Source organism: Perca fluviatilis, chromosome 24 (assembly GCF_010015445.1).
Source record: "Perca fluviatilis chromosome 24, GENO_Pfluv_1.0, whole genome shotgun sequence".
Lineage (NCBI taxonomy): Eukaryota > Metazoa > Chordata > Actinopteri > Perciformes > Percidae > Perca > Perca fluviatilis.
Window position 1 is genome coordinate 20,203,767 of NC_053135.1, and position 72,089 is coordinate 20,275,855.

At 42.5% G+C, this 72,089-nt stretch overlaps 2 protein-coding genes across 3 annotated transcripts; both read left to right on the forward strand.

The window, feature by feature from the left end:
• The first annotated feature begins 4,562 nt into the window (after positions 1-4,562).
• prkx (protein kinase X-linked) lies at positions 4,563-31,086 on the forward strand. Of its 2 annotated transcripts, XM_039793186.1 has the most exons (8): positions 4,565-5,739; positions 6,744-6,912; positions 7,845-8,108; positions 11,494-11,613; positions 15,825-15,920; positions 18,784-18,841; positions 19,831-19,908; positions 29,895-31,086. In XM_039793186.1, the coding sequence occupies exons 1-8, from the start codon at positions 5,610-5,612 to the stop codon at positions 30,018-30,020; spliced, it is 1,041 nt and encodes a 346-aa protein (XP_039649120.1). In that variant the 5' UTR covers positions 4,565-5,609; the 3' UTR covers positions 30,021-31,086. The 2 variants fall into 2 exon arrangements, 1 of the variants encoding a protein (XP_039649120.1); XR_005638373.1 differs by lacking the exon at positions 18,784-18,841 and having other exon boundaries at positions 4,563-5,739; positions 29,895-30,029.
• Positions 31,087-54,576: 23,490 nt separating this feature from the next.
• mxra5a (matrix-remodelling associated 5a) lies at positions 54,577-67,530 on the forward strand. Its single transcript, XM_039793657.1, is given in 10 exon segments — positions 54,577-54,886; positions 56,162-56,398; positions 57,564-57,693; positions 58,090-58,249; positions 58,715-58,945; positions 59,187-62,426; positions 62,429-63,160; positions 64,093-65,005; positions 65,105-65,431; positions 65,795-67,530. Coding segments are annotated over 9 exon segments (7,530 nt in total). The 5' UTR covers positions 54,577-54,886; positions 56,162-56,195; the 3' UTR covers positions 67,389-67,530.
• The last annotated feature ends 4,559 nt before the right edge of the window (positions 67,531-72,089 follow it).

Sequence of the window (72,089 nt, forward strand, 5' to 3'; positions counted from 1 at the left end):
GCGTCTTGTTAGGACGAGCAGCTAGCTAGCTAACTATATGTCCCATTCAATACAATGGGAAATGATTGCAGCTAGCTAGCTACACTTTCAGCATAACTATAGTATATTTACAGTTTGAATTTCGTCACGCCACTTATATAACATCTACCCCGATGTCTTATAAAGCTAACCGTTGTGTCCGATTTGATTTTAAGGCATTTTTATGAACGCGAGGCGTCTTGTTAGGATGAGCAGCTAGCTAGCTAGCTATGTGTCCCATTCAATACAATGGGAAACGATTGCAGCTAGCTACACTTTCGGCATAACTATAGTATATTTACAGTTTGAATTGCGTCACGCCACTTATATAACATCTACCCCAATGTCTTATAAAGCTTAGCTAACACTTGTCCGATTTCAATTTGAATGCGTTTTTGTGAATTTCAGAGGTCTCGTTAGGTGGAGGCTAGCTAGCTAGCTCTCATTGATGGACTCCAGCTCACCGCGGGCTCTACCAATGAGACTCGCGGACAACAAAAGTTTATTTCCCCAATCGTTTGTTTAAATAACTCAACACATTATGAATACACACATTATAAGATTAACTGGAACCTGTGGTAACAGATTGCTGGCGTAACAAGCTCGCTGACCGCGCTCTCACTCACACACACAGGGCATTTAGCTAGCAGGAAGAGGGGAGCTGCAGGCCCTGCAGCTCTGTCCAGGCAGCGACGTTTGGTAGACCATTAACCCACAAAACGGTGACTTTGCGTGGGTATGGAGTGATGTGGGCTGCCAGCCGTGACGGAGCTCAATCGAGCTCACAGCAGGCCGGGGTCTGTGAAGGAAGGCAGGCCAGGTGGCGAGGCAGCTACACAGGCAGCACCGGCCGCTGAACTCCGACACACAGTCGGACAAAAATTGCAATTAGACATCAATTTTCGTAAAACGGCCCATATTTGACCTTTACATAGTTGATTTCTCGCATAAAAAAGTCTCAGAAGTGAATTTAATGGTAAAATAGCAGATGAACAATGAGATCTGCCCGACCTAGATTCAGAAGACCAACTGATCTCAGGTCAGTTGTGTAGCCTATGTAAATGTTGGGGCGTGACAAAGAGAGAGACTAGAGCCAAATGAGGAGGAGCTGCCGAGTTGACCTCAACTAGGCAGCTTGTTGAGATTCGCTCGTTTTCAGAGGTGGTTTCAAATTGTGAGATTTGCAGAGGAAAGAGGTGTCAATGGGATTTAGAGGTTCTATGTATGTCCTAGTTATCCATTAAACTGTCATTATTCAACTATGACAAGGTAAAATCGGTTTTGCATTCTATCACCCCTTTAAAATAAAATCATCTTGGCGATTTTTTTTGCTTTAATCATTAAACGCCAATTCAATTCAATTCAATTTTATTTATAGTATCAAATCATAACAGAGTTATCTCGAGACACTTTACAGATAGAGTGGGTCTAGACCACACTCTATAATTTACAAAGCCCCAACAATTCCAGTAATTCCCTCAAGAGCAAGCATTAACAGTGGCTATTGCGACAGTGGCGAGGAAAAACTCCCTTTAGGAAGAAACCTCGGCAGACCCAGACTCTTGGTAGGCGGTGTCTGACGGGGCCGGTTGGGGGTGTGATGAACAGTGGCGATAATAGTCACATTAAAGATAATGGAACAGTGACTTTGAAGGTAGTCGTAGTTCATGTCACAGCAGGACGTTGCGGGATGAAATGTGGCGCTGCAGAGCATGGGTGGATGCGGCGACGCAGCAGGATGCAGCAGGATGCAGCAGGACGCAGCAGGACGCAGTAAGAAGAAACATAAGGACTCCGGGGAGTAAACTCCCCAGAGCTAGGTTAGTAACAAGCAGTTCTGGGACAGGATGCATACAAAAGGAAACAAATGAAAACATTGATGAGAGGCTGTACTGGCCTGCCTCCCTCTACTCTCACTATATTATTGATTATATGATCAATAAATCTGATGACTACGAAGAGAAGCAGGTGGGCCGGGTTAGGCGGACGCTGCAACTCCTCACTTCTTAACTATAAGCTTTATCAAAGAGGAGAGTTTTCAGTTTACTCTTAAATGAGGTGATGGTGTCTGCCCCCCTGACCCAGACTGGGAGCTGGTTCCACAGGAAAGGAGCCTGGTAGCTGAAGGCTCTTGCTCCCATTCTACTTTTGGAGAGTCTAGGAACCACAAGTAACTCTGCATTCTGGGAGCGCAGTGCTCTAGTGGGACAATAAGGTACTAAGAGCTGTTCTAGATAGGATGGTGCTTGACCATTTAGGGCTTTGTAGGTCAGGAGAAGGACTTTAAAGTCAATCCTGAATTTTACAGGAAGCCAATGCAGAGTAGCTAAAACAGGAGAAATATGATCTCTTTTCTTAGTTCTTGTCAGAACACGTGCTGCAGCATTCTGGATCAGCTGGAGAGTCTTAAGGGACTTATTTGAGCAACCTGACAGTAGGGAATTACAATAGTCCAGCCTGGAAATAACGAATGCATGGACTAGTTTTTCAGCATCATTTTGAGACAGGATATTCCTAATTTTGGCAATGTTACGAAGATGAAAAAAGGCTGTTCTCGATGTTTGTTTTAGATGGGCGTTAAAGGATATATCCTGATCAAAAATAACTCCTAGATTTCTGACAGTAGTGCTGGAGGCCAGGACAACACCATCCAGAGTAGCTATATCTTTAGATAATGAAGTTCGGAGGTGTTTAGGGCCCAGCACAATAACTTCAGTTTTGTTACAGTTTAACATCAGAAAATTATAGGTCATCCAGGATTTTATATCTTTAACACATGCATGAAGTTTAGCTAACTGACTGGTTTCGTCTGGTTTGATTGATAAGTATAATTGGGTGTCGTCCGCATAGCAGTGATAGTTAATTGAGTGTTTCCTAATGATATTACCAAGAGGAAGCATATATAAGGAGAATAAAATTGGTCCAAGCACTGAGCCTTGTGGAACGCCATGTTTAACTTTCGCGTACTTAGAGGATTTATCATTAACATTAACAAATTGAGATCGATCAGAGAAATAAGACTTAAACCAGCTTAGTGCGATTCCTTTAATTCCAACTAAGTGTTCTAATCTCTGTAACAGGATTGTATGGTTAATAGTGTCAAAAGCAGCACTAAGATCTAATAAAACAAGTATGGAGACAAGTCCTTTGTCTGCAGCAGTTAGAACGTCGTTAGTAATTTTCACCAGTGCCGTCTCTGTGCTATGATTCTTTCTAAATCCTGATTGAAAGTTTTCAAATAAACTGTTGCTATGGAGAAAATCACATAACTGATTAGCAACTACTTTCTCAAGGATCTTGGAGAGAAAGGGAAGGTTAGATATAGGTCTATAGTTTGCTAAGACCTCAGGATCGAGGGTGGGTTTTTTCAGAAGAGGTTTTATCACAGCTACTTTAAATGACTGCGGTACATGACCTGTTAATAGAGACATATTGATCATATCTAGTAGAGAGATGTTAACCACGGGTAATGCTTCTTTGAGTAGCCTTGTTGGGATGGGGTCTAAGAGACAGGTAGATGGCTTAGCTGAAGATACCTTTACCATTAGTTGTTGAAGGCCTATAGGATAAAAACAGTCTAAGTATATGTCAGGTCTAGTCGTTCTTTCTAGCAGTCCTGCGTTGAAAAGTGAACCATTAGAAGTTGAGGGCAAAAGGTGATACATTTTATCTCTAATTGTTATAATTTTATCATTAAAGAAGCTCATGAAGTCATCACTACTCAGAGCTAGAGGAATAGATGGCTCAGTAGAGCTGTGACTATCTGTCAGCCTGGCTACAGTGCTGAAAAGAAACCTTGGGTTGTTCTTGTTTTCTTCTATTAATGATGAGTAATAGTCTGATCTGGCATGTCTGAGGGCCGTCCTATAGGTTTTCAGACTGTCTTGCCAGTCCAAACGAGACTCTTCCATTTTGGTGGAGCGTCATTTACTTACTACGAGTTTGGGAGTTATACCAAGGTGCTAGTTTCCTTTGCTTCATCTTCTTCTTTTTGAGTGGAGCAACAGAGTCTAAAGTAGTCCGTAGGCAGGCCGTAACACCATCTACACAATTGTCGATTTGAGAGGGACTAAAGTTTACATAAAGGTCCTCTGTTGTATTAAAACAAGGTAATGAGTTTAGTGCTGTTGGAATGTCTTCCTTAAATTTAGCCATAGCACTGTCAGATAGGCATCTAGTATAGAACTTTTATCTAATTCCGTATAATGAGGTATTAAGAATTCGAAAGTAATTAAGAATTGGTCTGATAATAAAGGTTTTTTTCGGGAATACTAATACATCTTCAATTTTGATACCATATGCCAGCACGAGGTCGAGGGTGTGGTTAAAACAGTGCGTGGCCTCATGCACACTCTGACTGAAGCCAATAGAATCTAGTAGTGAGTTGAAAGCAGTACTAAGGCTATTGCTGTCAACGTCCACATGGATATTAAAATCACCTACAATAAGTACTTTGTCTGATTTAAGGACTACACATGATAAAAACTCTGAGAATTCAGATAAAAAACCACCATGTTTTATTTTGAAAGTGCCGACCGGAAATAATTGGTAACCGGTGTCTACTCTCTTCCTGGTTGATGTGGACAGAAGAAGTGCTGGGGTGAGGTCTGTTGTTGTAGTTGTGTAAAAACATGGAGAAAATCAGGCTATTTGGGATAGAAAAGCCAAGTGATTCACCGAGTTAATCAGCGTGTAAACGCGTATTTTACTTCGCGCTAACAGACGGTTATTTGGGCCGCTTCCTCTTCAAACCGCCACTGTTTTGACGGAGCAGCTTCCCTTTTAGCTCACGGTAGCTGATAATGCTAATGCTACCTGCCAAACAGTGCTATTACTTTAGCCAGAGTGATCTCTATGGCTCTGACTTCAGCTATCTGTAGCTGCTAATGCTAATGCTACCAGCCACAAGCCAGACAGTGCACCTGTCACCGGCTTCTTTGTGCATCTCCTGTCGGTGTCTTCGTGTCCTGTTGTCTGCTATGTGTCTCAACTTGTAAACAACTAACTTGGCTTCTAATTCATCTGTGTTTTTGTCGCCTTTTTTACATTGTAGTCGCTTTTTTCGAGATTTTTCTTGCTTTTCTCGACGTTTTTGACGCTCTTTCTAGCTAGCTAACTGTTTAGTTGCGTTTTTTGCTGTTTTTTTCAGCGTTGTTCTAACTTTTTAAGGTGTTCTTGTCTAAATTTCTTTGTTTTAGTCGTTTATTCCAACGTTTTACTCCCGTTTTCTCTACGTCTTTGTAGCTTTTGACGTTTTTAGTCGCTTTTTTAACGTTTCTTCCGACTTCATTTTGTTACATTTATCTTATTTTCCTTCCACATTGACAATAATGTCGTAGTATAACAACAACAAAGATTGAATGACAGCTCAACACAGCCCCACTCGTTTATAATGAGTCTAGTTTTACTCTCAACGTCAATATATTTAGGAACAATTCATCAAAATTAAAGTTTGAGAAGATGAACTGAGTCCCTGCATCCAGCAGACATGTAACTGTTATAAACGGTTGTGATATGAACGGTGTACAGCGCGCGCCACTGGAGACTTCCAAACACAAACAGTTTCTAGCTTAAATCCCGAGAAGAAAGAGATGGCGTCCTCCAAAGTAAAAGTGGGAGTCAGCGGGGAGAAAGAGAGTAAAAGCAGCGGTTCTGCCGGAGGCGAAGCAACAAATACCCGGATGTACTGTCTGGAGGACCTGGAGACCGTGGCCACAGTGGGTAAGTAAAAAGAATGTAAATGTAATGTTTAATATCAACAAGAAACTACAACTGCAAGCAGTTATGACCCTGGCGTGAGTCGCCCCCGAAGACCCGTGAAGCATGCGAAAGGAACCAAAAATGCGATATCGACCAGGAAATATTGCGAGGTGTGAGCTGCAAGGCCTGTAGTAAATTGCAATAGCCCTTTTACATACATTCAGTTCAAGGCAAAATCGCGTCACCCTTGATCTTCACCCAATTTGGTTCAGAATGTCATGCCAAACAAGATTATTAAGTTTCGTGTTGATACCACTTTAATTTGGCCAAGATATGCAAAAGTTAATGTTTTCGTAGCTAGCTACACAAATTAGTTTGTACGTATTTAGCGCATATTTTAACCGATTATCATTCTTTTGCTACGTACCAAGTTCCGTGCAGTTCGATCCCACAGCCTTGGAGGAGTTCCAAAATGTAGGTTTACGATAAATCGCGGTTTTACTGCGATAAAAGTCTAGGGGGGAATGGGCGTGGCGTATAATCAGGATATTCAGCTGGATTCAGGGAACGCGTGGACATAAAGTTTTTACATGTACTATGGTGTAGGCTGCAGAAACACTTTCACCACAACAAGAAAATAGGTTAGAAAAGTTGAAATATTTTAAGATTTTAGAATAATTGGGGTGTTTTGTTTCCATGGTAATGCAGAGTGAGTCGTAGTTGAGTCAGCAAGTCATCGGGCCTCCAGGAACAGCAGCAGCACAGAGAGCCAGTTGTTATGTTACCAAAAGACAATGATTGTTGAGGAACAGCCTGAAGCCATGTTCCATAAGTCAGAGGTATGTTTACCGGCCAGTTGACGGTGAGTCTGTGTTCAGGCAGCGACAGGCCTGCCCGTCGGGGAGTTAGTTAGTCATCCATGTTTGACTTGTTGAGTCACACCTACTTCAGGATTACACAACAGGTTACCCAGAGTTTAACATGTTACCCAGGAAGCATGGACGGTGACCCCTGTCTCCCCCCAGGCACTGGGACGTTTGGCCGAGTCTTCCTGGTTCGGGACAGGGAGAGCCGGGCCTTCTTCGCCCTGAAACAGATGAAGATCCCCGACGTGATCCGGCTGAAGCAGGAGCAGCACGTCCACAATGAGAAGGAGGTGCTGTCAGAGGTCAACCACCCTTTCCTTATCAGACTGTAAGTTATACAGACAGACACACACTCACACCCAGGCAGGCAGGCAGACACGCGCGCACAGGGACACACACACACACGCAGACACACACACAGACAGACAGGGACACACACTCACACGCAGACAGGCAGGCACAGGGACGGACACACACACGAACACGGGACGCAGGGGAAACATTTATGATGAAGCACGTCAAAGTTCAGTGTGAACAGATTTAAGTTAGAATTACAAAGCGACAAAAATGTTTTTTAAAAAGCGACCAAAACATTGAAAAAGGCGACACATACGTCTGAAAAATAAATTGTTGCAACTATCATTTTTTTCCAAAGGATATTCAGATTTGTAAGCATTTTTTTTTTTCAATTATCTTTAAAAAACAAAATGGGGCCTATAGCTGCTGTTAATGTCTGTTTTGGAAATAAAAGGAGAGAGTCAGTACTGGTATTTGTGTCCAGCAGCACTTATCTCGTCCATCTTCATCAGTGACAGAGCTCTCTCGTTTTTATTCATCTCAAGTGCCCTCTCAGCTGAAATACTGGCAGCACACTGCTCCAAACCACGCCTGGGGAAACAGAGCCAGGGAGACGGAGACAAACTCTCATTTTATCTGATTTCCTCAATTCGTTGGAGAGTACTTTCACACTATCACCGTCCAATGAACACGTAGGATAGCTGTGGACTCGGGAAGATCTTACTTATTCAAGTCAATTTAAATTGTATTCATAGTGTCAAATCACAACAGGAGTTATCTCAGGACACGTTACAGATAGAGTAGGTCTAGACCACACTCTATAATTTACAGAGACCCAACAATTTCCCCCCACCAAGAGAAGACATTTGGTGAGACAGCAGCGAGGAAAAACTTCCTCTAAACAACCTGTGAGCCCTGACTGTTCAACCCTGTTGTAACTGAAGCGTGTTTGTTTGCTCCCAGGTTCTGGACGCACCACGACGAGCGCTTTCTCTACATGCTGATGGACTACGTGGCGGGCGGCGAGCTCTTCAGCTTCCTGCGCAGTCGTGGGCGCTTCAGCAACGCCACGGGCCTCTTCTACACCGCTGAAATCGTCTGCGCCATCGAGTACCTCCACGCCAGAGAAATCGTCTACCGCGACCTGAAGCCGGAGAACATCCTGCTGGACAGCGAGGGACACATCCGCCTCACCGACTTTGGCTTCGCCAAGAAGCTCTCCGACAGGTCGGTGTCCAGCTTTAGCTGCAGCTTCTAATCCAGACTCTGGATTCTGGAAGATTCAATTTGAGCCGAAAAAAGTCAAAATAATACGAAAAAAATAATAAGAAAAAAAAAGTCAAAATAATCCGAAAAAAAATCTAAATATTACGAGAACAAAGTCTAAATGTAAAGAGAAACATCGTATCAAAAACATAGGAAAAAGCGACAAATGCTAAATGTTGGATAAAAAGGTTAAGAAGGAGCCTGATTGGATGTGCGTTAGTTCATTCCCCTGTGATGTACCGTGCAGCCACAGCACCTCCTGCTGGTAGAAGAGCAACAACTCCTTTCCTTTTCCTCCGTACCCCCCACCCTTAAGGTGATTATATACTAGACGCAGCCCAGCTGGCGCGTACAAATGTGACGTCATGGGATCGCCGTGAGTCTTTATAGCTGCGCTGGTGCTCACGACACTAGTTGCAGTCTTCTCCTGAACAGCGGTGGTGCTAATGAGCAAAGGCTACTGACGCTGCTCTTTCTACGGACTAGAAGAAGAAGAAAAAGATAAACAAGGGCAGAACTGGCAGCAGCATTGACGTTAATGCTTCGATTTGATTCAATGACCTACTTCGTCGGATCAAGCCTTTCATTAACCATAAAAGAGCTCATCTTAACCCGGTGAGTTTACCAGAGAGACCTGCAGTCACTCTGAGAGTCCTGGCATCCGGTTGTCGGCGAGCTCATTCAGGCCTCCTGTTTCCGCTTTGTCGTGCATTGCTGAAAAAAAAAGAGCTGTGCGCAACCTCGTTTCGCGCGCCATAAATCAGACGCGCCGACCGGATATTACATCATTTTGATGTCACGATGTCGTGCGCCACCTTGGATGCGTCTAGTCCAGTGGTTCTCAACCTTTTTTGTGCCAGCGCCCCCCTATCCATTATCCAGGTCCCTAACGCCCCCCATCAAATATTATGTGGGCTAATTGCCCCGAATATTAATGATTATGCCCTAATATAGGCCTATTATTGTTGTTACTATTGTTATCAAAAATAATCAAAAAATCAAATCATTGAATGACAAACAACACATGTATTAGTTTCCCATGTATCAAAAAAGCCATGTGAATAGAATGTATATATATTTACAGGTTTTTAAAAAGAATGCAACCATTTTACATTCAAATTAAATAACAGCAGCCAATCAGAACGACTAGATACGTAACATTCAAACTATAATTAGGTATTATCAAAAGGCCTGCTGCATGGTGTGAACCTCAGCACCTTTAGAAGATGACTATAATTTGAATGTCCTTTTTTGTTTGTGATGTGACCTTGGCTGTCATGAAATGGCTTTAAATAAAATGTATTAGGCCTATTATGCTTATTATTATTATTATTATTATTATTATTATTATTATTATTATTATTACAAACACTAACCGTAGGCAATCAGAAACGGCTAGCAATTTAACATTCAAATCTATTTTTCATTCAAATCTAAAATCGAATTGTTCCAACGGAAAACAAGCTGGCACTTATCAAGGGGTAAAAGCAGAAGGATTACACACACACACACACACACACACACACACACACACACACACACACACACACACACACACACAGAAAAGTATTTTGGTGATGACAAACGACTTGAAGAACGACACCTACTGCCGAATGGAAATAATTTTACAACCTTTGAAAGTTAGTGAGAGCCGTTTTTTGATGCTTAGAAGAGTCTAGGTTAGAAGAGTCTAGATTAGAAGAGTCTAGGTTAGAAGAGTCTAGATTAGAAGAGTCTAGGTTAGAAGAGTCTAGGTTAGAAGAGTCTAGGTTAGAAGAGTCTAGGTTAGAAGAGTCTAGGTTAGAAGAGTCTAGGTTAGAAGAGTCTAGATTAGAAGAGTCTAGGTTAGAAGAGTCTAGGTTAGAAGAGTCTAGGTTAGAAGAGTCTAGGTTAGAAGAGTCTAGATTAGAAGAGTCTAGGTTAGAAGAGTCTAGATTAGAAGAGTCTAGGTTAGAAGAGTCTAGGTTAGAAGAGTCTAGATTAGAAGAGTCTAGGTTAGAAGAGTCTAGGTTAGAAGAGTAGATGTTTGCCATCGCCTGTCTTGCGAGTAAATAGCAGAAAAAAACGTTTGGAGAAAACGCAACCCCACGTCGCGCTGCGTTTTGACAAGGCGTGAGAGTCCCGTACAGTAAACAGTGACATCACTGCCTCTATCGCTTCCATAAGAAAGTTTTAAAACTCCAAACACAAGCTCTGAACTGGACGGGAGTTTGGGGAATAGCTGACTGTTTGTCAAACAACAAAGCACAGTCGATATCTCTCGCACGTCTCTTTTCTTTCTCTCTTTCTCCGTGAAATGAAGCTGCATTCAGGTACAGTAGGAAACGTTGTGTTCTATAAACCATCTGACGAAAAACTGTTACTGTGAAATAGTCGCGGCGATTGCTTTTTTTTTCTTATCTGAACGCAGCTTCACGTAGTAGCTACAGAGCTCATTTAAGATGATGCTCTTACGCCCCGTTTCCGTGAAGGCAACACGGAGCTGCGCCAAACAAAGCTGACAGAAGCACAGAGAAGTTAGGATACCCGTCTCGTCCAGTTGCAGTGCTGTAAACTGGCAGCTTTTAATGTTGCAGACCACGGATTTTTTAATAGTTTAAGTGTAAACATGTATTGTTATTGTGAATCTTTGGTTTAAACTAGCTTTCAAACAAATGCCCCCCAAGGGCACCTCAACGCCCCCCTTTCCAAAATATTGCTTCCAATGCCCCTCATCATCTTCTGAACGCCCCCTGGGGGGCGGTACCGCCCCCATTGAGAAAAACTGGTCTAGTCTAAAAAACCCTTTAATTCCCCCAGACAACAGTATCCTCCCTTTCTCCTCCGTCGGGGCCCTACATCATCTCCATACAAATTACCTGTCGCCATGGAAACTTGCCCGGAAGAGGTCATTACCCGAACGATAGCGTTGACAGGCCGGCGCCGGGCCGTGTGCTCTTTATCAGAGGATGAGAGGCTTTCACAGAGAACACGCCGCCGTCCAAAAGGCCCACAAACCACATTTAAGAAACCCATTTCTCTCACGGTCACTACAGCTGCAAAGAATCGGTCAGTTAATCGAGAATAACCATAAAACATTAAAAAAGGCAAAGACATCAGAAAAAGGGACCGATCGACAAAAATAATCGCCAACTATTTTAATAATTGGTTAATCTTCTAGTCATATATCATGCTAAAGAAATGTCAGTTTCTCTTAGTTCATATTTGTGTGTGTGTGTGTGTGTGTGTGTGTGTGTGTGTGTGTGTGTGTGTGTGTGTGTGTGTGTGTGTGTGTGTGTGTGTGTGTGTGTGTGTGTGTGTGTGTGTGTGTGTGTGTGTGTGTGTGTGTGTGTGTGTGTGTCATCAGGACATGGACTCTATGTGGGACCCCCGAGTATTTGGCTCCTGAAGTCATCCAGAGTAAAGGCCACGGCCGAGCGGTGGACTGGTGGGCGCTGGGGATCCTCGTCTTTGAGATGCTGGCTGGGTAAGAGCTGCCGAGGACAGGATGTCCCACATTCACTCATAACCTTGAAGTAGCACATTAAAAATAAAAAAAACGTCAAAAAGAAAAATTTGGAGCCGTTCGCCAAACGACCGACCAATCAGCGTTGGTTTTGAGGCGGGTTTATGTCTGACGCTACGAGAAGCGTCTATCACCAACATAGGTGGTGATAGACAGATGGTTTATCCAATCAGCTAACGAGTATTTTAAGGCAGCGGTAGCTCTAATTCTGTTAGCCGCTCGCTAATGCTTTTTTCTCTTGGATCCTTCTTTTGGAATATGGACCGGGAACCTGAAATGGGGCCTTTTTATTCGTAAATTCTCGTTACACAAACGGCAAATATCCTTTACCGACATGTTGCTTCCTTGCTGAGCTAACGAGCTATGCTTTGCCTGCAGCAGCAGGGATAGCCTGGCTTGTGGTTGTATTTTCATACGCTTCGTTGATCTGATTGGTTGATTTGGCCCGGCTATCACCAACATAGGTGGTGATAGACAGATGGTTTATCCAATCAGCTAACCAGTATTTTCGCCCCTTCCCAAAAGCTCTCAAACGGAAAGTTCCCAGATGAATATGCCGAGCAAATGCGAAGCAATCCATCTGGCGGACTCAGGTTAGGAGGAAGGCACTTTTCTTCAGCTTTGATTTTGTCACTTTAATCAACATTTATGTTCTTTGTTTTGAATCGTATATTCCTTTTCAATGTTTTTGTCATCTTTTTCAACATTTTTGTTGCTTTTTCCTATCACATCACAAAGGTTAAAAAAAACTTTAAAAACAAATACATTCATGTGTCAAAAAAGCGACAAAAGGGTCAAGAAATGCGCCTTTTTGTCAGCGCTTTTTGTCTCTCGATTTTGTCACTTCTATCAACATTTATGTTCTTTTTTTTTTTAAATCTTAATCGTACATCCTTTTCCAACTTGTTTGTCTACATTTGTTGCATTTGTGTCACTTTTCTTACAACATTTGTTGCTTTTTTCAGCATTTTTGTTCTATTTTCTGCATTTTTGTTGCTCTTTTGCATGGTAATTGTTCTCCAAGTGTCTCCGTCATTGTGTCTGGGTAAGTGCTGGAGTGTGTAGTTCCTGTTCTCAAACACCAGGGGGCACAATGCTGCCTGGTGAGACATGAAATCAAACCTTTTTTTTTTTTGTAAATTTTATATATGCAGATTTTTATATATATACAGGCACACATAATACAAAACAAAGAGACAGTAAACCAGACAATAAAACAAAACCTACAGCCAGCAGTTACTCATTATATAGAAAAGAAAGAGTATAAGTAGACATGACAATTCACTGAACAAATGTCCCAGAAAGTCCACTCACACAGATTGAGTCAAGGAGGTCTGAGCCGGAGGGGAGTGGCAAAGTCTCGGTATGGATAACTAACAAAAGTTAAAAAATAAATAAATAAAAAATATGCAGTGCATTTAGGTCCCAGATTGTGGTCTATCCCTCCTGATGTATTCTATGAAAGGGCCCCAGATCTTCTTGAACATATCTTGAGAGTTAGACATGGAAAACCGAACCTCTTCAAGGTATAAACAGGAAACCATATAATTTAGCCATCTCTTGAAGCAAGGAGGGGAAGCTGACTTCCACTCCTTTAGGATAACCCGTTTTGCAATGGTCATACCAAACATGAGGGCTTGTTGTAAAGCGGATGGCGGTCAGGTACCAGTTGTCTATTGTAAACAGCACTGTACAAATGGAAAATGTCAACCCAAAACCTTGTGAGCTTAGAGCAGGACCAGAAAAGATGCCCAAGAGTTCCCTCAGCTGATTTGCATCTATCACAAGTGGGGGAGACATCAGGAAAAATGTTGTTCAGTCTAGTCTTGGAATAGTGCAACCTATGAACTACTTTAAACTGAATGAGCTGAAGTCGCGCATTAATAGAGCAAGCTTTTATCCTGTTTAACCGTTTCGCCCATAGCTCGTCAGTTATTACTTCGCCGGTGTCCTTGATCCACGCCTCTTTAATATGGAGAGAAGGCAAAAGATGCAAAATGATTAGCAATATAGAAATCCCTGATAGTGGTTAAACCTTTATCTCACCAGTGCTTAAATACAGCATCCATCAAACCAGGTTTGAAACAGGGGTTCTGACATATGGGTGCATGAATTGACTTTTCTGGGAGGTCCAGAATTCCCTTAATTTGCTTTAAAATTTTAATCGAGTTTCAGAGTAAGAAATTATTGCGTAGCGATTTAATCTTAATATCAGGTTTTGAGAATAGAATAGCTGACAAGGAGGCACCAGTAAGTGACATGAAATCAAACCTTTTATCAGGAACAAAGTGAGTGACAGGGCGGGATCTGCTGCCGTCTGACAGATCAGAGGAATGTTTTCAGAGAGGGAGGGGTGGACACAATAACAGGAACACCTGAACATTTGCACAACCGCTCAAACAGGAAAAAAAAGCGTCAGAAAAAGCATCAAAGATCTTTAAAAAAGCGACAAATGTTGAAATTAAGCGTAAATGTGCGGCTGTAAGCTTCATCTCCATCCCAGTTTTTGTCTTTTGCTCAAACACAATTTGTCCATTCCGAAGTGACATTTTCAAAACCACATACAACAAAAACAACAAAGCGACAAAAATGTCCAAAACATTTAAAAAGAAAAAGAAAATTCCGTTAAGTGTCAGAAAAGCGAGAAAAATGTCTTTTTAAAAAAAAAAGCGTCAAAAAGGCGTGAGAGACAGGGCGGGATCTGCTGCCGTCTGAGAGATCAGAGGAACGTCTGCAGAGAGGGAGGAGTGGACACAATAACAGGAACACCTGTACACCGCTGATGCAATCCAACATAACACCTTGAAAGAGAGAGAGCAGAGCCTGTGTGTGAGTTGTGTCCATGGAGGGGCTAAAACAAACCCCAAACTCAAGAGGGAATCTTTCTTGACATCATCTGCCGTTAAACCTTAAATTTCAGTCAGGAAATGGGCAAATCATGATGTCATTCTCCTACAGTTTTGCCACAATGACCCAGATTCTCGGCCTCTGACAGCAGCAGAAAAAAAATAAGAGACCTACATTTCTGAAAAAGCAACAAAAACTGAACAAAGTGTCATAAATCGCTGCTCTGTCTGTAGCACAGTTATTTCTACAACTTTGAAAATTGTCTATATATTTATTTCAACATGTCTTTTAAAAAACACATTACAAAATAAACTAGTAAAATAATGTACTACATAATGTAAAACTTTAAGGGAGCAGCAGCCCCCTCTTTTTTTTACAATTGAATATTCATTTTCATATTGGAATGTGAATGTTTTGACTCTTTTAGTAGTAGTTACCTGCTCCTTACATCATGCTGATTCCTCCGAGAACAGACTGACTTAGGAGACTGAGACAGCTTCAGACGGCGCGAGATTACATGTTCTTTTTATTTATATATCTTTTCATTATTTATAATACGTTTATTTGATTCACAGCTGCTACATTTAGTATTTTGACCTCGACAACCCAACTGCATTTTACCACAAACTTGCGACTAGTTAACTTCCTAAAGCAGGCGCAATTGCTCGTTTGCTAAGAGTCGGGTTGGTGATTGTGAATGTGTGATTGTGTAAAGGTGTTCACGAGATAGATACCAACCTTTTGTGAATTTTGACAGCCGTCTTCTCTCCTTGATGGGGATAGACGATGTGTGCAGAGTGGGCTCAATGGTGTTTTAAGCCTCCAACGTCGCCTTACAGGCCGGTGTTGATAGTGAGGCGCACTGCCACACATTAGTCTATGTGTGGGAAACACTACATATCTCGCTGCTTCCATAGCGCTCACACTAGTTTCTCCAAGTAGATGTTGCATTTTTGTCTGGTCAGAGTGTGTATAAAAATCTGGGAGTTTACATTTAATTCTCGTAAGGAACTGATTTCTGATGTCAGTATATGTGCTACATTGAAGCAGGAAGTGTTGCTCTGTCTCCACCTGTCTCTCTTTCTCTTTCTCTCTGTCTCTTTCTTGCTCTCTGTCTCTCTCTTGTCTCTCAAGATTACCTTTTATTGTTTTTATTGGAATTTGTCTTGGGCACTTAACCCATGCTGCAGCCATAGTAAAAACAAACAAACACAGATGGCATGTCCAAACAACAATACTGTACAATACCATACCACAGACTGTACTATGGTCTCTCTCTCTCTCTCTCTCTCTCTCTCTCTCTCTCTCTCTCTCTCTCTCTACAGGTACCCGCCTTTCTTTGACGACAATCCATTTGGTATCTATCAGAAGATTCTGGCGGGAAAACTGGAATTCCCTCGCCATCTGGACTTCTACGTCAAGTAAGACACGGCCTTTTAAAATATTGTTGGGCTTTTTAATTTTATTGGACATAAATATGCTGGCTCTATACACGCTAAAAGTATTGATTATTTACATGGAGTCTGGTGGGTTTGGTGTTTGTGAGACAAGTAAGACACGAAACAAACTGGTGGATCAATTCTAAAACCATTTGCTTCAAAACAACAACAAAAACAGCACAAACGTTAAAGCGGCAGAAAAAGTGTCGTCAAAATTTTTTATGTAACTTTAAAAAAGGTTTGATATGATATAATCAAAATATCAATAATATATAATACAGTGGCGAGTGGCTTGAGTACAGAAATTTACTAAACTAAAACGTGGCCACTCAGGAAATTATAGACCCCCCCCCCCACCCCGCCCCCTCATTCAAACGACTGTTTCAACACTATTTAGGCAACATGCTTCAAACGATTGGATGGCGTCTCTAAGTGCGTCTTCAGATGGACCCGCAGCCACTAATGACACACCCGGCTGATTGGACGGTTCCCTCCGCCCCTCACAGCCGGCTGATTGGACGGTTCCCTCCGCCCCTCGCAGCCGCCATTAGAGCAGCGGGAGGAGGCAGCAAGGTGCAGATTACAGACTCACACACTTTAGGGGTGTGTGTGTGTGTGTGTGTGTGTGTGTGTGTGTGTGTGTGTGTGTGTGTGTCATTCAATCAATCAGACCCTGGAGACTCCCACTGCCTCCCCCGATCATTCCGCAGACCCACTGCTTCCTATCTCCCAGCCAAAAGACAGAAGGATTTTTTTAAGCGCTTCGTTGTTGCTTTTTGTCACTTATCGCATATTTTTACGCCTATTTTTGTCACCTTTTAGGACACTTCTTTTGTCGCATTTTCATTGTATTTTGTTGCTTGTTTTTGTTGCTTTTGTCGCCTTTTTTATCACATTTTTGTTGCCTTATTTTTTGTAGCCTTATTTATTGCCTTTTTTGTCGCCTTTTTCATTCAGCAGTCACAGCTTCCCACTGCTAAGCCATCTATCTCACAGACAGAAGACAGAAGGATTTTTTTTTTTCTTTCGCCGTTTTATATCCCTCTCACACAGTTGTGTATCACACACTCCCATCCATCAGGAAGAGGACTGTCCCAGGCTGACCCCCAGCAGGAAACGTCTCGTCATCAGTTGTAAAAGTAGTCAGTTGTTAAGGGATTTTTCAGCAGTGTTCAGAAAAGTTAAAATAAATTAAACTAAAGCAAAAAATAGTAAAGAAAACTTTAATAAATAGACAGGTTTAAGGAATACGGCAAGATGAACTTTAAAAAATGTTCACTTTAACTTTAACTTTAAGACTTCTTTTTTTTCTGTGACTTTACAGCCTTTCTCCCTTCTTCCCTTCTTGTTCTCCTCATTTCCGGATAAATTCTCCTTCATGAAATCCATGAGAAGGCATAAATACAAATATTTCCCCCTTCAGCTGATTAAGATATTTCTCTGTGACACATCGCTCCATAGGCCCGTCTTTAAGCAAGGGAAGGATTTAGACAAAAAGTGTGAAATAGCTGACGTGTCAACATGCAGCGGCTGTATTTATGACGCTGTCAGCAGAGATACGGCTCCTTTATCTGTGTTCGTCGCCTTTCATCAGAGAGCTTACACATCCTGTGAATCATCTTCCTCCCCCTCGCATGCTTGTCTGCATCAAGTTTCTACTCTCGGAAAGTTACCATTGGCAAAAAAGTGCTCATTTTCTCCCATTAAAAGGTTGTCGGTGGGACAAAACTCAGTTAGCCTGGAGGCATTTATCATTTTAAACAGGATTTTTTCTCTCCAAAGCCCCGAATCTTAGAGGGTTTCAAAATAACCAGGAGTGGGGCAGGTGCCACCCGTTCCCCCCCCCTCTTCTATCACCACCCCTGTAAAAACATTTAAAAAAAAGAAAGGTAGAGAAAAAACGTTAAAAGAAATCAAACTCCGTTTCACTAAGGGACGCACTGGAGAAAGAGAATCACATTAAGATACAGACATGTAGAGTTTCTTGACGTGCTATTATTTAGAAAAAGTCAAATATCATGTCTCATATAGTCTTCTCTCTTACAGTTTGGTCGACATAAAGCTATAAAAAATGTTCCTTAGCCATCTTAGAATAAAGCAAATCAAGCAGAACAATGATTACACTTTTAAAAGTAGCTGACTCTCAGCAACCTGTTTCACAGCCTGAGTATAAAACTCTCTGCTTCTGGGGAAAAATCTGACAAATTCTGTTTTGAGTGTCGCTTAATTAGTTTGAAAATCAATTTCCCATCTTTTTGGTTTGGGTGAACAACTAGACCGGCCAAAATTTACTGTGAACCTAAATTAATATGCAGGATGGATCAAAATCTGCGAGGGCAATTATGTTAAGGGGGGGACGGGTGCCACCTTGTGCCCCCCTTTTAGCCCTGTGCCTGCAAAAACATATAAAAAAAAAGATAAATGTAATAAAACATTGAGAAAAAAGCGGCAAATGTTAAAGAGAAATATCGACACAAATGTCTAAAAGGCGACAAATGTCAAAAAAGGGAGAAAAACTTCACAAAAGTTGAAAGTAATATCGAAATTGTCAAAATGAGACAAACGTTAAAAAAACGTGGGAAAAAACATTAAAAAAGTGGGGACATGTGATCTGTGTCACCCCCTGTGAATGACTATTAAAACTGTTGAAATGACTATTTTCAAGGATTGTGCTGCAGCGTCTCTACAAAAAAAGAAAAGACACCAAAAACGTCACTTTGTCTGATTAGGCTGTCAGAGGGACATGACTCTGTTAACCCCGGGCAAGGGAACATTTTTACAGCACTGCTGGGAGAAAACACTGGACAGCTTTGGATTCACTCACTATTTCCTCCCCCCCCCCCAGAGACCTCATCAAGAAGTTTCTGGTTATCGACCGAGCCAGACGCCTCGGAAACATGAAGGTGAGTGGCTGAGACTTCCTGGCTGGCTCGCCATATTTTATACCTTCGGTAGGGAGGGCAGTTACAAAAGACTAGCCTATTTAATGTGTTTTTTTTTGTTGTTGTTTTTTTTAAGATTGATTGATGCCTCTCTGTTATGTTTCCCCTCAAACATGTTACTGAGACACAGAAACAACACTTAACCGGTAACTTCTGTGCATGTTAACGTTATGACTGTTGCTGCTGCTTCATGTGAATTTCAGTGAGAAATAAATAAAGCTGTTTGATTGGAGCGACTGAATCTCCCTGACACCCTCATATTCAGTTTGCCCTCTGATTATAACGGGAAGGATTATAAAAACACATAAATCTGCTCCTCTCAAAGCTCCCTAACAGCTGAGTCAGTTCACTCTGTACAGCCTCAGGAGTTTTTTCTTCTGGTGTAATTCGTCTTGGAAGAATTACAGAGTGGAAAAGAGTGTGTACATTTTACTGGGAGCCTGCCACTTCACCACACAGCGAGTCGATTCCCATTCAGACTGGAGGACTGGAGCGTTTCAATTACCGTTAGTGAAAGCAGCCGAGACGAGAGACGCTCTTAATAAAACAAATGCTTCTCTAAGCCCAGTGATTAACCACATAATCCCAGACCAGATGATATTGATTAGTGGCTGCCAATATTCCTCCCATCACTCATTAACACAACAGTCACACACAGGAAGAACTGTGCCACTATTATAATGAAAGACTCTGTAAAACAGCTTTAATAAATGTCATTTCATTTAATATTAATTTAAGTTATGCATTGACATTTAAAGATCTCTAAATTCTGCATTTATAATGATTTCTTTGTCTTATTTTAGTGAATAATTGACAGAGCATTTTTCTTGCTCCATGTGCTGATGTTTCTCTCTGTTCAACTCTGTTTGTCCTCCTCACTGCTACCACAAAGTAACAGTACCCAGAAATGGAAAAACTTGGATTTATTAAACATTGATTTTGTGTTTCAGAACGGAGCAGACGATGTGAAGAAGCATCGCTGGTTCAAGACAGTTGACTGGGAGTCCGTTCCTCTGAGGAAACTGAAGGTCAGTCGGACTCTCCTGCCCAGATAGCAATGAGTCGGCGGACCACCGGCGGTGCTCCAGAGGCAATAGAAGCGTCAGAATGGCGTAATCGCAAACACGTTTGCCGGTGCACCGCCGGCGGCAGCCGCTTTTTTAAAAGCGGCAGCCACCTTCCTACCGCCTTCGTTCCGAGGCCGGCCCGCGGGCCAACCGCCGTTCCGCCGCCGTTATACCAAAGGTGGCCATTCTGCGGCCCGTCGGAGGCAAACGCTATTTTCGACCGATCTGCCGCCGCTTATTGTGTGTGTGTGTGTGTATATATATATATATATATATATATATATATATATATATATATATATATATATATATATATATATATATATACAGTGCCTTGCGAAAGTATTCTGCCCCCTTGAACTTTTCGACCTTTTGCCACATTTCAGGCCTCAAACATAAAGATATAAAACTGTAATTTTTTGTGAAGAATCAACAACAAGTGGGACACAAACATGAAGTGGGACGAAATTTATTGGATATTTCAAACCTTTTAAACAAATAAAAACTGAAATATTGGGCGCAAAATTATTCAGCCCCCTTAAGTTAATACTTTGTAGCGCCACCTTTTGCTGCGATTACAGCTGTAAGTCGCTTGGGGTATGTCTCTATCAGTTTTGCACATCGAGACTGACATTTTTGCCCATTCCTCCTTGCAAAACAGCTCGAGCTCCGTGAGGTTGGTTGGATGAGCGTTTGTGAACAGCAGTTTTCAGTTCTTTCCACAGATTCTCGATTGGATTCAGGTCTGGACTTTGACTTGGCCATTCTAACACCTGGATATGTTTATTTGTGAACCATTCCATTGTAGATTTTGCTTTATGTTTTGGATCATTGTCTTGTTGGAAGACAAATCTCCGTCCCAGTCTCAGGTCTTTTGCAGACTCCATCAGGTTTTCTTCCAGAATGGTCCTGTATTTGGCTCCATCCATCTTCCCATCAATTTTAACCATCTTCCCTGTCCCTGCTGAAGAAAAGCGGGCCCAAACCATGATGCTGCCACCACCATGTTTGACAGTGGGGATGGTGGGTTCAGGGTGATGAGCTGTGTTGCTTTACGCCAAACATAACGTTTTTGCATTGTTGCCAAAAAGTTCGATTTTGGTTTCATCTGACCACAGCACCTTCTTCCACATGTTTGGTGTGTCTCCCAGGTGGCTTTTGGCAAACTTTAAACGACACTTTTTTGGATATCTTTAAGAAATGGCTTTCTTCTTGCCACTCTTCCATAAAGGCCAGATTTGTGCAGTATAACGACTGATTGTTGTCCTATGGACAGAGTCTCCCACCTCAGCTGTAGGTTTCTGCAGTTCATCCAGAGTGATCATGGGCCTCTTGGCTGCATCTCTGATCAGTCTTCTCATTGTATGAGCTGAAAGTTTAGAGGGACGGCCGGGTCTTGTAGATTTGTAGTGGTCTGATACTCCTTCCATTTCAATATTATCGCTTGCACAGTGCTCCTTGGGATGTTTAAAGCTTGGGAAATCTTTTTGTATCCAAATCCGGCTTTAAACTTCTCCACAACAGTATCTCGGACCTGCCTGGTGTGTTCCTTGTTCTTCATGATGCTCTCTGCGCTTTACACGGACCTCTGAGACTATCACAGAGCAGGTGCATTTATACGGAGACTTGATTACACACAGCTGGATTCTATTTATCATCATTAGTCATTTAGGTCAACATTGGATCATTCAGAGATCCTCACTGAACTTCTGGAGAGTTTGCTGCACTGAAAGTAAAAGGGGCTGAATAATTTTGCACGCCCACTTTTTCAGTTTTTTATTTGTTAAAAAAGTTTGAAATAGCCAATGAATTTCGTTCCACTTCATAATTGGGACCCACTTGTTGTTGATTCTTCACAAAAAATTACAGTTTTATATCTTTATGTTTGAGGCCAGAAATGTGGCAAAAGGTCGAAACGTTCAAGGGGGCCGAATACTTTCGCAAGGCACTGTATATATAGCATGCAGTTTATCAAGAATAATAATTGATCAAACCAGACAAATTTCCATTTGGCGTTTTAATTCCACATTTCAAAGTACAGTAACTGTCATTGAAACAAGACGTGTCAGATCACTGAAATACACACACACACACACTATATTTATACATACATACATACATACATACATACATACATACATACATACATACATACATACATACATACATACATACATACATACATACATACAGAGGTAAAAACAGTAGTAGAACAGACCATTATAACTGCAATGCTGACTTGTGACACAAGGATTTACAAGTTCTATTTAACAATAGAATAAAAGTTAAGCACTGTGACGGAACGAAAAAAGCAAATGTTAAAAACAGAGTAAGTAGAATATTTGGTGAAATAGGATTTCCAAGCTATTTTTAATAGAATAACAGTTAAGCACACCTATGGAATGACAGTAGAATTTTGGTACTAGTTAATGTGCAATAACAAGTAACAGGTATGAAATAGGATTTACAAACTATAATACCATTGTTAAGCACTGACGGAATGAAATAAGCCAATACTAAAGTCACGTTAAGTAGAATATTTGGTACCAGAACAGATAATGTGCAGATATCAAGTATTAGAGGTATAATCTAGGATTTACAAGCTATTATTTATAAATAGAAGAGTTAAGCACTGTAACAATGAAATAAGTAGCAAATTGTATAGGAAGTAATTGAGATCTTTGGTATCAAAGAATGTGCAGGATACCAGGTAATATACATTTTGACATTAAATTTACACATGACAACAAGTGGGAACAAACAATGAACAGCAGGAAATCTGGCTGTAGAGAACCCAGCCAATCAGAATGTGTGGAGTGGTTAGGGTCTGCGTGGGGTAGTGGGCTAAGAATTTTAAGCTAAGAACTTTCAAGCCTGACTACAGGATCTCCAGAATGAGGCTTCAGTGATCCCTCGTGGCTTCTTGATGTTACTGACTGCAGGATAAAGAAAGTGTTCCAGTTGTCAGTGATGCGGGGGTGTCAGTAGTCAGCCTAGGTTTAAGGGGTCGGCTGTGGGTCCCTCTCAGCTGTGCGGCGCCTTTTTCCGCCTTCACGGTCAGATGCTCCTTTCAGTAACACGTAACGTTAACCTGGACCGCCTCATCAGTGGCTCTCCAACAGACACATTGGCACTGAAATGTTGCTGCATAGTTTCCATTTTGTTGTCCATGCTACGCACAACATCGCCAAACTCTCCAAGACGTCGCAGCATTAGGGTCTGATCTGCACCTACAGGGGTTCCCAGAATAAAAGAATAAAGTAGTCAGTCCTGGTCCCTCAACTACTAAACTATGATATTTATATCTATAACCTAAATTACACACAAAAAAGTAAAATTTAAGAAAGAGTGCATGTTCTCACCTGCTCGTGCATTGCTTTCCCTCAGGGCATGGTTCTCCTCCCTCAGAGCTTGGTTTTCATTCTGGGGTCTCTGGAAATCTACATAAAATAAATAAATAAATACCATATTTCCTGGAAGAAAAAAAAGACAGAACTTTCCATATCTAAGAGGGACATTTTTAATCTTTTACAAAGTTTAGCAGTAGAGATAACACACATCAGGTACTGATAAGAGAAATAAGGGTTGAAAGCAAAATTAAAGAAAATGATACATGTACACATACACTATATTATGTCTGGTATGACCGCTTCATCTCATTAGACACCATTGCTTATTAAAGGAATATTTCACCGCTGGAAAGCTGAATATATCTTTAAATTGGGTCACTTATGTAGTAGAAATGTGAAAAAAAATGGAAATTGGTGCCTTCTAGGCCGAGAAAAGCCAGAAAATGTGTTTTGGTCTTATATGGATGAAAAACACCAAATCCCAGAATGCACCTGCTTCGTTGCTTTGAGTCCACTCCCAAGCCACGCCTACCATTTCAACCATATACACGAAACAACGTTTCATCGTGACTCAAGTGGTGTTACACATTTAACATATATAAAAACGACATTATATAAAAACGACATACGAAACAGGCTACATTTAGTACACACACTTTATAGGCTCCATAAAGTTCAGCTAACGCATACTAGCATTAGCGCTTGGTGGGCTGTAAACACCGAGCATAAACACAGCCGTGAATTAGTGTGTAATGTCGAATGGTCGGCATTTAACAGTCACAAGCTCCACCAGCAGTTAGCAGTAGCTAGTTGGATTTTATTTCTACACCAGTCCGTTTAACACAGCCCACCTCCACACGGGCCGGCGAGAGCAGCCTGGTAGCTGGATAGTCCCGGTTCCGGTACACTGTTGTTCAGGCATGTTTCCACAACAACAAAAACACAGCAGGAGTTTCGTTGAAGGAGGATGTAGTCCAGCTTGTTGTTTAATGAGCAGACACTTGCAAGCAGGATGGCTGGGACAGGTGGACAGCTAGCGTTAGCTTTCCCCCCTAGCCGCGATGAGGATGTCCCCTAGCGCCAGCGGCAATGGCGCTTACACCGCTGGTCTCCGTGCAGCGAAGCTCACCGTAGTGTCCGAGTATTCCGTCTGTAATAACGTTTCCTCCATATTCTCCGATCTGTACCGATGTATCCCGGTGGTACACACGTCCGGTAGTTTGAATGCAGATAATTGTTGTAAATGTTTTCTTCGAAAACCAAAAGCCGTTGTTTAAGATTCAAGATGGCTGACAGTTTTTTCTTTTTCGAATACCTCGGCCAGATTCGGCAGTCCAACCCCTTGGGCGTATGTTGAAAACATACGGAAGTAGATCCTACTACTGGCTGTAGTCCTTTGCCTCTGGCCCAAAAATCTTCCAATAACGCAAAAATCGTCATTTTACGTCATCGGAAGATTTTTTCCAGGCCCCAAATGCAGAAATCTCTCGTCTCAGGGGGACACGAGGGAGGGAGGCACGGTCATTCAGAAATACTATCGGGTTTCTACTGATACAAAGCTGAATGCTAAATCGGTGAAGTATCCCTTTAAGTGCATTCACATCTTTGTGTGTAAAAAAAAAAAAAGTTTTAAATCAGCATCAAATTCCATATGAACCAAGATAATTAAACTCACGTAGCCAATGTCAGATCCATCATTCAGGGAATGTCTGAACCAATGATGATCTTTTATGTTTGTGGATGGCCTGTAAATGTAAAAAAACACTTTCAGTAAATAAACAAACGAGTGACATTACAGATTTAAATTTCCAGATATTTAAATATTTCCAGAAGTAGGCTAAGATAATCTGAAAATATCAGAGACATTGAATTTCAAGGCACAAGTATCTTTAACTATATTATATGGATATGCATACCCCACTGTCGAAGAAGTTGTGACTTTCACAAAATCTTCCACCGACAAATTCAAGCCCCATTAAAGAAACATGTTTAGGTATAGGGAGATTGTCAGGGCAGTAAGAGTAAAATGCTCACCTCTAAAATTCTCTGTCAGCTCAGACAGCCGCCACTCAGTTAGCTTATCAGCGACAAAGCTGTCCATTCAAAATAACCTGGAGAAAACATAGCAATATAGCTAGAGGTTAGCAACAATTCGAAGACTTGACCCGCTTCTTTATCTAACTCTCACTACTTCAACCAGTAGAGCACTGTATAATATGATAATGGTGCATTCTTTTTGTCCACCGAAGTCGTTTTACGAGTTGTTTTCCGGAGTTACGACCCGGAAGTTGCAAAAAGAACGCCCCCGAGGTCGTATTTACAACTTGTCAAGTCGTCTGAACTCAGAGGACCCCGAGCTCACTTTCAAAGATGGCTACGTCGTGCATCACACGTAGTAAACATTGTGGTTATCTACAATTTTAAGCACTTTTGTCTTTGTTGTAACCAAATGAAGAAGTCGTACACATACGCGCTGTATACTGCTACCTATAGGCATGTCGCTACAGTCTTATTAGGAGGTAAAATATACCGCCTAATTAGTTATTTTGTAGCTTGTGCAGCTGAAATTGGCTAGAGACGCCGTTGCTATATGACAACAACGGCTTTAAGCCGAGTCTTGAGCAGAAAGCAGAGCAGTAGCCTAACGTTAACGTTAATCAAAACGTAATTTTCATGTATCAAACTGTGAAATATATATGTGTAATATGTCAATATCTGGGTGAATAGAATCCTAAATGTTACTAAAAAATGTTACAAAAATCCATCTTTTCTCCGACTCGTAGTATTGTGTGACAAAAAGAATGCAACAACCCGCGGTTATTCGTTTTTTGACACGGATGTGACGTCACGCTCGAGCTACTAGTCGCGATTACAAGACAAAAAGAACGCACCATAAGCACGGCACAGCTGGTAAACATTAGTCAATTGTTGTGTTGCGTCGCGATAGCCGTGGCTACATGCCAACCACAGAATTAGCTACCACGCTAGTCTCAACGTAGCAACTAGCTAAGCCATGGTCAATTATTTCAGCAAATGGTGCTAAACTAGCAACGGGGACATGGACACAGAAAAGTTTACGTTACATCAACAGTGAAAATAATCGCTTACCTTGAATACACAACGTGTATTTCACCGAAGAAGCACAGGCCAAAACGGATCGAGCGCGAAGCGACTGTTATTTCCAACGACTGTTGTGAGAAAATTCAAAATTCCAACAACTGCGGGGGAGGGGGCGTTCTTCTTCTACGGGGGTAGAGAGGGAAGGAGGTGTTTCTTCTTCCTCTTCTTCTGAATTTCTGGCAGACTGATGTGTGTATGTGTATAGGGGCAAGGGATTTATAACTTAAACTATTGTCGGTCATGACCGACAATAGTTTAAGTTATAAATCTGTGGTTTGTGATTTTGAATGAAGACCATGGTTATCTCTGCTCTCTTCAAAGCCACCACACTCCTTTTGACAAAAACATTTTACCTCGCAGGACACGGCAGAGTTGCTGGTCCACCGCTGCCTCCGTCGCTTAGTTAAATTGATTTGTTAGTTCTTAGCGCTGTAAAACACCAGACACACAAGAACACAAACCAGCTCTGATCAAACCAAAGTCCATTCAGAAAACAAGCATTTTAAAAGGTTTTTGTGGACAAACTTCGGCATACTTATGATCCGTTTATTGCAGATAAATTGGCACTCATCAAGACTGACGGTACTTCCTAGAGAAGGCGGTGAAATTGATGATATATTGTACGTTTAACTGAATATTAAAGCCCATGTTGCAGGTTAACCACCACTGTTGATTAATAGGTACATATAGCACTCAATATATGTATATCAATGTTGAAAATGTCTCCAAATAGTGTTAAAGGCCAGTTTTTGTGAGGTTTTTGTCATTTTTGGTATTAGTGGTTTTTTTAACGCAATTCGGTGATGACGTCACGTTGGGGAGACATGTATCAGCCTAGTACTGTAACTATGGTGACTGTATCAGCCTGGTATTAGAACTATGGTGACTGACTGGGATAAGGAAGAGGTGTTTTTACTGTCAGTGAATAGCACCAAGTGAAAGTCAATGTTTTCTTTATATCTAGTGACAGTGATCATGTCGTTAGTTCAGCGAAGTACCGATAAACTTATCTAGATCTAGAAAATAGAAGGCGTGTGCCTTGTACGTATGCTAGCGGACATTAGCTAACGTTGCATAGCCAGCCAGCAGCTTCAGCAGTAGTTTCGGCGAGCTAACTACGACAGCTAACACATCCACGTGTCTCCATTTCAAACATCACTGCAGATTGATTGACTGCTTTTAGCAGCAGAGGTTGATTGTGGGCGACATACTGTCGTGGTTAGCTTGCCAAAACTACTGCCGATTGCCGAAGTTGCTGGCTACGCAACGTTAGCTAATCCCGCTAGCATACGTACAGGCTAACTATAGCCAATTAGCTTTGTTTGTAATGTTAAAAAAAACACCTATTTCGTAGGAGCAAAGCTTAATATTTCATTCAATAAAAGTATGATACAAAAGGAGCACTAACGCCACATGTCTTATGTTGACAACGTGGATGCAGCTCTGAAGGCAGTTGTAATACCGGTATTTAACTAGCCGTTAGTAGCTAACTACTAACGGCGTTAGCTAGCTGTCTAAACTTGTGAATAGCCGAACACCATCCCCGTCCAAGCTGTGTTTCACTTTCCCTCCAATATTATTATACACATAATAAAGACACATTGACTCTGTCGAGACCAAAAGCCACATTTTGCCAGACCAGTGGCAGAAACCGTGAACGTGACAGTGAACCGAGACGGGGCTTTCACCTGGTCGTCTCCCCAACGTGACGTCATGCAATGCATTGTGGGGGAAAGGAGGAACCGCTGTAAAATAGTACTACTTTTTCGTATTTTATTCCGTTTTGTGATATCCATTGTATTTGATGTTGTTGGGTAACCGTTTAAATGTTTACTACCAACAAGCAAATTGCAAAAATTCGTTAGAAAATAAACCCTGCAACGTGGGCTTTAAGTGGTTTTTAGAACAAAGCAAACACTAAAAGAGTGTGTTGTTGGGGACCGAGAGTCTGGTTAAACCTAATTTTAACCAAAAGGCCTCAGATTAAACTGACCGCTGGATAGAGGACACACATGAGCTCAGAGACAAAGGAACATGTCACCAAGACAAAGGAATCTCGGCCTTTATGTAAAGCTCAAAGCCTGTTTAATTCACACCTTTATGTGAAAGGGCCAGCCAGAAGGGGAAACGCCTCACAACTGGCAGGAAGTCAAAGGACTACATAAGTGTAGTGTTTTCACCCTTTCAAGAGTTTCGAGTCTTTCTATTGGTTCAGCGGGACCATAAACACAGCAGGGGTCCTGATCTATAAATAAGCCTGATCATCCAAAAATCCCTCGTCTTCCATTGCAACTCCCGTTGCGGGGTACGTTACGCGCTTGTAATCAACTTTCATTTTCTGGAGAAAGTGGATTTTATTTCGGTGGATCCTTGAAAAACGCACCAGTGTTTTTCATAACTGCAGTGAGAAGGAAACAACGTTTTTCTTTCAAAGTCGATCAAACTTTTTCCCTCGCTGCCTTTCTTGGAGGGAAGTTTCTCAGTGGCTCTTGACGAGCCCGAGACCCCGCTGTTTCATTTCTGTGGAATCTATGGACAGGAATAAATGGACTGAACACACCCGAAAAAGGCGGACGTCTGGGCAGAGATAAGTAGTGTGTTTATTAATGAGCAAAGAGTTCGCTACTTGTTTGCCATTAATGTGATCTGATTTAATCATGTATTGATCCATATGTGATTATTAATCTGTTCTGTGAATGTATAACTTGATCATTATACCGTTTGATTCATGTTGTGTTAAAGTAGCTGGGTTAAAACCGTAATTGCTATCTGCTCCTCATTCCTTTCACGGAGTTTTTAATTACTGTCGGCGAGAAACTCGCGAAAATCAGCTGTTAGCTACTGGAGTGGTTATAGTGACATTTTCCTCAGCAAAACCAAAAGTCTTAGAGTCTGTTCTAACTACACGTTAGCCCAGACCTGAGTGGCTGAGGGGAACTGGGTCATTATCGATAATTCAGATCAGAGTGCTTTTCTTTTCTTTCCTTCTTTTGTTCTGCTCCTCTTACTAACACACACACACACACACACGGACACAAACGTGTCCATGCTGTTTTGTTTTTGCTTTGTTTTTGGTTGTGATATTATAAAAAGGTATAGGAGTTTATTATTGAAGAATTATTGTTTAGCTACTGATAATTGTGAAGTTAATAAATCTTATTATGCTTAATTAGCAGTTGCTTGTGATTATTTGTGTTCTGGTTGTGACAACTGCTGTTCAAACAGGTCCGTTGCTCGAATCAACCCCTTCCTTTAAATCCTTTAAAGGGATTTACACAGAAATGAGACTGACCCACAGGTTGATTATTGGTCCCTGACTAGCAGGGTGGTGCCCCGTTTTTGATTGTTTGTCGATTTGATAAAGTTATTAATAACCATATTCATAACTTTATTAATATTGATAAAACATCTTTGATAATTTGCCAATGATCAAACCTGTACCCTAAGGAACCCAACAGTGTGAACTTGTCTCCACAGCCTCCCATAGTTCCCAAAGTGTCCCATGACGGAGACACCTCCAACTTTGACGTTTACCCGGAGGACGACTGGAAGAAAGATCCTCCTGTGCCTCCCAAGGACTTGGAGATCTTCAAGAACTTCTGATCCCCGAGCCCGCTTTATTTATTACAGACACAGCTCGCTATCACGGAGAGAAAACCCAGGACAGATGCATCAGATCAACTCCAGGTGATCGGTGCTGTGGATCAAACCGCAGAGATAATTTGCTTTTTATATTTTAATTTATCCAACTTAAAAGTCTTTGCTGTTTTCTTTCTCTCTGAGGCTGCACGTATGCAAACCAAAAGACTGTTACTTTCTACGTTTAAAAGAAAAAAAGAGAGAAGAATCAGGTCTTTTTTTTATATTATCATGTTTTATATTTTATCTCTTTTTAAACAATGTTCAGACTGGTGCTGTGACTGTCAGCTGGCCAGTAGTCATTAATAAACTGTATGTAATTTACAAAAAGCTGAGCACTTACAGCACAGTTTGATGTCTCACAGTTACAGTTCAGTTGAGGCTACATCTACACTACTACATTTTGGTTTAGAAACAAATATCTTTTGCTACTTTTACATCTCGCATCCACTCTACAATTTTCCAAACTCCATTCAGAAAAAGTCGTTTGCCTGTCGACTTGCGGACAAACTTCGGCATACTTTGATCCGTTTATTTCTTAGAGAAGGCATTAAAATTGAGAAATATCAGCTCCTAAAAAAAGAGCCCGTGGAAACACTGCGGTTTTGGTTTGAAACTGCATATATTTTGCTACTTTTACGCCTTGCATCCGCACTACTGCTGCGTTTCCGACAGACATTTGGAAACCTCTGCCTCCTGATTTGGTCTCATCCGTTAGTTTTTGTCTCAAAGAAAACGTAGCCGTGTAGATATAGCCTGAGTTTGCTTCCACGCCTCCGACTATTTAATCTCTGTTATTACTGCAACAGCGTTCACTTCTCATCATCGTCATTGTCATTGTTGTCATGTAAGAAAGGGGGTGAAAGGTGCTGGGAACATTTAAATTGTCGCTCTGTAGAGCTACGTCACTATTCACAGTATTCACTTTATCGTGCAGAAAGCTTCTTTTCGGGACAATAATTTGGGCCTTTAAAAAAAAAAAAAAACATGTATTTTGTTCGCTGCCATTAAAATCAAAGTGATCATGTGATTTTTCTGTGTGCCTCACCCTTCATTCATCCATCGTACAGGGTCACATTTATGCAAGACTACAACTAAATATGTTTTTTTTCTACCACTAGCGTTAGCTGGTAAATTTAAGGGAAAGTCTGCTGATGCCCTGTCCTGCCGTACCTGCAGATGAATGTCTCCAGTACCAGGAGGTCTGGGTTTATCCACCGGTAAAACTCTGCTGGATGACTCTTCAGAAAGGTTCAAAATCAGAAACTTTCTCTCTTTAGCGTTTAGCAATACATGTATAAATCAGACTGAATGATATGTGAACAAAACATCAGAATATAGAAAGTAGAGCTGAAAAGATTAACCAATTGGTCGACTATTTTGAATCCCTTTGAGTCATGTTTTCTGATAAAACGGGTAAACTTGTGTGATATCAGCTTGTTAAATGTGAATATGTTCTAGTGTCTTCTCTCCTCTGGGACAGGACACTGAAGATCTTTGAGTTGTGGACAAAACAAGACATTTGAGGACGTCATCTTGGGGCTTTTTGGGAAACACTGATCCACATTTTAGAGACGGAACAACTAATCCATTCATCCAGACAATCAATTTACAGCAGCTTTATATTAACTATTTTTCAAGATATTTGATGGCATAGTGCTTAAATATCTGTACATCATTTGGGGAAAAACATACTTGTAACCTATTTATTTTCAACTTTTTTTTTGTCACCATTTTTTACGCTTTCAAAATTTTTAAAAAGTTTTGCTAAGTTTATGTCCCTTTTTTAACATAACTTTGCATTGGTTTTCCGATCCAGTCAGAGAGACAGAGGGGAAATGACACAAAGTTGAAGTTATTTTAAAACCCTCAAAGATTCAGGGCTTTGGAGGAAACAGAAGCTCGGCCCCCCGATGTGTTCGGCATCGCTGTTAAAGGTCAGCCGCCGGCCTGTTTTACTCGGGCAATCTGACATTTAGGAAAGGTACTCTTTATCTCAGCGAGGTTTCAGCTTTTCACCACAGAGGGGTGTGTGTGTGTGTGTGTGTGTGTGTGTGTGTGTGTGTGTGTGTGTGTGTGTGTGTGTGTGTGTGTGTGTGTGGCGACGCCGACGGTAATGACAACTGTTACCATGGGGATAGATGACAACAAGGTGTAGCCCTTCTGTCCCATATACACTCACCTAAAGGATTATTAGGAACACCCTACTAATATCGTGTTTGACCCCCTTTTGCCTTCAGAACTGCCTTAATTCTTCATGGCATTGATTCAACAAGGTGCTAGAAGCATTCTTTAAAAATGTTGGCCCATATTGAGAGGATAGCATCTTACAGTTGATGGAGATTTGTGGGATGCACGTCCAGGGCACAAAGCTCCCGTTCCACCACATCCCAAAGATGTTCTATTGGGTTGAGATCTGGTGACTGTGGGGGCCATTTTACTACAGTGAACTCATTGTCATGTTCAAGAAACCAATTTCAAATGATGTGAGCTTTGTGACATGGTGCATTATCCTGCTGGAAGTAGCCATCAGAGGATGGGTACATGGTGGGCATAAAGGGATGGACAGGGTCAGAACCAATGCTGAGGTAGGCTGTGGCATTTAAACAATGCCCAACTGGTACTAAGGGGCCTAATGTGTGCCAAGCACCCCCACACCATTACACTCCCACCACCAACCTGCCCAGTGGTAAAAAGGCATGACCGATCCATGTTCTCATTCTGTTTACGCCAAATTCTGACTCTACCATCTGAATGTCTCAACACAAATCGAGACTCATCACACCAGGCAACATTTTTACAGTCTTCAACTGTCCAATTTTGGTGAGCTCGTGCAAATTGTGGCCTCATGTTCCTATTTTTTGTGGAGAGGAGTGGTACCTGGTGGGGTCTTCTGCTGGTGTAGCCCAGCCACCTCAAGCTTGTGCATGTTGTTGCTGTTTGCTGCATACCTAGGTTGTAACGAGTGGTTATTTGAGTAAAAGTTGATCTTCTATCAGCTGGAATCAGTCGGCCCATTGTCTTCTGACCTCTAGCATCAACAAGGCATTTTCGCCCCCCAGGACTGCAGCATACTGGATGTTTTTCCTTTTTCAGACCATTCTTTGTAAACCCTAGAAATGGTTGTGGGTGAGAATCCCAGTAACTGAGCAGATTGTGAAATACTCAGACCAGCCCGTCTGGCACCAACAACCACGCCACGCTCAGAGTAGCTTAGATCACCTTTCTTTCCCATTCTGACATTCATTTTGGAGTTCAGGAGATGGTCTAGACCTGGACCACACCCCTAAATGCATTGAAGCACCTGCCATGTGATTGGTTGATTAGATAATTGCATTAACGAGAAATCTTACAGGTGTTCCTAATAATCTTTAAGTTGAGTGTATATCTCTATATCCAAGGGTGTAACTTTGGGTTCAACATTGGGGGTGGGGGGTAGAGATCTAGGGAGGTCCCGGGACACGTCTGGATGGATTGAGGAAAAAAAGCGATAAAAACTTCCTTCCAAAAATCCTAAATAAAATGCAATAAAAACCTTGGAAACAGTTTTGTCTATATCTACGAGGCTGATAGAGTCACGGAGGGGGGACATTAGAAACTCTGTGTTTTCCGAAGTCCTTGATGCTCGGATGGTTGGTGTTAAGAATGTAGTTGGTATTATTTTGGCTCTCTGAGAGCAGCGAGGTGTTGGTGGGTTTCTGTTGGTTAACCCCCCCCAACAGGAAATGATTACCAGATGTTTCCAACAGATGTCAGAGTTTTCTAATCACATCTGGAGGCGGTGTTTAACATGGATCACAGTAAGTTCTTTAATTTCCTCTCTCTCTCACTCCATGGTATCACCTTTTCTCAGTTTTTTGTCGTTTTTGTCACAATTTTGGATGTTTTTGTCTCTATATACTATATACACTACCGGTCAAAAGTTTTAGAACACCACAATTTTTCCAGGTTTTTATTGAAATTCCTGGAGTTCAATGTCTTATTGTACTCTGAAATGAAAGAATAGAACAAATGAACAATTTAAAGGAACACGCCGAGTTATTGGGAATTTAGCTTATTCACTGTAACCCCCAGAGTAAGACAAGTCCATACATACCCTTCTCATCTCCGTGCGTGCTTAACGCATTTTGACCCTTAAGTACGCTTGTACGATTCGCTGCTCTCTAGGTACGCATTTTGTTGCATCTCACATTTCTCCGGTTTCAGTTTCTATGCAATCTACATCTATGATGTTGATTTTGCCGCTGAGCAGAGGAGTGAAAGGCTTTTGGCCAATCAGAGCGCTGCATTTTAACCCTCCGGTATACTAACGTCGGCTACTTTGATTCAATTTTAATTGGGTATTTTTCATTTTCTCCTACTTATTAGGCTACTTCTAGTCCACCACAATTCAGAGTAAAGTAGGCTATTGAACGCTTTACTTAACTATTTATTTTATAGCTTTAGTTACTTTGCAGCGTCATATTAATAATACAAAATAATATGAATAAATTATGATGTATTAAAGTGGATGAAGATGAGACTTTGTTGACCCCGTGGTGAAATTTACAAGCTACCTGCCAAGAATACTTCTGCTTCTATTTTGGTGAAAGTAACTCAAATGTAATGCAAAAGTAGTCATTACAATTCAGAGACAGTAATATTGTAATATAACTAATTACTCTCAAATGACAGTAACTAGTAATCAATAATATATTACATTTTGGAATGAACTTGCCCATACCTGGTGTCAATAGGCTAGCCTATCACACCTGCCATCCTTCCCATTAGTTGGGGGCAGTTAGAAAAGCGGTGGAAGGGCTAGAAAACTAAAAGGTTTTAGAAAGGCCAGGTGCAGATTAACGTCAGATAAAGGTAATAGTTGGGCTATTTATGTGATGTGATGGCAACTGACATAATGCAATGTCACCCATGTCAAATTTTTAAAAGCATATCTAAAATATCTGACCAGTGTTATTAGCCTATAATTGTGTCTCTGTCAGGCTTCAATCTCTGCTTTTTTTTAGTAGTTGCTTTAGGCCTATTGAAAGTTGCTTTACTTAAACTACTTAATTTCCCTTCAGTAATCAGAAGAAGGCTACATGTTAACCTGGTCTGACTCTCATCTTTAACACAGAAGTACTTAGGCATATCTAAGCTCTAGATATTAGCTCTCTCTGCCTCCTGTTGGTTAGACTAACAAATATATGGGCACAAAATATTGGACAGGATATAAGAAAACATTTGTATAGTAGTTTCACTACGCATACAGCCGTTCGTCCACTCCTCTACACAGTAATAATAATTTATTGTGATCTAGAAGGTAGTGATGAGCCAAACAATGTATTTTCAGGTGGAAGAAGTTTCTATGGGCTATGCCTCCTGTACGTTTGTTTTCAATTCAATGTTAGGAGTGATAGCAGTAATTGTATAACATTTATGGTCTACTTGTATATGGTTATGGAGTAACTAATAAATCTTCCATCCATCTTCGTCCGCTTACTAATAAGTAACTAATAAATCTTGATTGGTGAAATTATATTATGTAGTATGTTGTTAAGTATCTCATAGGTTTCTCATTGGTGATTGGCGGTGGGCTGTCAGTGATTGGTGCGCTTGCGTGCGGGGGTGTACTCATAAAATTTCTTCAAGGTTGGCAGGTCTGCGTAACATGAGACACAGCCATCTTCTATCCGTAAACAAACCGGGAACTATATTCTCAGACAGGCTTGCTGCGAGCATATCACTCCGCCCAAGTACTATATTCTTCTGCCTGAGAATATAGTTCCCGGTTTGTTTACAGTTAGAAGACGGCTGTGTCTCATGTTACGTTGTTTTTTGTACACGCTGTGACTCTACAAATCACAACATGTAAATAGGAACATGTTGGCGTTATTATGTCACTTATTCAGAGCAGTAGGATTACTGGAACCAGTTACCTGCATGTTCTGTGCTGGCCTGATGCCGCTGGAACCATCAGACAGCCTTACAACACGCACGGAGATGAGAAGGGTATGTATCGACTTGTCTAACTCTGGGGGTTACAGTGAATAAGCTAAATTCCCAATAAGTCGGCGTGTTCCTTTAAGTTAAAAAAGAATCAATTTATAAACCAAAATGTATTCTGGGAGAAGTTTGGAGAAGACATGGAGAAGGACTTTCAGTCGGCACCAAGGTAGTTCTGGAAAACCGTTCGCCACCTCAGGAGGGGGAAGCGGGGAACCATCCAAGCTGTGTACAGTAAGGATGGGACACTGTCGACCTCAACTGAGGAGGTAATAGGGCGGTGGAACGAGCACTTTGAGGAACTCCTGAATCCGACTAATACGCCCTCTATGTTAGAGGCAGAGCTGGAGGATGATGGGGGATTGTTGTCAATTTCCCGGGCGGAAGTCACTAATGTAGTCAAACAACTCCACAGTGGCAAAGCCCCGGGGATTGATGAGATCCGTCCAGAAATGCTCAAGGCTCTGGGTGTGGAGGGGTTGTCCTGGTTGACACGCCTCTTCAACATTGCGTGGAAGTCTCGGACAGCGCCAAAGGAGTGGCAGACTGGGGTGGTGGTTCCCCTTTTTAAAAAGGGGGACCAGAGGGTGTGTGCCAATTACAGGGGTATCGCACTTCTCACCCTCCCTGGTAAAGTCTACTCCAAGGTGCTGGAAAGGAGGGTTCGGCCGATAGTCAAACCTCAGATTGAAGAACAATGTGGATTCCGTCCTGGTCGTGGAACAATGGACCAGATCTTTACTCTCGCAAGGATCCTGGAGGGAGCCTGGGAGTATACCCATCCGGTCTACGTGTGTTTCGTGGATTTGGAGAAGGCGTATGACCGTGTCCCCTGGGAGATACTGTGGGAGGTGTTGCGGGAGTATGGGGTGAGGCAGTCTCTTCTCAGGACCATCCAATCTCTGTACGACCAAAGTGAGAGCTGTGTCCGGGTTCTCGGCAGTAATTCAACTTATTGCACCGTTGTGACGAAAAGGGAGCTGAGCCACAAGGCAAAGCTCTCGATCTACCGGTCAGTTTTTGTTCCTACCCTCACCTATGGTCATGAAGGCTGGGTCATGACCGAAAGAACGAGATCCAGGGTACAAGCGGCCAAAATGGGTTTCCTCAGGAGAGTGGCTGGCGTCTCCCTTAGAGATAGGGTGAGAAGCTCAGTCATCCGTGAGGAGCTCGGAGTAGAGCGCTGTCCAACTGGCTCCTTTGCGTTGAAAGGAGCCAGTTGAGGTGGTTCGGGCATCTGGTAAGATTCCCCCTGGGCGCCTCCCTAGGGAGGTGTTCCAGCCACGTCCAGCTGGGAGGAGGCCTTGGGGAAGACCCAGGACTAGGTGGAGGGATTATATCTCCAACCTGGCCTGGGAACGCCTCGGGATTCCCCTAGTCAGAGCTGGTTAATGTGGCTCGGGAAAGGGAAGTTTGGGGTCTCCTGCTGGAGTTGCTCGCCGCGCGACCCGACACCGGATAAGCTGACGAAGATGGATGGAAAATGTATTCTAAATTTTTGACTCATCAAAGTAGCCCCCTTTGGCAGATATAACAGCTGAACACACTCTTGGCATTCTTTCTACAATGGAAATCAAATATTCTTCAGAAAGTTCTTCCCAACTCTGTTGCAGAAGTTCCCATAAATGTGTGGCACTTGTAGGTTGCTTTGCTTTCACTTTTCAATGGGGTTTAAGTCTGGTGACTGTGCTGGCCACTCCATGTTTTTAGGCTTACCATCTTGTTCTTTTTCGCTAAGGTAGTTCTGGCATAGCTTGGACTTATGTTTTGGGTCATTATCTTGCTGTAGGATGAACCCCTGACCAACTAGGCGCATACCAGAGGGTGCTGCATGGCGCTGTAAAATGCTGTGGTAGCCGTTTGGGTTCAGGGTGCCTTTCACTCTGTACAAATCACCGACCCTGGATCCAGCAAAACAGCCCCAGACCATCACGCTTCCTCCTCCATGTTTGACAGTTGATGTCACACACTGAGGAACCATCCTTTCGCCTACTCGGCGATGACAAAATCCTGCGTGATGACCCGAAGATTTCAAATTTTGATTCATCAGTCCATAACACCTTCTTCCAGTCTTCAGTAGTCCATTGACAATGTTTCTTGGCCCAGGCAAGCCTCTTATTCTGATGTCTTAGCAATGGCTTTCTTGCTGCAACTCGACCTATCAAACCTGCAGCTCCAAGTCTTCTCTTTCCAGTTGAAACTGAGACTTGCTTATTACGACCAATATTAAGCTGAGCTTGAAGCTGTTGTCCTGTGAGCCACCTATCACGCAAGCTGTTGACTCTCAGAAACTTGTCTTCTGATTCTGTTGTGGCTTTGGGTCTGCCAGACCTCTTCATGTCAGAGTTTCCCCCAGTTTCTAAGTGCCTTTTGATGGTGAAGAATACTGTACTCACTGACACCTTGACTTTCTTCGCAATTTCTCTGTAGGAAAGACCAACATTCTTAAGTGTTATGATGGTCTGTCTCTCTTCCATTGTTAATTGCCTTTTTCCTGCCATTTTTATGGCAACACACTACTTTCTGCAGTACAATACTGTTCATATAATGCTCACGAGGGTACGGTACCACCGTGTGTTCCAACAATACTTTTATACAAACAGAGGGTTGTAAGTAATCCAGACAAGTTGGAACACCTGTGGGAATTGGTCAAAGCTTGATCAACCTCCATTGCTGCAGAACAGCTTTACGTTGTTAACCTATTTCTTGTTCCCTGAAAAAGGCCTTTTTGTAAAATTCTAAAATGTACTGTACATTATTTTTCAGTTTTGGGTAACCTTACTTATTTTTTTAACCTCAGGCAGTTCACCACTTACCTTTGTACCATTTCAAGCTATTCATTGGACTTGAACTGCTAAAATTTCAAATTGGGGCGTTCTAAAACTTTTGACCGGTAGTGTATATCTATATCCAAGAGCGTAACTTTTGTGTTCAACATTGGTGGGCGGGGGTTGAGATCGCCAACTGTATTTAAAAAAATATATGTATAAAAAAAAAAAGCAACAAAAACATTGAAATTGTGGGAACAACTTGTCAAAAAACCTTGAAAAAGGCGACAAAAACTTGTCAAACACTTGACAAAAAGTGTTATCCAAAATAAGCAAGAACATAGCACGTAGTTGGTGTTATTTGTCTGACAGCAGGAAATGGCTCATTACCAGATGTTTCCCACAGATGTGGGAGTTTTCTAATCACTCACGATTTTACGTGGATTACGGTACGTTTCCTCTCTCTGGTGTTAAATGTGTTGAAGTTTTTGTCGTTTCTTGTAACGTTTTTGTCATTTTTTTTCCTCAAAGTTTATATATTTGTGTGTCTTTTGGTCGCTTTATTTCCAGACATTTTTGTCACTTTCTGTAACAGTCTCTTTTCTTAACATTGTTTCTCTCCAACATTTGTCACATTTTTGTCTCTTATTTTCTGACGTTTGTCGCTTCTGTTGATTTAAAAAAATATTTTTCACGTTTTTTTTTGTTCTTTTCCAACGTTATTGGTTCCCAAAACATTTGGAGAAACCATTTGGATCCCGAGGTGTTACCAGATGTTTCCAACATAGTTTTTTCGTACGTTTGTTTCTTTTTAAAACCATTTTTGTGTCTTTTTTTTTATTCCCTCTCTCTGTCTGGGTTTAATGTGCTGAACACGGAGTTTCACGGAGGGTTTTTGTGTTTACACGTGGAAAGTGATGAGTCATGTTTTGTCTGAGTTCTGCACAGCTGTAATCCTCGGCTAATTAGTTCCGTATGAGCCGTGTTGCTGATGATGGCAGATATTTCCCAGAAGCCTTTGCACAGGATGCAGACCTGCGAAGGAGACTTCCCTCTGAACAGTTAACTTTATCTAATATTGTATGTGGCGTTTTCTTTTGCAAATGTTCCACCAGAGCAAGTTCCTTCCTGAGACTATTTAGCAGAGCAACTGTCGCTCCATCCGGAGCTTAGCGCCGCCCAGGACCATTGTGATTGGTTTAAAGAAATACAAACAAGCCAGAAAATAAATGCTTGAAATCTTGGATGTTTTTTTATTTTATTTTTCATTTCACAGTTTTTCATCGCCTTTATGGTCGCATTTTCTGTAACTTTTTGTCCATTTTCTGGACATTTGTAGCTTTTTGGACCCTTCTAGCCATTGCTGCGTTGCTATGCTGTGAAGCCTGTCCTGTTGGGTATATTAGGGTCATTAGCTCCACCCGGCCAAACAACAAGGTGCGCTTGTTTTCTGTTGTTGCCTTGTGATGTCGCGCTAATAACAAGACAGCGTGCAGGTGGATTCCTGTCATCAGCAGGGCTGTGAACGCACCACACCCTGCTGGGTGACCCCTCCCCCCCTCTGTTCCTGTTCTGCTGAAGAACCTAAAACATTTCTATCAGTTGAAGGAAACGCTGTATTTAGAATATTTTCTGTCTGTCTGTAAGGCCAAGTGAAAACCATTTAAAACAAAGATAGAAGGGGGAAAAAAAAGAAATGAATTCCTGAATTTTGAGGACAACGATTAAGGGGGTTTGGCATAACATCTCAACTGACAAAAACATTTCTTTAGTTTGAGTGAGCACAAAAACCTTTTCAAAGATTTATTTTCTTCCATTTCCACTCATTGTTTGTAACCGGCCAGGCTGGATGGAGTTTAGAGCCAGCTTTGTGTCTCTGTGTCCCATCACACTGGAACTCGTCTCTCCGTAAACAGACACGCATCATCATCATCATCATCATCATCATCATCATCCGCCCAACAGCTGGATGTGATCGAGGCTTTCTCTGCTCAGTCCGTAAGTCCTCTGGAGACAAACACAGTCTGAGAGCTCAATCCTCCAGGCTTCCCTTAAATACCTCCCATGTGTTTCAAATTTATGCCTGAAATTTCTTCCCCAGCTTTACTTTCCCTAGAAATCATTTCATTGATGGATTTTCATATTAGTCCCCCCAGATGCTACTTGTTTCTGCCATACCAGCCCCGTGACCCGTTGACACGCAGAGTTAAGTGTTGCGCCGCTGTCCGGGTGCTCGGCGGACGCTTTGCTGTCCATTGCCATGTTGGATTGAGCGCTGTGTGAGACGTCTCCTTGGCTCCGGAGGAAGAAAAAACCGAGGAGACGGAGAGATTCAGAGATTCATCACCCTGCCGGCAGCCAGGAACATCCCAACGCTGCTGCCTCGCTCCCTTGGCCCGCTGCACGCCCATCAATCATCCTAACTCCTAACACATCATGTAAGAAACTGCATATCGCGGCCGCGTTAGAGAGCGTGCAGAGCATCCGTTGACCCAGTTCAGACGCTGCCAGGGAGAGTTTTTGGATGTTTACTCGGAGGAAAGGTCCAGGAACGAGATTCATGCATAGCGTTCTGATGATCCAGCTGTTCCACATCTGCCAGACAGGGGAGTCATTCACAGCTGATCGGTTACTCCCCTGAGTATGGAGACTTTGCCGCTTTTTTCAAAAAGTTTGAATACGTGTTTTTTTGAGTTTTTGTCACTTTTTTGTGCTGTCAAAGGTTTGTTTTTATGGTTTGTTTTTCTTCATTGTTGTCACTTTTTCCATTACTTTGGTCCCTTTTGTCAATTTTTCCAACATTTTTGCCATTATTTTCGAATTCTTTGTTGCTTTTTAAAAGTTTTTTTTGTCACTTTTTAGTGCTTTCAACATTTGTTTTTGTCTTTTGTCACTCTTTCCTATGTTTGCCCCTTTTTCTGACATTTTTGTCAACTCCTGACGCATCATGTATCTTCTTTAAGAAACTGCGTATCGCGGCCGCGTTAGAGAGCGTGCAGAGCATCCGTTGACCCAGTTCAGACGCTGCCAGGGAGAGTGTTTGGATGTTTACTCGGAGGAAAGGGATTCATGCTGCTGGCACTCCCCCGTCCATCCCTTTATGAATCATGAAGACGTAGTTGAAAGTGTCCAGATGCGTCAAAGTGTTCTCATGGAAATCTGGTTACCTCACACTCTGTTGTCTGCTGCTGAAACGCACAGTGATGCACTTCCAGCCCCTCACCTCCCTTTTTACTGCTCTGAAATGTTTCTGGAGAAACTGTTTCAGTGCTATTCATTGAAACAGTTATACACATAAACCTGTTGAAAAAGCCACAAAAATGTCAAATAAAAGCGACAAAAACATTTGAAAAGCAAAACAAAGTAAGAGTTAATGCTGTAAACATATTCTTTGTAAACCTTTACAATCATTCCCAGAAAGAACCAAGCAGGCCTGCCTGTCGCATTGCACCATTCATATTTTCTTCCAAACTTGACATTTTCAGCATCAAACGTTAGCTTCCTAGCTCGGAGTTTGTTGTTGTTTCCCAAAGCGAACGGAGTTTGAGAACGGAAACCCACAGAGAGAGGAAGGGGAGGGACAATTATCCTGGAAATGTAATTCACTCCATGCATTCAGGTCAGATCGACAACTTCTCTGATGTTATGAGGAAAAAATCCAACTATGGACCTTTATTTGACATTTTTGTAGCCTATTTAGCTTTTTTGTCGGACAAAGGGACGAGTGGAAAAACAACAGAAAAGTCAAAAGAAACGTCCGAACATTTTTTATGAAAAGAATTCAATGTTTTCTAGTTTCTTCTTACATACTCAAGCCAGCAATCCAGTGTAGCGTCAGCCTTTCAGCATCCAGCATTCACACCGCTATTTCTTCAGAAATAGCGGTGTGAATGCCTTATGGTTTAAAAAGTGCATTCTCTGTCCAAACCATTGTTGTCAAGAGCAACTGGTTTGAGATCTTTCAGCCAAACATTACAGAATCCGCTTTAATAACAGCTGGTCTCCAAACAGCCCCGTTCCCATGAAACCCTAACCCCTAACCATAACTAGCTTACTCATGGTTATTCCCCTGCATATCTTCCTCATCATCCAGCTGTTCCACATCTGCCAGACAGGGGACTCATTCACAGCTGATCTGTTTCTCCCCTGAGTCTGGACAGACTTTGCTTATTGTCTTTTGTCGCTTTTTCCGACATTTTTGGCACTTTAGTTTACGTTGTTAGTCTTTTTTTTGTTAGTTTTTGTCTTAGAAGTTTTTGTCAGTTAAAAAAAAAAAAAAAAAAGGTTTTGTCACTTTTTTTGGGGCCTTTCAACGTTTGTTTTTGTCACAACCATTTTTCTCTGTTTTCTTTTGAGGTTTTGACGCATTTTGTCAACGTTTTGGGCACTTTGTAAAGTGTTTTTTGGACGCTTTCAATGCCTTTTTTTCAACGCTTATTTCTACGTCTTTGTTGCTTTTTTCCGCTTTTTTTGTCACTTTATTCAATGTTTGTTACTTTTTTCCGCTTTTTTCTCTCTTTTGTCTCTTATTTTACATCCTATGGCCCCAGCCAATATCTTAGATCATATTTCTGTCTAATTGTTCCCCAAAACATCCTGGTTCCCATGAAACCCTAACCCCTAACCCTAACTAGCTTACACATGGTTATTCCACTGCATATCTTCCTCATCATCCAGCTGTTCCACATCTGCCAGACAGGGGACTCATTCACAGCTGATCGGTTTCTCCCCCGAGTCCACACACACACACACACACACACACACACACACACACACACACACACACACACACACAAAACAGTCTGGTTCTGGTGGTTGATGAACACAGATATGTGTTGATTAGTTCTCATAACGGGTAAGGTGGGTAACACACTGCCATGAGTCCATGAGGCTAATGTCCGATTACTCCACATTGTCATTGTGATATTTTGTGATTACATTCTGAATCTGCAGCTTTCTCTGTCAGGTAAATAGCACAATGTCTTCCTCTGATGTAGAAGTAGCCTACACTGTAAGTCAGTAGTAGGGTATACAGGGGCGTTGCATATGAAGTAGTTTGGGGTCCCTCTGTAAGTAATTTTGGGGTACAATTTGGTTTTGAAGAATTCTACAAGCAGCAATACCACAGGCCAAGCAATCAGCCTGTTCCAAACAGGCACATTTTCAACAGGCTCTGCACTAGTATGAAACATAATGTGTTACATTTCATGGGAATAAAATAAAAAGTGCCTCAAAAACCTCAATCAAAGGGACAGGAAGCCTCTGACTCTCTCTTCCTGGTCCACAGTTTACACTGAAGTTCATTTTGTGTTCCCAGGCTGCTCTGCTAAATAAAAGAAGAGCAACCAAAACAGAGTTAGACAACAATGACCTATATAGTACAAAGATGAAAACACATCAACAGAAACATGTTTCGTGATCTCCTCGGATCCAGATCTGAACTGCAGCAGTAACAGTTGTCTAAACGAAGAGATTTTTAATCACCTGTTAGAAGGCAGAAGTTAATGTGTGTCAGCATCTTTGTACCTATATGTATGTTTGTTTTACATTCCTGTAATTAGCATCAATGAAAGCGACAAAAATGTTGAAAAAGCGATATAAAGATGGAAGAAGCCATCTGAATCTCTCTCCCTGGTCCACGTGTGTTAGTGTGTGTGTCAGCATCTTTATACCTGGCTGTTGGCATACGTACTGTATGTGTGTTTTTAATGGGTGTGAACTCTCTCACATTCCTGTTATTAGTGAGTGTTTTACCGACAGCGAGCCGGGCTCCCAGCATGCACCTGGCAGCCAGTCGCAGAGCTCCGGTCTAACCCGACGACTCTGCGTGTTAGTGGCGGCTTCATGGCAGCAGGCAGAGCCTTTCCTGTTTCTTTTTATTATTGTGTGCCCGGCAGCCAGTCGACATGGAGCATCTGCAGGGTCAGAGCACAGCTGCAGCGCAGCAGGCTGCTTATTCTGGGATGGCAGTCTGTGAGCCGGCAGAATACTAAACGGTGAAAAGAGGCTCGCCTTGACCTAGAAACCTGCGACTGAAACAACCCAAATACAGAAAGGTGATGCGGGAGAAAAGCAGCCAGGTACTGATGCAGAAAAAAAGCCACAATCGACAAAGAAACGACAAAAACGGTGAAGAAAGACTCGCCTTGAGTTGGAAATTTGTTTTCAAAAAAGACCAACTAACATGGGGAAAAAGCAGACTGGTCTCATGAAGTGGCGTATGTATGACACGCCAATTCATATGCCGTTATTGGCGTGTCATCAATTCAATTCAATTCAATTCAATTTTATTTATAGTATCAAATCATAACATAAGTTATCTCGAGACACTTTACAGATAGAGTAGGTCTAGACCACACTCTATAATTTACAAAGCCCCAACAATTCCAACAATTCCAGTAATTCCCTCAAGAGCAAGCAGTGCGACAGTGGCGAGGAAAAACTCCCTCTTGGGAAGAAACCTCGCGGACCGCCCAGGCTCTTGGTAGGCGGTGTCTGACGAACCGGTTGGGGGTGTGATGAACAGTGGCGATAGTAGTCACATTAATAATGGAACAGTGACTGGATGTAGCGGGAAGCTGCAGGGTTCAGCAGGACGGCAGAATGACATTGCAGGGCATCGCTGAGCTCAGCAGGGAAGTGCAGCAGGACCACGCCGACAGCTGCAACCAGGGTCTTGGTGCCAACGTTCTCCAAGGAAATACGGCTGGGGAAAAAAGCATAAGGACTCCGGGGAGTAAACTCCCCAGAAGCTAGGATTAGTAACAAGCATTTCTGGGATGGGCTGCACACAAATAGTAATAGTAATAGTAACAGTAATAGTAACAGTAATAGAAAGGGAGAGGAGAGAGCAGCTCAGTGTGTCAAAGGAAGGAAGTCCCCCGGCAGTCTAGGACTATAACAGCGTAACTATAACAGGTAACTAAGAGAGACAGGTCATAAGGAGAGGTAGCTTTTTCGGGCTTAGAACTCTCCCCCTGCCGGATCTGGCTTGGCTGGCCTGCCTCCCTCTACTTTGTTATGTATTATTAATCTAACAATTATGAAGAGAAGCAGTTGGGCCAGTTAGGTGAACACTGCAACTCCCACATCCCTAACTATAAGCTTTATCAAATAGGAGAGTTTTAAGTTCATTCTTGAATGAGGTGACAGTTTCTGCCCCCCGAACCCAGATCGGGAGCTGGTTCCATAGGAGAGGAGCCTGATAACTGAAGGCTCTGGCTCCCATTCTACTTTTAGAGACTCTAGGTACCACCAGTAACTCTGCATTCTGGGAGCGCAGTGCTCTAGTGGGACAATAGGGTATTAGGAGCTCTTCTAGATATGATGGTGCTAGACCATTTAGAGCTTTGTAGGTCAAGAGAAGGACTTTAAACTCAATCCTGGATTCAACAGGAAGCCAATGCAGAGAAGCTAATACAGGAGAAATATGATCTCTTTTCTTAGTTCTTGTGAGAACACGCGCTGCAGCATTCTGGATCAGCTGGAGAGTCTTAAGAGACTTATTTGAGCAACCTGACAGTAGGGAATTACAATAGTCCAGCCTGGAAGTAACAAATGCATGGACTAGTTTTTCAGCGTCGTTTGAGACAGGATATTCCTAATTTTGGCAATGTTACGAAGATGAAAAAGGCTGTTCTTGAGGTTTGTTTTAGATTGGCATTAAAGGATATATCCTGATCAAAGATAACTCCTAAATTTCTAACAGTGGTGCTGGAGGCCAGGGCAACACCATCCAGAGTAGCTATATCTCTAGATAATGAAGTTCGAGGTGTTTAGGGCCCAGCACAATAACTTCAGTTTTGTTAGGGTTTAACATCAGAAAATTATAGGTCATCCAGGATTTTATATCCTTAATGCACTCTTGAAATTTTGCTAGCTGACTGGTTTCGTCTGGTTTGATTGACAAGTATAATTGGGTGTCATCCGCATAACAGTGAAAGTTAATTGAGTGTTTTCTAATAATATTGCCTAGAGGAAGCATATATAAGGAGAATAGAATTGGTCCAAGCACTGAGCCTTGAGGAACCCCATGGCTAACTTTAACGTACTTGGAGGATTTATCATTAACATTCACAAATTGAGATCGATCAGAGAAATAGGACCTAAACCAACTCAGAGCAATTCCTTTAATGCCAACCAAGTGTTCCAATCTCTGTAACAGGATTGAATGGTCAATTGTGTCAAATGCAGCACTAAGATCTAGTAAAACAAGAATGGAGACAAGACCTTTGTCTGCAGCAGTTAAAAAGGTCGTTAGTAATTTTCACCAGTGCCGTCTCTGTGCTATGATTCTTTCTAAATCCTGATTGAAAGTCATCAAATAAACTGTTGCTATGTAGAAAATCACATAACTGATTAGCAACCACCTTCTCAAGGATCTTGGATAGAAAAGGAAGGTTAGATATAGGTCTATAGTTTGCTAAGACCTCAGGATCCAGGGTGGGTTTTTTCAAAAGAGGTTTTATCACAGCTACTTTAAATGACTGTGGTACATAACCTGTTAATAGAGACATATTGATCATATCTAGTAATGAGGTGTTAACCACAGGTAATGCTTCTTTGAGTAGTCTCGTTGGGATGGGGTCCAAGAGACAGGTAGATGGCTTAGCTGAGGATATCTTTAACAATAATTGTTGAAGATCTATAGGATAAAAGCAGTCTAAGTATATGCGAGACTAGTCTTTATTTCTAACGACTCTGCGTTTAAAGGTGAACCGTTAGAAGTTGAGTGTAAAAGGTGATGAATTTTATCTCTAATTGTTGTAATTTTATCATTGAAGAAGCTCATGAAGTCATCACTACTCAGAGCTAGAGGAATAGATGGCTCAGTAGAGCTGTGGCTATCTGTCAGCCTGGCGACAGTGCTGAAAAAGGAACCCTTGGTTGTTCTTGTTTTCTTCTATTAGTGATGAGTAATAGTCTGATCTGGCCTTTCTTAGGGCCTTCCTATAGGTTTTGAGACTTTCTTGCCAATCCAAACGAGAGATTCTTCCACCTTGGTGGAACGCGCCACTTACATTCGAGGGTTTGCGAGATTTGTTTTAATTTGCGAGTTTGGGAGTTATACCAAGGTGCTAGTTTCCTTTGCTTCATCATCTTCTTTTTCAGGGAGCGACGGAGTCTAAGGTCGGTCCGTAGGCGATGTCGTAACACCGTCTACAAATGCATCAATTTGAGAGGGACTGAGGTTAACATACAGGTCCTCTGTTATGTTAAGGCATGACATAGAGTCGAATGCTGTTGGAATATCTTCTTTAAATTTAGCTATAGCACTGTCAGATAAGCATCTGGTGTAGGAGCTTTTATCTAATTTAATATAATCAGGTAGTAAGAATTCGAAAGTGATTAAAGAATGATCTGATAATACCGAATTCTGCGAAAATATTATTAAATCCTCAATTTCAATACCATATGCCAGCAGATTAGGGTGTGGTTAAAACAGTGCGTCCGCCTTGTGCACACTCTGACTGAAACCGATTGAATCCAGTAATGAGTTGAAAGCAGTACTCAGGCTGTCATTGTCAACGTCCACATGGATATTAAAATCACCTACAAGAAGTACTTGGTCTGATTTAAGGACTAAACATGATAAAAACTCTGAGAATTCAGATAAAAATTCAGAATACGGACCTGGAGCCCTGTAAATAACAATGAATATAATTGGCTGTAATGTTTTCCATTTTGGATGTTGAAGATTAAGAACAAGACTTTCAAATGAGTTATAATGTAATTTAGGTTTAGGGTAATTAGCAGGCTTGCATCAAAGATGGCTGCAACTCCCCTCCTCGGCCTGAGCCTCTAGGAATTTGAGTATTAATATGGCTGGGAGGAGTGGCTTCATTTAGACTAACATAGTCTTCATGGCCCAGCCAGGTTTCAGTAAGACAAAATAAATCAATTTTATTGTCTGATATCAACTCGTTTACCAGTACTGCTTTAGAAGACAGAGATCTAATATTTAATAGTCCACATCTAATTTTCCTATTTTGTTCTATTGCAGTAGTTTTAATTCCAATTAGGTTGTTAAGTATAGCGCATCTTTCGTTTACCTTTGATTTAACCGATCTGAGCGGGGGGACAGACACCGTGCTTATTAGACTATGAGTGGGCGACTGCTCCAGCGGAAAGTAGGGGGGCGTGCACTAGCACCTCTGATTACTAATATCAAACTTGGGTTGTCATGGTTTATGTCTGATAAACTCGTTCAGATTTTTGATATGAGAGCGGCACCGTCCCAGGTGGGATGAATGCCGTCTCTCTAAATCAAACCAGGCTTTTCCCAGAACGCCCTCCAGTTATTCACATAGCCCACATCATTAGCTGGGCACCACCCGACAACCAGCGGTGGAAGGATGACGTACGGCTGTACATTTCATCATTGGTCAGGTTTGGCAGGGGTCCAGAGAAAACTACTGAGTCCGACATTGTCTTTGCGTATGCACAAAGTGACTCAACATTCATTTTAGTGATCTCCGATTTCGACCATTACCACCTACGTGAAGTATGATCTTACTGTATTTACGGTTCTTTTTGCCAGCAGCTTTAGATGGGTTTCTATATCGCCCGCTCCAGCCCCGGGGACAATATGACCGTAGGTAGGCCTACTGTAGCCGCCGGGCGCTGGCTTCACATATCGCAGTATAGAGCTCCCAATAACCAGAACTGGCTTCTCAGCGGGTGTATCGCTGAGTAGGGAGAAACTGTTAGAGGCGAAGACGGCTCCGGTTTAAGCGACCTTCATCATGTGCACTCCCTGGTCTAGATCCTGCTACGCTTCCCTCGGACAGTCACCCTCTCGCCCGGCTGCTCGGGGTCTGCCGGGGACAGCTAGCAGAAGCTACAGAAGCTACAGTATGTTGGCCCGCATTAACTACATGGTGCTGGCTAGCTACGGAAGCATACGATTCTGATTCCATGGTGCGGAGCCGTGACTCAAATTCACTAAGCCTTGCCTCCAGAGCAGCGAATATACTACATTTATTACATGTATCGTTATCACTAAAGGAGGCAGGGGAATAGCTAAACATTTGACACACAGAGCAAGAGAGAGCAGGAGAGGGAGAGGAATTAGCCATTGCTAATGGCTAAGCTAAAGTAGCTAACAGTGTTTTAACAATTGTAAATTCAGCGAGTCAGTCGCTGTAAGTGAAGCTAAGTATAAGTGCTTGAGTAAAACAATTGTAATTCAAATGCAATCCAGGCAAATAGCTGCTAATTTAAACAGTGAAGCAGAGTTCAGTAAGTTTTTGCCGGAGCAGCAAACTAGCGTTTGTAACACGGGAACACCGGAAGTGACACAATACGCTCACTCTTACACGTCGGCACGTCACAGCACGTCTGTCCAATTAGTGCTGCCCATTAGTTTAGCAACAGACCATACTCGCATACTCGCATACTCTCTTTTTAGTGTTTATCAGTGCCGTTTGACCTCCATTGACTTACATTACCTTGCGATTGCGTGTGAATTTATGCCGTAGCAAGTAATATGAAAGCCCAAAAATCCGCGTAGGGAGGTTGGTCGGAGGGAGGATGGGTCAAACACAGGACTTTCACCCAGGAGACCGGGGATCGGTCCCGCGTGTCACAGTTCCTGAACTCAACCGTCGCTTTCTTCTTTTACTAAATCCAACCCCGTTCTTCTTTTCCTAAACTCAACCTGTCCGCTGTATACGGCGCTCAAAATGCGTCCAGATTACACGCAAACCACTTGGCTTTAGAAAGTGGGGGTGTATGTTTAAGCGAAGTCATGATATCATGTTGGGGAAAAAGGCACGCCTTGAATCTAGGAACTGACCTAGAAACCTGCAACTGAGAAAACCCAAATACAGAAACACAGAGGAGCAGATTTCGGGGAGGATGCAGGCGATATGCCCCCCCAATATTTAGAAAAAGTAGATCTCTCCCCCCCTCACAGAAAATGAAAGACAACCCACTCCCTAAAAGATGTAAAAATGGGAATGAAGTGTTTGATGCTTAAAGTGTAATGAGGGCTGACCCCCAGGATATAATGTTGAAACCGAGCCTACGCATTCGGAGAAAAGAAGCCGACAGCTGATGGACATTTGCTGAGTCATATTTAAGAATCCTTCCGCTTTTTTCAATCCATTCTCAGGAACTGATCCGTATGATATCGTACGAAAACGTATGCAAAACAATTCGTATGATGTTGTATGAAATTACAGCCGGTCGAGACGTTCTCTTAGCATCAAAACTGCTGTTTTCATGTACAAATTCCAGACAAAGGGGCTTTCAAATGCACCAAAATGATGAAGCATTTCGTAGGCTATGACCGAGGATGCTTTTTCTTTTTGGAAAATAAACTTGCAGCTTAATGCAGTGGATATTTGGTTGTTTTGGGATGGGAGTTCTTGTGTTTGGTCCTGTGTGGCTGTGAGGGAGTGTGCTGTGTTTTTCTGCTAGGTGTGTCTGAAGAACAGATGAACAGATGTTATTCCCCCGTGTATCTGTGGGTTTCTGGTGCAGAGGCTCTGACTCACTACATCACAGAGAAACTTCAGAGGTTTCTAGCTAGGGCGAGATCAAGCGCATACGAGTGCAAGAGGGATTACAGCTGGCAGATACCTTTACACAATTATTCATCCAATGGACATTGTCTGAGCGCGACGTCCGTACTCTCTCTCCGTCTGAAGTGGAAGAGAGTGGATGGTCATATCGTACATTTGAAGTTTGTGTTGCTCTCTTGGCAGTCTGGCTTTGGTAGTCTCGCACCAATGGTTGAAATATTTAGCTTAGTTAGTTCGTATTCTTTGTAAATCTTTACAATCATTCCCTGAAAGAACCAAGCAGGCCTGCCTTCTTGCACATACCAAATTTTCATTTTCAGCATGTAGCTCGCTAGCTCGAAGTTTGTTGTAGTTTCCTGAAGCAAACAGAATTTGAGAACAGAGACGCACAGAGAGCGGAGGCTGGAAATATACTTCCGTTGATCCAGAGTACCCTCTTGGAGATGGAAATGATCAGAAGCAAAATGAAACAAACAAACTAATGGTGTGTTCACACCAGCTGTGTTTCATGCAAATTGTACGTTGAGAACATGAGCGAGAATTAAGCGCAACGCTGTCGCAAAAGTCTATCGGTGTCGAGATTCTCTGGCCTATTGCATAGCCTGGATCGGCCCAAACTTCATTCAGAAAACAAACATTTTTACAGTTGTTTGCTTGTCTTTTGTAGACAGACAAAAAGCATGCAACATGAGATGGTACAGTTAACTTTATGTTAATATGTGGATAATCAAAAATGTATTCTGGGTGAAGGGGGAATGAGAGAGGGAAACGCCAGAGCAGGGTGTGATGGTGCAGTGGATATGACACGTGCCTTTGCTGCGGGAGATCCGGGTTCGATTCCCACTGTGATACATCAACCAGTGTGTCCCTGAGCAAGACACTTAACCCGTAGTTGCTCCAGAGGCGTGCGACCTCTGACATATGTATAGCAATTGTAAGTTGCTTTGGATAAAAGCGTCAGCTAAATGACATGTAATGTATTCTTATTTTTTCAAATTAGTTGAGCTACCGCACAATCTTTCCACGTACCCCTGATTGGGAATCACTGACGTACCGTATGAACAGACCCTCTGTACGCTGCCAGCGACTGTGACTCACCTGAAAATAAACGGTCTCTCTCTCACAGTCACACATATTCATACCCTTTCTCTTAAACTGAAAATAAAGAGTAGTCCTGCCTTTACACACTCTATAAATCTCTCTCAGTCAGACATATGGCTTTCGTATGTGCTCAGGGTGACTTTTCTGTCATCCGATGACGATTTGCTTGGACAAGAGCCCACAGAGAGAGCGTTGGATACAGTTTGGACGTTACGTAAACACCAAGGGAAGCCGAATGCCTGGAAAGTTAGCAACATCTGGAGATTCAGCAGAAGGGAAAGGGATTAACGCTTCATCCTTCTTCCCTCCAGACTGTTTTCAGAGAGAGAGAGCCAGAGAAAGAAAGGCAGAGCAAGGTGAAGCAGGATCCCTCTAGATTTATTCACACAGCTACAGCATTTCAGCCTCCGAGCACCGAGGCAGAAATGGGGAAAAGGTTCAGATATCAGAGCTTCAATGAGCGTTAAGTCTGAGGGAAGGAGAGGAAAAACTAACTCATTGCTGGATGAAAATCCTCCATGACCCTGTCACCCCTGGACATGTTTTCTAACGTTAACATGTGTCAGCCTCGACTGAAGGTAAAAGTGCTAAAATAACCGTTCAAGGGGCTCCAAACTTTGTTATATCCGAAGAGTTTATATCTTTCTCAAGGCTGCTTCTTAGGGTTGCGTTTCTCCAAAAGTTCAATCTGTCTCAACTTTATTACAGCACTGAAGGAAAAACAAAACAAAAAAAAACGAATTCTTAAATCCCCAAATTGAAGTTCTAACACCTACCCAACAAACGAATAGTCGGATATTGGGATCCAGCTCTACTTCTTACCAGTAAATAAATGTTTTCCAAAGATTTCAGACACAGGAAATGAAGCATTTGACGCTCAAAAACTTTGGGGTGATGACCCCCCAGACCACCCGTTTATAATGTGTGTCCCCCCAATGTTGAAACTAAACCAACTTGGTTCCCTCCCTCAGGCCGTCCTGTCCTCTTGTTTCATGTGTGGCTCATTGGTGTGTGTCTGTCTGTGCATGCTTTCCCCCAATGAGTGTGTGTCGAGACTGCATGCTGGGCTCATGTGAGTCAGTGTTAATGAAAGGGCTTTGAGGTTTACCTTCAGAGACAGAGAGAAGACCAATCAGCAGTTCACTTTTTAGGCTGACACAACACTTGATGCTAGCATTTGTGGCACAGTGTGAGCTCTTTGTAGCTAACTCTGGCTTGTTTACAGCAAGTAATTTGTCTTTTGATCAATGAGCATTGTCCCTATCAAATAAAAAAATAAATAAAAAATAAAATAAAACTTCATCCATTCCCAATGTTTGTTCCAAATGTATAACCAGGGAGTGATTTGTGAAGAAAGCAGGGGGGGGGGGGATGGTTTTTGATCGCGCAAAACAAAACCTAACATTCAAGAATTAAATCCCCCTTCCAATAGCACCATGGATATAGAGCCACTCGGCCGGCCTTGCCCAAACACTAGAATGTCATTATCTCAAAATGAGATAGCACAACATGGTGTCAACATTGGGTACATTTTGACTCCACCGGGGATAAAAATAATTGAGCATAGGGAGGGATATGTAGACCAGAAAGGGAGAAATCCCACGCCTCCCCCCCAGAAAACCGCACCCTGTGTATAACACTATTTATTATATAAAAGTGGATATTGATTATTTCTTTCAACTGAATGTCAATATTTAGATTGTTTTGGTCAGCAACTACAACTACTAGCTAGGCTGCTACTACTTGGAGGGAAGCTGAATGTTTCAACCATAAATCTGTTAAATAGTTAACTATTTCAACAGCTAGCTAAATATTTCAAGTTTTTGATTGTGTTTTAGCACCTTTTCTTAATGGTTTTTTTTCAGTTTTTGAAGGTTTTTTAAAGCTTTTTTTGTCTATTGTTTAAACATTTTTGGGGCTTTTAAAGATCGCAAAATAACGCTATTTTCGGACGTTTTTGAAAAAAAATTCAACGGCCTTGCCCGGCATTTTCAAGTTTTTGACGCTTTTGACATTTTTTACACTTTTTCAACTTTTTATTATGCCTTAAGTGTTTTGTAATGCCTTTTTAAACACTTTTAAAGTGAACTAAATAAGCAAAATTTTAGTGAAGAAATCTAAAATTCCCCATAACCGCCATTGTAGCTCCTCCTGTTGCGTCTCCTTCACTTATTCCTGCCTGCAAAACTCCACACAGCGCACCGGCATTTAGGAGTTAAGACACACACTTTTCCCGGAGGATTTTACTTCTAAATCTGTGATCTGTGTTCTGTGTCTCCTCTGTGCACATTTCCACAGATTGCTACCCCAACTTTGTTCATTGCCTCGTAGAAGTTTCCGGTTTTTTGTTCTAGTTTCAATTTAACAGCCTAACTGCGGGTTCTGGACTTTATCCACGTTAAAATGGAATATGAGGAGTTCCCCAGGGAGAGGCTTTCGAGATTTTGAGGTAAGAGCTTTCGTGTTTCTTTACAGGGATTTGAGCTGAAGTTATGGAATATTTAGGGAGCACTTTTGGCTGAAACTCTCGTGCGTATTTCACCGCATTTGATCCATTTACGCGCTGATGCAGGCAAACGGTCACCCACAAAAACTTGAGCCAAATTTGCAGCAGCGCTGCAGGGAATTAGGTTTTACCTCTGAGGCATTATGACTGTCATCTGAGACGTTTTATTCCAGTTTTATTTCCGCAAGCACATGAATCAGTTATTGCTAAGGAAGCAAATAAGAGACAAAAGTATTTACATTTTAGCAGCCAATGAATAGTTCAATAGTGAAATATTCTACTTTGAATATCATGTTTCTATATTTCTTTTGGATTTACGTCTTTGAAATTAAAATGTGAAGGGTCTTGATTTGCAATTTCAAAAGGTGGATTTAATGGTCACAAACTCAGATCCCCAAATTCAAGTTAGAACTCACTGCCTTTGGATATTAGAATGGCAAGCTTTTTTTGTTGTTGTTGAAACTAATAGACTTAGATATATACTTATTATACGTATTTAATTAAATTACACTATTTTGATAACTGGTACGCTAAACCGTGTCTGGTAGTCAAACTAACCGGACTTTGGCGTCAAACGTGTTCGGGCACGGTTTAATTGGGCCAAGTGTGAGTATGCCCTGAGGTGCAACGTCTAAATTGCAATTGCAAATTGTTCCATTTACATTCATTGAGTTATAAGCCAAAACGCTTCTAGCTTGATTATAGCGCCGTAATGGCTGATCTTCACCCAATTTGGTACAGAGTCTCAGAGTGGCATCGTGAAGAAGTTTTCCGTTGATAGCATTTTGTTTGGCAGAGATATGCTAAATGTTGTGTTTGATAGCTAGCTAAAAAAAAATGAGTTGACTGCTTTCCATTTAAGAAATCGGAATATCGTATTTCACAGCTCTAGCCAGGTTAGCTATTCTTAGCAATTTCAGTTGATAACAATGCATTACACTGTATTTTGTGCAAACAGTGTAGAAACATGTCAACAGATAAAAGTAGGATAGGACTGTATGTACAACTGATTTACTGAGACACTAGTTAGACAAAAGTGCTAATAAACAATATGTTACTACAGCTTTCACTCCTGTTGATGCACGGGGCAGCTATGTTGGATTTTTGCTATTGTTCCATTTGAAGTTTCCGACTTGGAACTCACAAAGTCCGACTTCCTAGTACAAATGGAACGCACCATAATGAATGTGTGATGTGTTGGTAACATTATCGTTGCAGTTATTCCACGGGCAGCTGCTGTAACTAATTGAAGATGGAGCTTCAGGTCGTATGCATCCTCCACACTCTGCTGCTGCTGCTGATGGTGCCTAATGTTGACCCGGTGCCCCGTGTTTCACCGGCGCCCTGCCCCCGGCCCTGCTCCTGCCCCCAGCCTGCTGAGCTCCACTGCACCTTCCGTTCCCTCCTCTCCATCCCAGCAACTGTTTCCAAACATGTGGAGCGCATCAATCTGGGGTCAGTGCAGAAAATAATCCACAGATAAGGGTTAGGGTCTCTGCTTTCTGCTTCTTCGGCATTGCCAGTTACTGCCCACTTTTTGAACAGCTCAGGTTACAAAAGTGATTTTCTGGAACCACACTGTTAAGCTCTATACCATTGCTATTCAATTGGTCTAAATTCAGGATCCATCTACTAGGTTTTGGTTTCAAAAGGAATATCATTCCCCCTGCTCTGGTGTTCCCCCTGCTCTGGTGTTTCCCCCTCTCATTCCCCCTGCTCTGGTGTTTCCGAGCCCCTAAACCGGAGACATTTGGAAACACTTCTGACCCGTTTTGGTCTGGAATCTGCGGGGTTGTGTTTCAAACGGAGACCTTTGGCAACACCGACACTGACGCCAATGTTTCTCCTCCTGATTGGGTCTTATTGGTCAAGACGTCTCGTTCTCTGAGACTAAAGCTACTAACGTTACCAAGGCAACGACCAGTCTCCACGCTGCCTCCTGTTTATGTCCTGTATACCAGAATGTTGATGAAATATGAGGTTTGGGCGTGTTAGTTTAAACAGAGATTAGTTATTCTACTGGAGATAAAAACACTTGGTGCACCGAGATCACTTTTGACTCAAAACTTAACACTTAAAAACCAAAACGTAGAAATGTGAATGGAGCCTCAATTGGCCGTATTTTAAAACAAAGCAATTTACCAGGGCCACACATTTTCAGTGGGAAGTAAAGCAGCATGTAATGACATTTAAATCCAACACAAATAAATGCAATGAATAAAAAAGTATAGTCGTTGTTTCCTTTTTAAAATTTGGTGACATCTGACACAGGCACATCAAAAAGTGCAGTCCAGACAGGTTTAAACCGATGGTTTTCATTCTCAATTTTGCGCTTCAGGGTTGAGAAAGACATGTTTTTCTGTTTTTATCACAGCATTACTACTTCTGCCATTAGCACTACATTAAAATAACAACATTCAAAACAACGTGCTGCATTCTGTGTTGAATGTTACTCTGCTATGGTGGAGTGTTGCATTCACGATCTTTACTGCTATGTAGGAACATCTGTAGGCTTGGTTTTTCTTCATAGAAAAACAGATTTCATTTTACCCAGGCCCATGTAATGTTTCTAATGTATTGTTTCTCACATATGGGTTGCACTCTGGTTTTGTTGTTTCAGGTTCAACAGCATTAATAAGATTACAGACAAATCTCTGGCTGGTCTGAGGAAGCTGGAGCTTCTGATGATCCATGGGAACGACATCCACAGTCTGCCTCATGGAGTGTTCAGGGATCTTACTTCACTACAGGTACAGCGACTAAAACACGCCGTACAAAATGATATCTGGGATTAAATGAATGCATGAATGACCAATGAGGAATACACATTAAATGACTTTTTACTTAACTGGAAAAGATCAAAAGATCCATGTCTGGATTTCGTTAATCGATATCAAATCACTTCAACAATAATTCATTTTAATAGAAGAATAAATTATTTTAACCCAGCCCTAGTTTTACTTTTCTATTATGTCTCTTTATTGTCATTTGGGGTCATTTGTAGTTGTTTGGTGTATGTTTGTAGTAGTTTCACTCAAACAACAAGAACAGATTTTAATTGGAGAATAGATTATTTTAACCCGGCCCTGTTCATAATATCAAATGTTGACTTTCTTTCTGTTTCTCCTCACTGGTCGTTGGTTTAGATGTTGAAGATGAGCTACAACAAGCTGAAGGAGATCAACAGACACACCCTTCAGGGTCTGTGGTCCTTGGCCCGGTTGCACCTGGACCACAACCGCCTGGAGTTCATCCACCCTGACGCCTTTCACGGCCTCGCCTCACTGCGGCTGCTGCAGCTGGAAGGTGAGTCCCGAGTCACTACACTCTGCACTAGCCTTCATCCTGGACTTTACATCTGGGTCGTTCTCACACTTTCCAAATATTATTTTTTGACATTTTTGGCTCTTTTTTCAAAAAACATTTAGCTAACTTCGAAATATTTAGCTAGCATTTATAATAATTAGCCAACAGTTAAAATAGTAAGCTAACATTTGAAATAGTTAGCTAACTGTTAAAGTAGTTGGATAACAGTTGACATAATTAGATAACAGTTGAAATAGTTAGCTAACTCTTGAAAAAGTTGGATAACATTTAGCCAACCCTTAAAATATTTAGGTTGAAATTGTTAGATGAAAGTTAAAATAGCTAACAGTTGAAATAGTTAGCTAACTGTTAAAGTAGTGAGGTAACGGTTTAAATAGTTGGATAATAGTTGTGTAAGTGTAACTTCCTGTGTCAATAAAGCCTTTTTTGATTCTGATTCCGAAGGCAACCGGCTTCAGCAGCTACACCCAGACTCCTTCACCACCTTCACTCTGATGGGACACTTCCACGTCTCCACGCTGAGGCACCTCTATCTGTCGGACAACGGGCTAACGTCGCTGCCCTCCCGGTTGTTTGCGGCCATGCCTCAGCTGGAGAATCTGTACCTCCACGGGAACCCGTGGACATGCGACTGCAACATGCAGTGGCTCCGTGTCTGGTATAAAAGCTCGCCAGGTTAGACTCTGACTGTTATAGTTTATAGTTGATTTATGTTTTTTTGACATTTGTGGCACTTTTTTTTACATTTGGCCTTTTTTCAATGCTTTTGTGTCACTTTTGTGATGTCTTGTTTAGACATTAGTGCTTTTTGACATTTTTGGTCTATTTTCAACATTTTTGACACTATATTAGACTTTTTTGGCGCTTCTTTATGCATCAAGGTCTTATTTGACAGTTTTGTTGTATCTGTCTCCAGGTGTCTTGAAATGTAAGAAGGACAGGGCCCTTCCTGGTGGCCAACTGTGTCCCATGTGCTCCTCTCCCAGGCACCTCCAGAGTAAAGATCTCCTGGTTGTGGAGAACCTGGTCTGCAGCAGCCCCGTCATCAGCTCCCTTCACCGGACTTCCCTGCCCGATGACGTCGAGAGTGAAGTCATGACCAGGGAGGACTTCAGGGAGCCATTTGGAAACGTCTCTTTAGGCCTGTCAGACGAGCATGGGAATCAAGTGGACTTGGAGTGTGGTATTGACGAGCCAAGAGAGTTTACCAAGATCAACTGGGAGCAACTAAACAAACTCCAGTTGGCCTCCAATATCACTTTGTCAGTGGATCTAGAATGCCCCGTTGATAGAGAAAAGTATGAGCAACTGTGGAGGCTGATTGCATACTACAGCAATGTGCCAGCCCACCTACGAAGGGATGTGATGCTCAGAAAAGAGCCTCATCCAACCTATGTGTACAAACAGGACTCTGAGAAGGACACCCAGTACTACACGGGTGTTAAAGTTAATATCATGGCCCAGCCGGCATGGCTGATGCAGACATCTGCAGACCTTCAGCTGAACAGATTTCAATCGTCAGCCAAGATGGTAAAACTGACCCTGAGCACGGATCTTTCAGAGACAGTGGAGGCAGAGCTGGTGCAGAGACAGAGCAGGACATGGGTCATGATCGAGTCAACAAACATGACTCGGAAAGTGTTGAGTGCTATCCTGGGAAGTGCGAGTCAAATGTACTGTAACGTGACCAGTTCTGGCCAACCGGTGATCAACTGGATGCTGCCGGATGGCTCAAAGGTGGAGGCACCATACAGCGGTCCAGACAACAGGGTGTCTGTGTCCAGAGATGGACGGCTGGACATTAAAGCTGTCAGCCACACAGATACTGGAATTTACTACTGCATTGCCAAGGTTCATGGAGACCTTGCTGTCATGCCTTTCTATCTGTCTGTGCAGGAATCCTCCAGCCCTCCCCCAGGGGAGGATGCCTCAATTACACCTATTGAGGGATTCACAGGCAACCCTGTTTCCCTGCCTTGCACAGCATCTGGTTCTCCTGATGCTGAAATTAACTGGATTCTACCCAACCACAACATTGTTAGTTTCCAAGCCAACTCCTCCAGAGCTTTGGTCGATTCCAACGGCACTCTACATATCCCACGAACTCAGTTAATGGACAGTGGTTATTATAAATGCATTGCAGTTAATCAACATGGTGTGGATACGCTGGCTACAAAAATCACTTTCATGCAGCGCAAAGGGACAATTAGGCCATTGAAGACGTTTCCAGCAAGGCCTCAGTCGGCTTCAGGGGTGAACACTCAGATTAAAGTCCCCACAGAGAATACAGAGGATGCTTCAGGGGATATTGAAGTTACTCATTTGGGGGCTCCATTGAGCCGCTTGGATCCTCTAAGAAGGAGAGTTCCCGGGGTTTTGGCTCCTGGAAGGAGAGGCGTTTATCCATCAAGGACTATGCGAAGGAGACCAGCAGTGCTGCGGAAATCAACAGTATCACATGTCGAAGACAGGAGGAAGGTTAACATGTCAAAGAGTAAAATAGACCCAGAGAAATGGGCTGACATTTTGGCTAAGATTAGAGATCGAAATGCTGATCGAAATACTGTGACACCTGTCCCAGTTCAGTATACAACAGAGAGGAAATTGACACAGCAGACTACAGAATTGCAAGATACTTTTGAGGGATCATCTGATGGCATGACTGACTTCACAACACCGCACACTCCAACACAATATACACAAATGAAAACGGATAAACACATCACAACCCAAGACTTGAATTGGGATCTACACACAACTTCAAACAGTGTGTTTTTCCTTCCACAGCTGACCACATCTGTTCCCCTACATGCTGTCACTTTCTGGCAGGCTAACACAAACACTGCAAGCAGCAGCGGTACATTTTCTCTACAAGAGAACCATAGCACAAATGCAGATGTTGACAGAGTCAAAACAGCTGATGGATCTAAGGCCTTGCAGAGGAGCGGGAATACGGATAGACCGAATGTTCTTGCCAGCTCTAATAATGACCGAGAACTCTCTTCAAGGGGAAGTGAAATTATACCTTCGGTCAACCCAAATGAATCAGAAATAAACCAAGAGGAAAATGGGAAATATAAGGACACACTTGATGGTTTGCAAACCCAAGCAATGCTCACAACAGTATCCCAAACAACTAGACTTGTATCAGAAACAAACCAAGAGGAAAATGGAAAATATGTTCGTGGGACTGCAACAACTTCACAGTCGCACACTCCGACAAAGGACACAACAATTGACTTGCAATCCCAAGAAAAGCTCACAACAGTTTCTCCAATAACTATACTTGTATTTACTACTACGAAAAGGATTGGGTCTGAAGAACAATCGCCCCCGCGCCTACGACAAACTAACTCCAGGAGAAGGAATGGTGGTCGCCGGAGAAAGCCAAACAAAAGGAAACAAAAGCTGAATAAACCCACCCAGTTTATTGCCACCACACGTGCAAATGCTCCAAGGACTACTGCCTCCACTCAGCTAAAAATAAATTCATTAGAAGTTACAACAGCCAATTTAAATACCACTGTTCCATTCAGAGGCAGCCAAGCAACGTCATCAGGCAGACTGAGTCATGAAGAAAGCACAGTCTCAGGGCATAACGATGAGGCAGCCACCAAATTCTTTTCACTGCACCCCAAAACAAATGAAAGCCATTTACCCCTAGCCAAACCGCTATTCAAAAGCACATCACCAGCAGCAGCATTTCCAACCGCCTCTCCAGAAATGGGTCACGGAAAGACAAGTTCTCACGTAGCCTTGAGAATCTCAGAGAGTGCGTCTGCTTCAGAGCGCTCGGATATGTTCACATCAATCACTCAGTGGAGGTTTACGGGCAGCCCTCTTTCACCTGTTAAACCCTTAGAGGAAACACAAAGGGTAAGCGTTACGGGAGACCTTGGACCTACGCCACGCTCTGGCAATTCCTCGGGGGGGTTTCACGCTGTAATGCAAATGCAAACAGATGTCAGGCAGAATGAATCAGACCATCAATACATACCCGTGGAAAAAGGTGAACAGATGCTTTTGAAAGAGACTGACAAGCATTCTTCTCTGCCGCTGCCAACCCTGTCCGCCTCAGCTGCTTCCTTGATGGAGCGTGAAATCAGGACAACTTCTGAATACACGTCAAGTGGCTTTATCAAAACATGGCTGAGCATTTTTTTGAGGGTGATTCAGACACCAATCAGATTACCACAAAGACATCTACAATACCTGAAAAATCCTATCATAGTTCAAGTAAAAATAAAACCACAAGTAGTGAGTCAGAGTTAGAACGCCATCCTAAAGAAACAACAAACATAGGAAGTAATGTTGATGACCTTTTTACAAGTACCGTCATTACAAAACCTCCCTCTGCTACTTCATCAAGGCCTGATGCTGTGATCCCATCTACAGTGGCACCACATGTATCGCAACCCAAAACATTGTCCACAGGCGCAGAAATGGGCCCTTCATTGAGGGCCACAACCGAGGAGGCTCCCAACATTAATGTCATTCCCAACAACCAAAATATCCAACACATCATCAAATCAGACTTCTATCCTGCAGCTCAGCCAACTGCCCCCAAACTGGCTCTATTGATGAGTACAAATCCAACTTCCCCAGCCCTAATTTTGACTAGTGGGCGGACAATCAAGCAGACGGCCACCCCTGCACCAACAATTACTGCAATCCCAACTTATCCATTCAGAGAGGGACTTTTAACAAGCACTCAAGATGTGTCCAGAAAGCAACAGCTGCCTGGACAAGGATCTATTCCAAGAGGGAAGCCAAGGATCACTAAAAGCAATTTCCAGACTTTGACTGTGGAAGCTGAAACAGATGCTCAGCTTCCCTGTGGGGCTGAGGGTGAGCCAATGCCCTTCCTGTCATGGACTAAAGTTGCAAGTGGTATGTATGACTCAACCTCTCAACAACTCAGTATGTTATGTACATCAGGTCAGGCTTTTGACTTCCTTCTTTACAAGCACTACAGAAAATGGAAATAATTATTGAATCAGTGTAATCACATAGTACATAAGAGCAGGGGTGTACTTGGGGCGGGGTCTAATCAAATTGAGTGTTGCGTTATAGCACACACGGACAGAGATTGCTTGCTTCATAGATTCAAGACATTTATTCGTCACATATACATACATATGTAGTAAGTATGTATTTGCCCAGCTATAGTAAAACTATATGGAACTTTAAAAATCTGAAGAAGTAACTTTTCCCAGCTTGGTCCAGAGATGATATGTACCAAATTTGGTGATGATTGTTCCAAACTTATAGGGGTAGCAAAGAAACAGATTTGGTCACAATTCAAAATGGCAGAAAATTGATCAAGATGCAAATAGGCGTGGCTTATAAGGATAGATCTGGACCCACAGCATTCAGGAAAATAGAATGTTGTTTTTGAGACTTACGAATCAAAAGTGACAGGCAAACATGTAAAGTTTGTTGTCATAGCACCATCATCTGGTCCAATTGCACCAAATTCGTCAGAAACCAATGGGAGACGTCACGGATGCTACGTCCAGTAATTTAAGTCTATACATTTAATATGTCTTCCCCTTACGCATATACTATGTGTTAGAAAACACTTATATTTTAATTTTCAGTCTTTCCGTTCATGCAGGAACGAGTATCGCTCAGAACACCAGGGTTCTTTTGAAGGTTTTGTCGTTTTATTTGACTTTTGTCGCTATTTTTTACATTTTAACTCGATGAGTCACTTTATATTAATATGTTAGAGAGTTTCTGTGTGTTTTCCTGTGATTCCTAATTTATTTTCATGAAACATTTTTCTAATATACTTAAAAATTCTCTTTTAATTCATGCAGGAGCGAGTATCGCTCAGAACACCAGGATCCAGAGGTTCGAAGTCCATCCAAACGGTACGTTAATCATTAGGAACACACAGCCCACAGATGGAGGGCAGTACCTTTGCACGGTCCAGAACCAGTATGGCACAGACAAGATGGTGGTCAACCTTGTGGTTTTCGCTCAGCATCCGCGGATCCTCCAGCCTCGGCACAGGGACATAACTGTGCACCTCGGTGGCAAAGTCGATTTGGAGTGTAACACGGAGGGTCACCCTACGCCTCAAGTCACGTGGACGCTCCCAAACCACGTCCACGTGGCTGCAGCTGGCATTGCCACTCAGCAAAATATTGCCATCTTCAGTAACGGGACTCTCCGGATAAACCAGGCTGCTTACGCAAACCAAGGGATTTATAAGTGCATTGGGAGCAGCGCAGCGGGAGCCGACACGGTCTCGGTGCGACTTTACGTGTCTGCGTTGCTGCCCATGATTCAGCAGATGCGACACGAGAACACAACGCTCCTAGAGGGCGCCAACGCCTACATCCATTGCTCGGCTGTAGGTGGAACACAGCCACATATACGCTGGATCACACCTGACGGCGTTCAGCTCATCGCTTCCCAGTTTGTCAACGGACGCAAGCTCGGTGTCTTCCCCAACGGGACACTGTACATACAGGGTTTGGGCAAGGAAAATGCGGGGAGATACGAGTGCTCAGTGAGTAACGTGGTGGCTTCCAGCACAAGAACGGTGATCCTGAGCATAAGGAGGAATCCGTTCTCTGCCAAGGCCCATATTACCTCTTCGTCCCCCCAGAGAACAGATGTGATCTACGGGGGGAGGCTGCTGCTCAACTGTGTGGCGGCAGGAGGCCCAGAGCCCCGGATCATCTGGAGGACGCCCTCAAAGAAGTTGGTCGATGCTCAGTACAGGTAACAAATGCACAAGCTACTTAATCATTTTATAAATGTTTAAATAAATGAATACGTTTAATGTCCTCTAAATTCTAAATGTTTCTATTATCTTTGCAGTTTTGACCCCAGGATCAAGGTGTTCCCTAATGGCACTATAACCGTTCACTCTGTGACTGACAAGGACAGCGGTGACTACCTTTGTGTGGCACGAAACAAGATGGGCGATGACTACGTTCAGCTGCGGGTTGACGTGCTGACCAGGCCGGCCAAGATCGAGCAGAAGCAGCAGAGATCCAGTCAGGAGGTTGCGTACGGTGGAGACCTGAAGGTGGACTGTGTGGCATCCGGTCTCCCCAACCCTGAAATCAGCTGGGCGCTGCCGGACGGCACCATGCTCAACCCGGTCAAACAAAGAGAGAGTCTCAGCGGGGGGCGCACTCGCAGGTATGATGATGGTTTGGAGGACTGGTTGGAGAATAAAGTAGCATAAAACCGAAATACTGGAGTAAAGTACAAGCACTGTGGACTACAACACACAGGCCAAAACATAAACAGACGTTCTGGACCAGAACAGAAGTTTCAAAGGAGAACATACTGGCTTTGTTGTCTGAGAAAACTAGTATTTCATCTTAGCATGTTTCCTTAATATGAAATACCATGGTCATTTTATAATTTAACACATTAAATATATTACATATGTCTCCTTTAATAACCACATAATTGCATATAATCATACATTTTCTTGAATTTTGAATAATACACATAACTCTTAACTAACTGCTTCTTTACTATCTGAACTCTATGTAGGTATGTGGTGTTTGACAATGGGACGCTGTATTTCAACCATGTTGGCACACCAGAAGAAGGCGATTACACCTGCTACGCCGAGAACCAACTGGGCAAAGATGAGATGAAGGTTAGAGTCAAGGTAAAGGTTGCAACTTCCTCACCAAAAATCCAGGATAAGGACCAAAAGATCATCAGGGTTTTCTATGGAGAGACCGCTACACTGAGATGTTACGCCAAAGGGGAACCAACGTCTGTCGTCACATGGATATCCCCCACGAATAGAGTTATCGCCCCTGCAATGGACAAATACCAAGTCCTGGATGACGGGACATTGGTGGTTCAAAAGGTTCAGCGTTTTGATGACGGTAACTACACCTGCGTGTCCAGGAACAATGCAGGACAAGACCATAAAGTCATCAGGTTGGAGGTTCTCGTAACATCTCCAATGATTAACGGCTTAAAAGGAACTTTAAATGCCGTCAAAGTGACCGCAGTCGCCGATCAACGGACGCTTGTGGACTGTATCGCAGAGGGAATGCCCATTCCTCGCATCATGTGGGTTCTACCAGGAAATGTAATCCTCCCGGCGCCGTATTACAGCAACAGAATAACAGTTTACCCAAATGGTACTTTGGAAATCCGGTGGGCCAAGAGGACGGACTCGGGGAAGCTGGCTTGTATCGCTCGTAACGAAGGAGGGGAGGTTAAACTGATAGTCAACTTAGATATAAAGGAAGTTGTCGAAAGGGCACAAATCAGAGGTACTAACACAGATAATCTATCGTTGACTGTGGGGAATGCCGTGACTTTGAATTGCTCCTTCGAGGGCTCAACGCTACCTCATGTCACTTGGATTTTACCCAACGGCACGCCTTTGCATAGCGGTTTTCAGTTCTCAAAATTTTTCCACCGGCCCAACGACAGCTCTTTGATCATCAGCAACCCTTCCGTGGCTGAAGCTGGTATGTACCGCTGTCTGGGGCATAACTCTCGAGGGCTTGTGGAGCGTACATTCACATTGTCCCCGGGGAAAAAGCCAGAGATTATCAACCGTTACAACTCTCCGGTCAGCGTCGTAAACGGCGAAGGACTTTTGCTTCATTGTCTAACCAATGCCAAACCTTTTAGACTGACATGGACGCTTCCAAGTGGGGTTGTCCTCAACAGGCCGCAGAGAGCTGGACGGTATGCCGTGCTGCCTAATGGGACACTTTCCATCCATCAAGTATCCATGTATGATCGGGGCTTGTATGGTTGTCGAGCTGCGAACGAATACGGCAGCTCTCAGCTTTCTGTGTCAGTAATTGTGATGGCATACCCGCCTCGAATCACCAACGGCCCTCCCTCTGTGACTTATGCCAAACATGGAGTAGCTGTTCAGTTGAACTGCGTAGCAACTGGGATCCCTAGAGTTGAGGTAGCATGGGAAACACCTGATAAAACCCGCTTGGCTGTCAGTGCACAGCCACGCCTTTTTGGGAACAAGTATCTCCATCCACAAGGTTCCCTCGTCATCCAGAATCCGACGCAAAGAGATGCTGGTGTTTATCGATGCACAGCCAGGAATGCCATTGGCAAAGACTCAAAAGCTACAATCCTCAATGTGTTCTGAATAATTTTCCTATTCAAAATGGAGTGTTTGCATACTGTATGCCCAGGGAACTGCCCAGTTAAAAGCAGCTAATGTTTGTAATGATCAAAATGTTGTAAAAACTGCTGTCACAGTGATGAAATAATAAGTCGATGAAAGCCTGCAGTGGTGCTTTGAGTGTGTTCTGTATAGAGGCAAAACATTGATCATATTTTGTGTTTAATCCACATCACTGGGAATTTTCAATGGGCCTCCCATTTTGAGCATTTAGTAGAGCTGCAAGGATATATGCATATTGGAAATATATATATATATATATATATATATATATATATATATACACTCACCTAAAGGATTATTAGGAACACCTGTAAGAGTTCTTGTTAATGCAATTATCTAATCAACCAATCACATGGAAGCTGCTTCAGTGCATTTAGGGGTGTGGTCCAGGTCTAGACAATCTCCTGAACTCCAAACTGAATGTCAGAATGGCAAAGAAAGGTGATCTAAGCTACTCTGAGCGTGGCGTGGTTGTTGGTGCCAGACAGGCTGGTTTGAGTATTTCACAATCTGCTCAGTTACTGGGATTTTCACCCACAACCATTTCTAGGGTTTACAAAGAATGGTCTGAAAAAGGAAAAACATCCAGTATGTGGCAGTCCTGGGGGTCGAAAATGCCTTGTTGATGCTAGAGGTCAGAGGAGAATGGGCCGAGTGATTCCAGCTGATAGATGATCAACTTTGACTCAAATAACCACTCGTTACAACCGAGGTACGCAGCAAAGCATTTGTTAAGCCACAGCACACACAAGCTTGAGGCGGAAGGGCTACACCAGCAGAAGACCCCACCAGGTACCACTCAACTCCACTAAAAATAGGAAAATGAGGCTACAATTTGCACAAGCTCACTAAAATTGGACAGTTGAAGACTGGAAAAATGTTGCCTGGTGTGATGATTCTTGATTTCTGTTGAGACATTCAGATGGTAGAGTCAGAATTTGGCGTAAACAGAATGAGAACATGGATCCGTCATGCCTGTTACCACTGGGTAGGCTGGTGGTGGGAGTGTAATGGTGTAGGGAATGTTTTCTTGGCACACTTTAGGCCCCTTAGTACCAATTGGGCATCGTTTAAATGCCACAGCCTACCTGAGCATTGTTTCTGACCATGTCCATCCCTTTATGACCACCATGTACCCATCCTCTGATGGCTACTTCCAGCAGGTTAATGCACCATGTCACAAAGCTCGAATCATTTCAAATTGGTTTCTTGAACATGACAATGAGTTCACTGTACTAAAATGGCCCCCACAGTCACCAGATCTCAACCCAATAGAACATCTTTGGGATGTGGTGGAACGGGAGCTTTGTGCCCTGGACGTGCATCCCACAAATCTCCATCAACTGTAAGATGCTCTCCTCTCAATATGGACCAACATTTCTAAATAATGCTTCCAGCATCTTGTTGAATCAATGCCACGAAGAATTAAGGCAGTTCTGAAGGCGAAAGGGGGTCAAACAGGGTATTAGTATAGTGTTCCTAATAATCCTTTAGGTGAGTGTGTGTGTGTGTATATATATATATATATATATATATATATATATATATATATATATATATATATATATATATATATCCATAGATGGATATCAGATTTTTTTTCAGAAAGAACTGCCAGTTTCAGTACCTTTTTGTAGTAATGGCCCTGTGGCTCAGCATTAAAGTAAGTTTTCTCAGAATTGTTGGTGTCTTTTTAGTTACATAATTCAGTGTTTCCCTACAATTGCTTGTTACTAACTTAGCTCTGGGGAGCTTATCCCCCGGAGTCCACTGCTACGCTCTGCAGTGCCCTGCTACACCCTGCTCCACCCTGCAGTGCCCTGCTATACCCTGCAGTGGCCTGCTACGTCCTGCTATGCCCTGCTATGTCATGCTATGCCCAGCAGTGCCCTGCTACACCCTGTAACGCCCTGCAGTGCCTTGCTACGCCATGAACTACTACAACTATTATTTCTAGTCATAGTTCCATTATCTTTATTGTGACTATTATTGCCACTGTTCATCACACCCCCAACTGGCACTGTCAGACACTGCCCAACAAGAGCCTGGATCTGTCCGAAGTTTCTCCCTAAAAGGAAGTTTTCCTCACCACCTGAGGTTTCTCCCTAAAAGGGAGTTTTTCCTCGCCACTGTCCCACTAAGGGCCCTATTTTAACGATCTAAGCACATGGCATGAAGTGCATGGCACAGGTGCGTTTAGGGCAGAGATCGTCAACTAGCGGCCCGCGGGCCACATCCGGCCCGCCAAAGCTTTTAGTCTGGCCCGCAGAATAATCATGAATTCACAAAATGTAAAGAGGAAAAAATGTGTTCTGTTATTTATCATTTCAAGCATTTAGAGCAAAAACCCAGCCCCCTGTATTTGCATTACTATACATTGATGCCCGTGCTCCACACACACTGCTGAGCCAAGATGTGTGTGCTTTAAAACACACAGCACCTGACTGGGAAGGATACAGAGAGAGTTACCAACGGCCGCTGGGGCAGATGAACTCACGCTAGTCTCTTTTCTGTAAATAGGCTACAATAAAACCTTTGTGAGTAAAAAGTCAATACTTATCAATGCACTCACCTGTGTAGACCGGCATAAACATGTAGAAAGAGATATTTCAATCTGCTCTGTCTGCTCAGTCCACTCTTGTCCACCGCGCTGTTTTACGCAGACACAGCTCTACTCTAGCTAATAGCGAATATTTACAAACAAGCTGAAACAAAAGCTGTCGGTTTGTAGTCTAACTGTTTATCTTAAGCCCTATTCGCACGGGATAAGTATTACCTGGGGACCTCTTGTAGTTTATAAATTACCCCCACACGTCTGTATTTCGTCTGGCGCATTCACACGGGATAACTGAAGTCTGTATTTTACTCAAATTTACAGACATTATCCCCCGGATATGATGTAAAAACTTTTCATTTATAATTGACAACGCAGCCAGTTAGACCCCAAATCACAGAGATGCCGATTCGCACGGGACTAATATTATCACAGGACCTCCGTTTTCGGCGAAATATGGTAGGTCATTTGCGGGGGAATTATTACTTTACAAATTACAGACATGACCGATTCGCACGGGATTAAGATCACAGACAACCTCCGCAATTATTACAAATGACTGGAGGTCACCAGGTAATACTTATCCCGTGCGAATAGGGCTTTAGTTTGCCGGGAATCTGGAAATTTGGACACATTCTTATAAACCACTGCTGGCTGAACAAACCAAACTCTCCGCTGGATAGGTAAATCTATGGAGACCAAAACAGATACATCTGGCTTCTTAATATGCACGTGAATGACGCGATCGTTATGTTCGAGTTCTTCATTCTTGATGAAGGTTGTATTATTTTGGAAAAGTGTCTTTCATTGCAAATGAGGCATACATGACGAGTGCATAGCCTGCTTATCAGTCCATTCGTCATTAAAGCTGGGCTTTTGGCTTTTCCACGTCAACTTTTCGCTTCAGACTCTTTGATAGTGACATGTTTACCTGACAACCACGTTTCTTTCTGCAAGCATTTTCCACCAATCAGGACGCTGCATACTACAGCAATGTTTCCATAATCACAGACTTTAACCATCACTCCTCAGTGAACTGCCTCCTAGTCTGAGATCTTTTTCTAGTTAAAGAGACAGTTATCATTTTGGAGTTTCCATGTTTTTTAGGAGTTTGCTCACACTAATACATGTAAAAATATATATATAGCATTAATTCAGTAAGAAAGTGAAAATTTCAAACAAGAATAGACGTATTAGGTATAAATACATTTTATTTTCTTTATTTGAAAGTCCGGCCCCCAGAGTGTCTGCTTAGAAAAATTCTGGCCCTTGGAAAAATGTAGTTTATGACCCCTGGTTTAGGGCGTGTCCAAATCTACTTTTGCTAGTTTGACGGCGGAAAAAAGGGTCCATGCGCCGGACGCATGGTTCAAAAGGGTTGTACTTAGTGTCTTCATTAAAGGTGCTCTAAGTGATGTGATGCGTTTTTTAGGATACAAAAATTTTCGTGACATACAGCAAACATCTCCTCGCTATCCGCTAGCTGCCTGTTGGCGCAGTTTGTTTTTGTTCCCGTTTGTGGAGCCTGGGCTGTCTTCAGAGACCGCGTTTTTTTACAGTGTGTTCAGGGACAGGCAGCTAGCGGATAGCGAGGAGATGTTTGCTGTATGTGACGAAAAATGTTGTAGCCTAAAAAACACTTCACCTCACTTAGAGCACCTTTAATTAGTGATGGCCAAATGAAGCATCATGAAGCTTTGTGAACCATTTCTTTTAATTGTCTGAGCCCACTAGATGGTGCTCTTGGTTTAAATGAAAAGGCTCAAGGAATGGCAAATCAGTGGGTTTTCAACCCTTTGTGAGAGAGCGCCATCTAGTGGGCTCAGAAAATAAAGAAAATGCTTTGTGAAGCTTCATGAGGCTTTATTTGGCCATCAGTACCTTTTAATCAGAGGTGTGTTTTGGGCGTAACATGCAATCAACCAATCAGAGATCATCTCGCATTCCCTTTGAAAGCCAGGCATGTTTGGACCTTGGAGCATTGCTGTTATGATGGAGGATTTGCACCGGAATATTTTTATTTGTAATCTTCTGCATGTGTGTGTGCTGCTGTGCGTCCCTGTGTGTGTAACAAGCATGCGTGTGCTGTGCACGAGCCTAGGAGCATT

Bases quoted from the DNA above. Each gene is read 5' to 3' on its own strand.
- prkx (XM_039793186.1), top strand. From the start codon at position 5,610: ATGGCGTCCTCCAAAGTAAAAGTGGGAGTCAGCGGGGAGAAAGAGAGT. The intron at 11,614-15,824 runs GTAAGAGCTGCC...CTCTCTCTACAG, and splicing joins GTCTTTGAGATGCTGGCTGG to GTACCCGCCTTTCTTTGACG. The intron at 18,842-19,830 runs GTGAGTGGCTGA...TTTGTGTTTCAG, and splicing joins GACGCCTCGGAAACATGAAG to AACGGAGCAGACGATGTGAA.